Source organism: Mytilus galloprovincialis, chromosome 1, assembly GCF_965363235.1.
Source record: "Mytilus galloprovincialis chromosome 1, xbMytGall1.hap1.1, whole genome shotgun sequence".
Classification (NCBI taxonomy): Eukaryota; Metazoa; Mollusca; class Bivalvia; order Mytilida; family Mytilidae; genus Mytilus; species Mytilus galloprovincialis.
This window is the reverse complement of record NC_134838.1, coordinates 19,984,214-20,056,302: the sequence shown is the minus strand read 5'-3', so window position 1 is coordinate 20,056,302 and position 72,089 is coordinate 19,984,214. Positions and strand designations below refer to the sequence as shown.

General features: G+C 31.3%; 3 protein-coding genes across 3 annotated transcripts; all 3 read right to left on the bottom strand.

The window, feature by feature from the left end:
- Window positions 1–17,785: 17,785 nt before the first annotated feature.
- LOC143062010 (VWFA and cache domain-containing protein 1-like) lies at window positions 17,786–25,497 on the bottom strand. Its single transcript, XM_076233865.1, has 8 exons — window positions 25,335–25,497; window positions 24,833–24,943; window positions 22,931–23,029; window positions 22,126–22,228; window positions 21,690–21,785; window positions 20,468–20,602; window positions 18,853–18,956; window positions 17,786–17,909 (listed from the first exon to the last, which is right to left on the bottom strand). The coding sequence occupies exons 1-8, from the start codon at window positions 25,391–25,393 to the stop codon at window positions 17,786–17,788; spliced, it is 831 nt and encodes a 276-aa protein (XP_076089980.1). The 5' UTR covers window positions 25,394–25,497.
- A 575-nt stretch (window positions 25,498–26,072) lies between these two features.
- On the bottom strand, window positions 26,073–39,229 carry LOC143071731 (VWFA and cache domain-containing protein 1-like). Its single transcript, XM_076246288.1, has 6 exons — window positions 39,160–39,229; window positions 36,997–37,141; window positions 31,083–31,362; window positions 28,602–28,713; window positions 27,119–27,299; window positions 26,073–26,259 (listed from the first exon to the last, which is right to left on the bottom strand). The coding sequence occupies exons 1-6, from the start codon at window positions 39,202–39,204 to the stop codon at window positions 26,096–26,098; spliced, it is 927 nt and encodes a 308-aa protein (XP_076102403.1). The 5' UTR covers window positions 39,205–39,229; the 3' UTR covers window positions 26,073–26,095.
- A 3,964-nt stretch (window positions 39,230–43,193) lies between these two features.
- LOC143062000 (VWFA and cache domain-containing protein 1-like) lies at window positions 43,194–54,321 on the bottom strand. The gene is made up of 8 exons (XM_076233856.1): window positions 54,181–54,321; window positions 48,868–48,930; window positions 48,112–48,276; window positions 46,640–46,848; window positions 45,596–45,761; window positions 44,640–44,868; window positions 44,032–44,157; window positions 43,194–43,225 (listed from the first exon to the last, which is right to left on the bottom strand). The coding sequence occupies exons 1-8, from the start codon at window positions 54,319–54,321 to the stop codon at window positions 43,194–43,196; spliced, it is 1,131 nt and encodes a 376-aa protein (XP_076089971.1).
- Window positions 54,322–72,089: the final 17,768 nt, after the last annotated feature.

Sequence of the window (72,089 nt, the reverse complement as noted above, 5' to 3'; positions counted from 1 at the left end):
CATATCTAAATATACCCTATTATTGGACATTTGCGGAAACTCTACGATTACACTTTAGACTTACGATTACAGGTATCAAAAACAAGGGGTCATCTCAAAATACAAAAACAAACCAACAATACATATTATGACTAAAAATAGCAAATGGTGTCTTCTATGAAAAAAAAAAATCATTTGTCCGAGAGCGCTTTACTGAATTTACCATCAGGATCACACAAAGACGAATATTTGATGTCAGGGATTTTTAAGGTCCGAACGTATAGATAGATGTATGCTATGATCAGCAAGAGAAATAGACTTTCTCCGCGAAACAGGGTTCTTTTATTGCAATGGTAAGTATACGAAAACCAGCAAAAATATTGTTCAGATGATACTCAACTGCACGATTACAACTTTGTATCCGCAACTGTTGCGTTGCCTATTTAAATAGATTGTGATTTATTTTTAATAATTTCTTCTCGCATGCTACTATTTTGGATGTTTTATCCCTAACAATCAATTGAATAGATTTGCGTATAAACGTACTGTTCTGAGGGTTGGAACACCCCTTTTCTTGCCAATCTATGTTTTTGATTAGGAACATATGGTCGACCCCCTTTTTTTATCTTGTGTTGGAATCCTCTTTGGAAAATAGCTGGATCAGCCTCTACGTCGTCAGTACACTCTATATTACAATTCCATGAAAATTGTAACAGTCTCGGAACAGGGGTTAAATTTACTTAATGTTTCGAGCATACCAGTTCCACCTATGTTCATGGAGGATAATTATCGACACCGCAAAAAAAAACCCTCCATAATTAATGATTCCAGAGATCTTTTTATAATAATTGCATGAAAAAAAAACAACTTGAAACTCGTTTGTCATTTTCTGTGTGTTGCTGTTGATAACATAGATATCAAAGTTTTAACTATTTGAGTACAGCTATTTTACATTTCAACTGAGTCTGCCAAACAGTATAAAATATATTTCCGACACAGAAAAGTTCGTCGATAACTGCTTTTTTTTTTTTTTTTCCTTGAATAGTTGTGTTTTTTTTCAATTGAAACTAAAAACGTAGACAAAAGTGTTTGTCCTGTTCAGGAAAAATAAAAGATTTCAAAATTATACCTAACGGCAAGTGAAATTTTATGAAGAGTAAATATCTCAAAAACACCCGTCCGCTGTATTTCCTCGTTCTCTTTAAAACAAAATAAAAGATAGAAAGTATGTCTAAGCATAAACATGCTCAATGGTTGATTGAACCTTTCTTAAGCTATAACAAAGTATTGTTAAATTTTTTCAGCACTTGTCACAATCTTTCAACTGCAACGATAATTGCGATATTTTGTGTGTCTCATGTTAAATTTATTTCTAAAATAATGTTAGTTCATTCTATCAGACTTCGTACAATTGCAGCATTTTTAACCTTGAATAACACCCTATGCAATAATTAATGATAACACATTATTGGAAAATATATTTGAAAAAAAATTCTCTATCGTTACATTGTTTTGGATCGACGGTTTATTTTTACACTTTGAGAAAGCCCTAAATTTAAATGCTACCTGTAAGTGTAATTGTCATCCTAATCATAGGTGTATGAAAGTTTTCGCAAATGTCTAATTAGTAGCCTGGATTTTTACTTTATAAACATTGTTAACTGAAATGATTTCCATATGTTTCATATTAGTAATGGATTTTCCATCTTTTATAAGGAAGTATGTCAAACTGCGTGGCTAAATACAAATGTGTTGACAAAAAATTAAAAGTGGTCATTATATTTTGAGGAATGTGATTTATTTGGGTCAATGTCGTTTGATTTTAAGAACTGCACTTTACATTTATTGTACAATCTATTAGTTCATGATTTTAACAAACGAATACTATTTTGTCACAGTTACATGTAAATGCATAAAACACATTTAAGATTGAAAGTTTTATCCGACAACTATGATTTTGTAATTTATTGTTTTTGGTAAATTTTTCTATCTGAATGAATCGTACAGCTATGATATGTCATAAAAAATAAAAACGAACAAATTTAAAAAAAACAAACAATAATTTGATGCTGGATGAATTACTCTTCTGAACGAATATTTGATTACTTAAATTACTATAATATTTATTTTACGCTTTATTTATAAGACATAACAATTTGACGATCTATTTAAAGTATTTATAATCAATCTGATATTATCTTAGTATATCTAGATTTTATAGATTCATGCCAGGTGACAAACGCTTCGTCTCGCTTAATTGAATGGAGCTAATCAATTGAACTATTTGAAAACTAAATGGTTAATTATAAAGAATTTTTCTTCGATAAGAATAATATTTGTAGCCTTTTCCAAAAACACCCTTTACGGACTGTTTTAAGGATTCAAAATAGTGAAATAAATTTATTTTGGATCTACGAAAATAAGGAAAATTGACAAACTGCCAACTACCAATTAGACAACTATTGAACAGAGAGAAACAGTGTAGATGTAAGCAAGGTATTTAGAATAAAAAAAAAAACAAAAAAAAACCACAAGTTATCCGTTACCCAAATGGGTATCCATTCATGAGACAAAATCAGTGCATGAACAGCAAAATCAACAGCTTTTATTGCTGTTCTTCATCTCAAAATCACAGTGAGGCCTTCAACAAGGAACAAGACGGCCCTCACATCACTGTAACTTAAGAAATAAAAATAAGAATAGGAAAAAATACAAATGTGATACCCTAATTTGATACGTAAAAGAGGGTCGAAAGATACCAAATGAACAGTAAAACTCGATGATTGAAAATAAACTGACAATGCAATGGCTAATAAAGAAAAAGACAAACAGACAAATAATAGTACAAAGGACACAACATAGAAAACTAAAGACCAAACAATACGAACCCCACAAAAAACTGGGGGTGATCTCAGTTGCTCCGGAACGGTAAGCAGATTCTTCTCCACATGTGGCACCCGTCGTATTGCTTATGTTATTACAAATCCCATATATAGTATAATTCGGTAGTTTATATTCTTGAAAAGGGAAGGGAATTGTAGTTACGACATAAGGAACATATCCGATATCATCTGTCAAGTGAGAAATCAAATATTTGGAGGTCAACATACAATCTTCAAGTTATGAATAGGTCCGAGTCGAAATAATAAAGACTGATTTTAATCGACTATCTATCATATTATTAGATCGGCAATCAAGACCAAAATCTATTTAAAAAAATCACACGGAGATATAAAAAAGACAATCGAGAACAGGGACCATTATAAGGTATCTGATCTCGATTGTCTCTATAATGATAAGGCTCCTAACTTAATTTTCCAAACTTTTGATCTCGGGTACATATGTTTAAGGTTACTCATGAAACATGTGTCATGCGCATAGCAACCCATATTTTACGTTTTATTTTGTTGACAAACGTTTTACTTGATTCAGATCAGCATTTCACTTTATTCAGACTGCCATTAATCTGACTTATGCTACGTCGACATAAGTCTTACATCCCGTTATCACTTTATGATAACTCATCATAAATACACAGCAAGTCAACATACAAGTCATTAACTATTTTGACTTTAATCAATACTAAAAGAATATGTTTCATACAAAACGACTGTATTTGTTAAGTCGTTTTGTAGCTACTCCGGGCATTGTTTAATTTATTTGTTTGTACTTGTACCTTTTTGTTAAGTCGTGTCAAAGTATTCTGTAGATGTAGTAAATAGAATATGATTTTTTTGTTTGATGATAATAACAAAAAGAATTGCTCACATCAAAATTGAACAAAACAACATGTTTATGTGTAAGTGTTAAATCAGGGATATCGTCAGGTGCCGTTGTTCTGGTTTCATATTAAAAAAAATCGTTGTTTTGTTTGATCGAAGATATATACATTTTCTTTTATGGTCATAAATAACTGAGTAACTAGTTTTTTCATTTATTTGATATTATTATTTTCAGGATCCCAAATTCAGCTCTTGTGCATTCAAGTCTATACCTTATAAGTGCAGCACACACTGCTCTGTTTTCCGTAAAAATACAATGTTTCGTCCATTACCTATTATTTTCAAGTAACAAGGTAACTGCAACAACGTCTTCTAAAAAGTTTTTCCATGATAACTAATTTTTTTTGTTTACCAAGTATTTAAAAGTTGGCGCTGGATCAAAATACAATTATTAATATAGTATACATTAAATTGAATTGCCTCTTAAGTATCGTCTTTCTTTTAAAATAAATTATTCAAAATCCGAATAATAAGGAAGGTTAAGATCACAAATAGCCGCCTTCTGATTCAAAAATTTGTTTTTTAAAAGTGGATTAGGTTTTAATTATTAACACATCTGAAAAAAACTAACACTTTACAGCAGTTGTACAGATATCATAAAGTAGCCACACCATTTACTGCAAAATATTTGTCTGACAAAAATCCTGAATACAGAAGTATACTCCACATTTCCTATGCATTTGCTCAGCTTTAAAAGTTTTGGATTATAAGATTTGTTTAAATGGATAACTATATTAGTGTTGTTCGTTTAAAGCGTTTGTGTTTTTTTTTCGGATGATCGTCAATTCTCTAATATTTAGTTTGAAACAGAACAAAAATGTTCGTTATGTATTTCTACTTTGAAATTGTGTACACGTGAGATCAATGTATTATACAATAAAGACATGTCCGATTTTAGAGTTCCCGTTAAAAAAAAACTAAAGTCATGTAAGCTTACTTTCAACTCATTCATTCTATGATACGGTATTAAGGCAATAGTTAGGGTGTTATAGCGATTACAAAAGCTATCAGTTGCTTGACCGAAATAAACAACATTTACTTGAATATTTTCTACCAGTTTATTTCCTTTATGCAAGGATACAAATGAGGAAATAACATTTACATATGCAAAATAAAGAAGTAACAAATTATAAACCTTATAGTATTGAAAATTAGCTACTTAAAATTGACAATGAGTGTTGGTGTTGGTCGAAAACGACACTTCCCAAGTGGTGAGGTTGAATTCATTCCTATGAAAATTAACAGAGGTCATCACAAGTTAGTTACTGTTACGGAATATCAGTTTTACAGGTGACGACAAATATGTTCCTATCGTCGTAACCACAATTCAGCTCTCCTTTCCCCCGAAATAGACCTCTTCCGAAATAGACATATCATTAGGTTTGTACTAAAATGAGCAACACGGCGGATGCCATATGTGTAACAGGATCTAATTGCCCTTCCAGAACACATAGAATCACCCATGTTTTAGTGGAGTTCGTGTTGTAAGTCTAAAGTTTTCTATGTTTTGTTTTATAGATGTTATTTGACTTTTGGTATTTTTAGCCATGGCCATTGAGTACTCGTTTTTTTTTTACAGTAAACTTGTGCGTTAAAATACCATTTGCTATCTTTAACCTCTCCTTTATGACAAGCAACTTGTAGAAAAGCCTTCTTTTGATTTTTAAAGGAGCATTGCTCCTCTCTAACAATACAATGAGAGAAAATAACATTGAAGTTTGTTTTACAGAATATGGCTTACACATATGATAAGATGTAAAATCTTAGCTTTTATTTCAAGCTTTTACAATTTATAACCAATGCTGTCTGAAAGTTAATTCTTATTAATTGTAAAAAAAATAATATATTGAGTCTACCTCCAAGGTACATTTTCATGATGAGTTTGTTGATAAGAAATATTAGCATGAGAAAAAGATTATGAGAAGAGATTTTCTATATCTGTAAAAAAGGTTTGTGCTAAAATTAAATGTTGATAGCACGTTTTAAGCAATAGCAATATGAGGCAAAGGACATGTGGCATTGTATTAAACACGAAACTTTTCGACTATTTTAAATATTCAGACACCACTGCGTATAGCAATTATATAATTCAGAAAATATGCTATGTTAATTTTATCAATCAAAAGCTTTTGATTTATGAAAAAAGTACATTAAATCGGACCAACAGCTTGATACTGTTTATGTTATCATTCCTTTAAAGGTTTGTTTTCAATAAATTTCAGTACGTTGTACATTATGAACGAAGATTTATTGATATATGTTTTCGATTTTGTTTTGTTTTATGTGTATAAATGTATTTAATTTTCTTGTAATATAAATCATTATATCAAAACGCAGTCCCTGCATTAAGACATGAAAGTTTTGAGAAAATAAGTTTTCTCATTCGATATCTGCTGGAGACGAGCTACCTTCAGAGAGATAAACTAAGTTAAAAGCTATGGATATACATATTATATTACACGTATCCAAGCGCGGATCCGGTCATTTTGAAAAATGGGTCCCAACCTCGGAACACTATGAAATGTGCTACAGGTTAAAGGAATAGACAATTGAAAACAACATTAAAAACTAAAAAAAGAGGTTCAATACCCTTTGATTCGAGGACCCACCAATGCGTTTCAAACATTTTGTTTACATCATTCAAACAGTTGGTATGTTAAAATAAAGAAAATCAAAAACCTACAATAATCTCACAATATGGAGACAATGTTTTAAAACTTTTAAAGATAACAAAACACTAGTTCCTTTACCATACAAAATGATCATTCAAAAATAATATTTATTATTTATTACATGTACTGTCAGAAACAGAACGACACCCATCCATAAAATATTTCTAAGAATTACGATATTTCATTTGTGCCCATGTCTATTACTCAGTGTGAAGGAAACACAATCAATGTATAAATACGCTCTAATTACTTAAATAACTACCTACCAAACTAGAAATTAATGTTAATATTAATAGATAGTTATCTGAACCAAACTTTTGATATTTTCAATTACAGATTCTTATGAATGTATTGATAATTAATCACTCTAAAAAGACAAAATAAAAAATTGACTTACCTTGGGTGACTGCTAATAATGTAAATGAACAAAACTTATTATACAAAATCCTAATTATGTTAACTTATTTTTAGAATCTTTAAATGTGCATCGGACCGACATATAATGCAGAGTACGGGTATAATTAAAAAAAAACCCAGTTCTTTAGGTTAAACACTATAGTAACGTGATATATTTCCGGATATTTATGTCAAGATTGTTTCAGAAATGAATATGTCAAGGAAAACTCAAACTCTCTCAACTGTAACCTTCCAAAATTTTGATGACATACAATTTAGATTTCTTGGTTAACTGAATAGGTCTGTCTTTTAAATCTGCACATTTCACTGCCTTCTATAGAAAACAATCTCTGACGTAATCTGATGAATACGAATTTATAATTTAAACAGAATGTTTCAAATAGAAGATAATATTATGGTCTTTAATAAAACAACATCTTCTATATCCGTTGACATCACATATTTAGTTTTACAATTTCAAAAGTCATAGCAATACATGCGGGTGCTGACAGAGGAGCAAGGATGAGCACCACGATGTTCTAATTTTATCACAGATTTATTGTTTATTTTATTATTATTTATTGATGAACATCTTTAAGTTATATATACAATTGAAATAAGCATGCATATTTGATAGTAAACAAACATTAAAAAAAGGATGAATTTTACCTCGTTGTATGAATAAACTCATCATAGATACCAGGATTAAATTTTTATATTTACGCTAGACGCGCATTTCGTCTACACAGGACTCATCAGTGGCGCTCGAATAAAAAAATGTTTAAAGGGCCAAATAAAGTAAGAAGTTGAAGAGCATTGAGGACCAAAAATTCCTAAAAGTTTTGCCAAAATACAGCTAAGGTAATCTATTCTTGAGGTAGAAAGCCTTAGTTTTACAAAATTCAAAGTTTTGTAAACAGTTAATTTATAATTATGAACATATCGATGATAACTTAAGTCAACACAGAAGTGCTGACTATTGGGCTGGATATTGCAATACAGGGACTCATCATCAAGGTCGTTTGCAAATAGTCATTGTTGAGTGTCTTGGTAGTATAACAATGTCATTTAATAGAAACTTCCTTTTTGTAGGTAAAATGAATAGTTCGAATCTCTACTCGAACCTAAGGATTCAGATCAGATATAATTTTTAAAAAGTGGCAAAAGATACAAAAGGGACATTATAAATCATTAGTCGAAATTAAAATGACGACACCATAATAAAAAAAATAAAATGATCAACAGACACGCAACATTACAAAAACACTCCATTGAACATTTAAGACTGAGCAACATGAACCCAACCAAAATCTGGAAGTGTTGAAATGTAAGCACATCCTTCACATCTGGCACCTGTCGTGTTGCTCTCATAAGTATAAACACTGGGATAAGTATAATTCGATAGGTTACATTTTGGGAAACGGGGACAGGATAGTAGTCACGATAATAAAAACATATCCATCTTTATATGTGAAACATACATTTCAGAATTAAGAAATCATTGATTCAAGCTATACTTTAATGTAGTTTTAATATGGGTAGGTATTATATTCGTGATTATTTTTGCCCGAGCAATGGTGCATCAATTATTTTGATTCTGATTAGGACATTAAAGGTGGTTTTTATGTCCAATGTGTATAAGTGTTGAGCGTTTGTGTATGTTCTTCCATGAACCTCCCTCCCTTTTTTTGTTTGCAAACAAGCAAACGACTGGCGATGTGATTTGTCAGAGGGCAGAGTTTTTAACAGCAAGCATGAAAGGTTGTCGTATTAATGTCAAATATGTCAATTTCGAGTTGCAAAACATGAAATATATTAAATGCATGACAATTTGATAAAATTTATTATTCTGCAGTGGTCAATATACGCATTTGCAAACTCATTCTATTGGATTTAGAGCATGAATTTTTTCACAAAGCGAAAGAAGCACGTCATACTAGAGGTTTCCCCGATTTGAATCGTATCAGCTACGGTCGATACGTAACGCAACCGTTAGTGCTATTTTGGAGGTATCATTTTAAGCATGAAATTATTTTATTCATCATGATAAAATCAAAAGAATTGAAATGCGTATCATCAAAAAACTAGCTTAACGATTTATTTGATAACGATTTCAACGTTACAAGAACTGTTTGTTTATGATTATTTGTGGAATTACTTAGTTATGCGCAAGTGCATGAATCAAACAGACCTTTTAACGAAATTGGTAAACATGGCCTTTATAATTACAAATTTGCTCTTTGTTATTGGTATTGTAAGAAAAATAAAGATTGTTTTTCTCACAGAGTATAGCTTTGGAATAATTAAAATAATAACTAAAGACTACTTTCTAAAACACATGACACTGGTGTTGGTTATACTTACCATTATATGTATTACGTTTCTTGTCACTTGTGTATATTATGTTTGCATTTTAATCCGTCCGGGTTTCACTTTTTTGCAATAAATATAAAACATGCATATATTGTGTTTATCCTCAAATACCTCCTAACACTTGAAAATGTAAATTAAAATCTAAATCATTGTCTCTTATTTCTCAAAGAAATCGACATAGTTGAAACGCGAACCGCGACGAGGACCCCAAAATGAACTGGTTCGAGAACAGAAATATTCATATAACTGCTTGCTCAACATGAGGTTTAAAAGGAGACTTTATTTGTACATGTACAAATAAAGCAAAAAATTATTTGTATACCTGTCATTTTTACAATAGTTGGCTAAATTTATATATTTGATAACGTTTAAACTTGGCGTAATTTTCGTATTAAAATTAGTTCTTGCATGATTTTGAAATTAGATTTTATTATTCAAGTAATCTATTTAGGTCATTGCAGCAGAATATTGGTAAATTAATATATATATATATAGGACTCTAAAGTGCGATGGTATTCTAAAGTGCGATGGTCACGCTAAAGTGCGATGGTCTACGCTAAAGTACGATGGTGTCTCACGCTAAAGCGCGTTGGCTGTTTGTTCGCTTAAGTACGATGGTGTATCACGCTAAAGTGTGATGGTCCAAAGGGTAAGATTCGAAGTATTAAAATATCGAGGTTTAAAAAGTCTTTTTGCAAAAGCTATTATGCTATATTATGCTAAGGTATAACATATGTGATAGGCTTTACAATTTACCGGTAGGCGGAAGTAATTGTTTCTAAATTTTTCCGACCAAGTAATAATTTGCTATAAAGGTAATTTGTGTTTTGCTAATATTATATTTCATGTAAAATGAATTTTTAAAAATTCGGAGGGTATTGAATATTTGGATAATTGGTGTAGATTGCCGTTCACTCTAATGTTACAACCTACCTCCTATTACATTTGTCTGAAAATTAAAAATCTCTAATTCGTTCATTGTCGGAATATGTACATAAGCTTAAATCTAAATACGAGAGAAATGCAATGTTCGCCGAGCTTTCTCCTTTTGCATATTTTTCTACAAAATACACTACGAACTTATGTTTTAGAGGACAATTTATAGTTAACGCATGAAAAGATGTGTCTCTATTATACCGACGTTACTTTTCATTAAAAATCGACGTCATTTTAACGGGGATCACAAAGTAAACTGCCACATAAATAATGATTCGAATGTATCCGTTCGCTTCAAATAGAAGCAGGACAATTATGCATATACAGTTTTGTATTTATACAGTAAAATGGTCGACTGTAGGATACAAGTCCTTTTTCCAGCACTCGAAAAAAAAAAAATAAACATTGTGATTCAGCCGACAAAGAACGGTTAAATTCAATCAATTACTCGTAAGTCATGGACATATGGTGTAAAAATTGTTAATCAAATATTCCTAATATATTTACCGGTATGCTCATTTTTAGTTTGTATAAACAACTGTTAACGTTATTATCGAACTACGTTTTTACGTCTATATTTTTCTGGACCATCGCACTTTAGCGTATGGAACCACGTACTTTAGCGTAGACCATCGCACTCTAGCGTGAACATCGTTCTTTAGCGTCCCCATCGCACTTTAGAGTCCTACATATACTATTCGGTTGACAATGAAAAAATCATTTCTTGAATCATTGAATGTAATTAACTAGAATGGGTCTTAAGACAATGCAGTGAGAAAATGCCGCACACCCGGAGGTGGACCTCAGCTGGCCCCGAACAAAAATGTTTACTAGTTTAGTGAAAATGGACGTCAAACTATATATACTCAGCAACATATAAATGAACTAAAATTAAAAAACAACACATACAAGATTAATAAAGGTTTCTGTCTTGGGACTGATTAGTGTATCTATTATTTGATTCTTTATTCGTTCTTTTGACGCCAGTAAAATGTCTCATACGTGTGAATGACGATTTATTTTTCAAAATTTCAAAAAAATATAAGACTTGCATCATAGATAATGAGTTTGAACAACTTAAATAAACTAATACAATGAAAGTCCCAACTATGTATTGGCTTCAGAAGCTACACAAATCACCTTACAAATATAGATTCATTTCGTCTTCAAGCCATTGTTTCATTACTGAATTGTCTATTCTTCTTACCAATACACTTGGTACACTCGAAAACCTGAAAATAAATTGTTCAAAAAAGGACTTCGAAAATAGTGGAATTAATTACTTTTGGAGTGTCAAGAACTCGTTGAAAGTACTTGATAAATTGCATGCCTATATTGGTGATTTTGAAAAAATTACACACCTAATTAAATGGCCATTTAAAAAGTCAGAATGTGAATATATATGTTCAAACTCTTTTAGGTCATTTTTTAGTTGAAAGTACTTGATAAATTGCATGCCTATATTGGTGATTTTGAAAAAATTACACACCTAATTAAATGGCCATTTAAAAAGTCAGAATGTGAATATATATGTTCAAACTCTTTTAGGTCATTTTTTAGTAGCAATAAACAAAAAAAAACTATGTCAATTAGACATGCTTTGATACTATATCTGCCCTTGAATTTTTACTAGATAACATTTTTGTTCGCTTCGGAGATTCCGTACATCATCAGGTTATCATAATTTCAATGGGACTAACTGTGCACCATTTATTGCGGACCTGCTTTTGTATTGCTATGAGTTACAATTTATGACAAAAATCAGCAAAGACCCATCGAAACAACATCTGATAAAGAAATTTAATAATACTTTTAGATATTTGGATGATATTTTGGGTCTCAATAATAACGACTTCAGTATGTATACTAAAGAAATTTATCCTGTTGAACTTACTTTTAATAAAGCTAATACTGACAATTACCACTGTCCTTTCCTCGATCTTGATATCTATATCACTAACGGAAAGCTTAATACTAAAATGTATGATAAAAGAGATGATTTTTCATTTCTTTTCATTAATTATCCATTGTTAGATGGTGACGTTCCCTTGTCACTATCTCACGGTGTTTATATATCTCAACTTGTACGATTCGCTCGTGTATGTAGCAATGTTTTAGATTTTAATGAGAGAAAGTTATGTATTACTGAAAAATTATAACACCAGGGTTTTCGATATCACAAACTAGTCAAAACATTTACTAAATTTTATCATCGGTATAAGGACATCATTCGTATTATAGCTCAACATGCAGACTTCTTATATGTTCACATCCAATTTTTTATGGAAAATTTCTTTATGATAGTTATATATATATAGTTATGATAATGTTGTCAGGTCATTAAAGATTGCATATTTTGGCGTTAATATTGATTCAATTATCGGGTCTTTGCATCGGAACTAAACACATTTAATAAAAAAAACCAGTTGTTGGCATGACACGGGTTATGTTCTTCTCATATATGTTGGTATGATACTAAAGCCCTAACGGGAAGGATTGTGCGTGATATTCATATGATGAAATCATAATCTTTCAATCAGTTTAATTGAAGTCTGGAGCTGGCATGTCAGTTAACTGCTAGTAGTCTGCAGTTATTTATGTATTATTGTCATTTTGTTTATTTTCTTTGGTTACATCTTCTGACATCAGACTCGGACTTGTCTTGAACTGAATTTTAACATCTTTTTTCACTAGTTTCCGTAAATTGAAATTCCTATCATTCCTAGCAGAATTTAAAATAATGTGTTTGAAAGTAATGTAAGATCACATAAAAAATATATTGTTTGTGTCGATAGTCATATGACACTAAGCAAAACAAATTACACATAATCAAACATTATACTGTAAACTTTTTTAAGTGATAGCACATTTCAAAATAGCTAACAACATAAAGATAACATACATATATAGTCTTAATTTGCAAAGATTTTTTAAAATAACTGGGACACTTTCAGTTATACATTTAGTGAAATACTCATCAACTCATAATACTAAATAGAACAATAAGACACCAAAAACATCGCTTATAACTGAAGTAAAATACTTATAAAATTGCAGTACTCAATCACACTATCAAACAAAACAAATAATAATATAAAGAAGTAGATGTGGTATGAGTGGCAATGAGACAACTATTCATCCATGCTACAATGTATAAAAAGTTAACATTTGACATAAATCAAACATCACATCGAGAGAGAGAGAGAGAGAGAAAACAAATTGAATATATAGATTTACAATATAATATAATGATTAATTACAATGTTATTAGTAACTGCATAATTCGTTTTTTTCTGTGTTTTTGGCATAATAATTTAATCATTTGGAAGAATTATCTATTGCTGTTTTAAATATTGGACTCTTTTATTTCCATTCTAATACAAAACGGGGTAATACACACTCATTCATTTATTGCTATTGAAGAGCTTTAACGTGAAACAAAATAGGTATATTACAGTGTGGTTCCCAATAAAGAGATACACATTATATATAAAACGGTTAACTACAATATACGGAATATATCATTACTTGAAGTCATCGTAAAAGTTTCGATTAGTCTTGCCCATACATTCGGAACCTTTACTTTCTTGTTTTTCTGTGTATTGAGGGAGTTCAACATCATCAATAGCATCTATGTATGGATCAATCACATCTGTTCTATTACAAATTTTGAAATACTTTACCGCACCAAACACAACAAGAGCTAGTATTATTCCAGCAACCACTGATCCACTAACTATCCCAATTATTGTATATGAATCTTTTCCATTAGGCTCGTTTGCTTTCGAAAGTGGCGCTGAAAAACATACAAATTATATTTTTCGCAAAAATGAATAGTTTCGAAATCTAAATACTTTAAATCCGTATCGAACAAGCATTTCTATGGGTCATTTCTTGTTTACAAAACGATACCACACAAACATTGTTTATGCCTATATGACATTTTATGAATAAATAATAGGTTTCGACAGCATCTCAAATGTTCTAACAATTACTTTTAGGGCTTTATTTTAATACATAGATATGGTTGTATTTGGAGCTTTACCTTGTCCAATCATTCATATCCACAGTTTGTTAAAATGACTACTGGAGAACGTCAGAAAAAAAAAATGAATTCGTAATATCTTTAAAACATGTTTATTTTTTAATTTATTCTACCGCGGTGAGGTTAAAGCATTTTGGGACTATTCTTGTGCATTAGGGGAAATAGAGGGCATCAAAAACATAAATATGTGTCATCTTTTTCAGATAAACCTTTCAATTGCCATTTTGAACTTAATTTGTACAACTGCATTTATGAATAAATCGGTTAAGAAATATAATGAAGAAAAAAAAAAAAAAATTCACAAAACAAGTCATTTTTTTTTCATCTTTGAATTGTTCATATGATAATTAACAAATATGGAAATGATGCAAAATAAAGTAACTTTATGATAAAATTTTAGGATTTCTGAAGATAGCTTACCTTTGAGCGATTCAATAAATTTAAAGTTTGAAAAATAAATCTCCGATAATTAATGATTGGTAAGTTGACAATTATTCTCTACTGCTTTACATATTATCATTAGAAATAAAGGAAATAAGTAACTTCCAGTTATACAATTTCACTGCCAGTGACAGATAATTTGTTCATTTTTTACTGATTCCAATTATATCTATTTACTTCTGAGCTATATGAAAGATACCTAGCTTCTCCTGGTTTACATATAGTCATTTTAGTGTCAATAGTTATCAAAGGTACCAGGACTATAATTTAGTACGCCAGATGCAATGTCAAGCAATGAATTATATTACACTGATTTGAAAAAAATAATATATGGTTGATTGGCAATTTTCCTGAGAATGAGTTCAAAACCAACTACTTTGGTTTGGATAAAGGAGCGACCTAGTAGTTGTATCATGAATGAGATTGATGTTTCATTTAATTCATCTTTTGTATGAAAGTTTTTAGAGGGATGACACCAGTAGGACATTAGGAGATTATCATTTTGATCAAATGTACATTCACCCCAAACACTTTGCAAAAGAGAGTCATAATCCGAAAACAAACTGACAACAACGCATGGCAAAAAAATGAGAAGTTATCAATATTATAAAAATAAAAACAAACTAAAGACAGAATAAAACGAGATTTATTTAAAACCCGGGTTAATCTCAGGGGCTCCTGAAAGGGAAAAGGATACTGCTCAACATTTGAATAACCGTCGTGTTGCTCATATACGTACAAATAAGGCGTTACATGTTAATCGGTAGATCACATTCGAAAAAAGAGGACGGGATATTGTTTACGGCAGTTATAACATATTAGTCCTAATATTCATGTCTTTTTTTTACTTTCAAAAGAGATGCAATCACACATAATGATCAAATTCAGAACAGGACATTGATCTTAATTTATATGACACATTGTTTGCTTATTAGGGTTAAGATGCTACCAATATCTGCAATGTTTTCCATCTAAAATCTATCCGAAAAACGATACCTGGTTACTATATAAATAAAACTACACCTGTCATTTCATATATCTATTTATCAAACATTTTCAACCCCAAATAGGAGCTATAAACTCTTAACCCTAAGATGTAAATACAAACCACCCACTTCTATTGCCCATTGTACTTATACAAATACAATCTATATTTTGATATTCTACGAAAACCTTGACTGTATAATTATATCAATCAAAAACTAAGTGTTGTATTCATACAGAAAAAGAAAAGAACTGTTGAATTGTTCTTAAATGGTAACTTTGATGATTTAGAAATAATAATATTAAATTGCGTGTGAACAAGGGCTTGTTGAATCGGATTTGCTTTTTTGCCAATATTTATCTGGACATGAATGACACTGAACAGTTTCAGCTCATTTGTGTATCACTACTAAAAGAGGGGCGAAAAATACAAGAGGGACAGTCACACTCATAGAATAAAAATAAACTGCCAACGCCATGAATAAAAAATAAAAAAGACAAACATCAAAATAATGGTACAACAGACACAACATAGAAAAGTAAAGACTAAACATATGTCAATGGGGTATAAAACATCCTACTGTATATATGTTTGATCATGGTAGAAGGCTGTACATGTTTTCGATTTCAATTTCTCGTGTGTTTAAATTTTAAGATCTCTTACTAGCAATCAGTTTACTTCCAACTAATATATGAGCGCCACTGATGAGCCTTATGTAAACAAATATTGCGTCTAATTTACAAAATCAAAGCCTTGTATTTATTTCCAAGTTTACATTTCTCACTTTATAATAATTTGTAAGTAAGTTCCCCGTCGTCATAAAGCTCCAAACGTGTTTTTCTACTTTTTTGGCTTAAATATGTCATTGTGTCAGCGTTTGCATTAATATCTGACTTCAAAGTCAAATATAACACTTACCACATGTATCTCTTTTTTCAGGCTTTGTTTTACCGAAATAACAATCTTCTTTCAGTCTACAACATGGCGTAGCAATTTGTTGTCCAAGGTCAGTATACTCGCACCACGTGCACTCAGCTTCGCTATAACAGTCTCTAAAACAAAACGTCGATAATTTGACAACATTTTCTTTCAAATAAACATATGAAAATAAGAAGTTGCGGTATTATTGGCAATGAGCCAACACTCAACAACTAGAGACAAAATGACACAGAAGTTAATAACTACAGGTCCCTCTGCGGCCTTCAACAAACAATAATGAAAACCCATACTTTATAAATGTACGATAGGAACATAATTTGGAATGAACTATTAAAAAAACACTCATTTATACACCCCTACATAGTACACATTTCATTATGCATTCTGCAATAATAAACTGAGAAACGTGTAGATTTTAGTCTAGAAGAGTATTTAAATAACAATTCCATTCAGAGTATATTTTTTTCAAAAGGTATTCAAAGAAAACTATTTAAGATTTGACGTTATAAATCTTTGAAAACTAAATAATTATCTTTCTTAAGCATAGCTCTGAATTCAAGTTCATGTTTCGCCTTTTGTTCTAATCCTTTTTAAGTTTTATCATTCCATAATTTTTTATCAAAACCTTTTGATTTTCAAATGTGTTTGGTTCTAGTACAAATGAAGAGAAATAACTTTTCAAAATGTCTATTTGATGCACTAAAATAGGTAACATCAATTTTATGACCACTACTGGATCAATACTTCTGCCAGTAAACGCCTAGATCCTGATGATATAATCAACTCAGTAGCCAGTACCACAGTAATGGACATACTGATATTGTATTGTTGAAATTAGTCACGTTTTTATTATTCCAAGTGGACATTTCTTGAAATTCGTTTTCAGAGTGCTTTCATTTAAATCTCGCCATTTTTATATTTTGAACCGTTTTCGACATATAAAAGGCCAAAGGCACTTGAAACTTTTTCAGTGAAACTTTTTTAGTAATGCCTCCCTTTTTGGCGGATTTTTACCATCCGAGGTTATTACCTACTGTTTAACTGTTACCTTACTGTTTCTAAAATATTGAATTGTTTGAAACGCTAAGACTTGTAAACCCAGAGACAAAAAACTGCCTGAACCGAACTTGGCACAATTATTATGACAATTTTCATGCTCTTAAATGTCAAATATTCGACATTATTTTTAAGGGGGAGCATCACACAAGATAACTATAGCGTTTTATGTGTCTAAATCTTACTGTTTTGTTGTTTTCTGATAACAAATTGGTGCATAGCATGCTTTAAGGTTATCAGTATCATCAGGCTTGTTTTTACCAGATGTATCTGGAATTCTAGCACTACATGGTGAACTGGCAGATCTTAAAATAGAAATGTAGAAGTTAGAGACAAAAATTATTGCTACTACTGAAAACAAGTCGTTGTTGTTCTATAAGCTTTTCTCCTTTAAAACACAATCATTTTAAAAGAAAAGCTTACTATGAACTCAAAGTGCATGAAATGTAACAAAGATATCTTTTATCAGATGAAACATGAGATCCTGTAAATACGTATTCAGTCGATTCAAAATATACCCACAAAAGTTCAGATACAGGTATGGCCCTCGGCATATTCATATATTTCGTTTGCTACAATTGATGGCGTAAATCTTGCTTTGACATAAATACTATAGATATAGGAAGATGTGGTGTGAGTGCCAATGAGACAACTCTCCATCCAAACAACAGTTTTAAAAAAGTAAACCATTATAGGTAAATGTACGGCCTTTAACACGGAGCCTTGGCTCACACCGAACAACAAGCTATAAAGGACCCCAAATTACTAGTGTAAAACTATTCAAACGGGAAAACCAACGGTCTAATCTATATAAAATAAAAAAAACGAGAAACGAGAACCACGTATAAATTACATAAACAATCGACAACTACTGTACATCAGATTCCTGACTTAGGACAGGTGCAAACATTTGCAGCGGGATAAAACGTTTTAATGGATCCAAACCTTCTCCTTTTTTTCTGAAAAAATAGCATAACATCACAACATAGACAAACACACTATAAAATATCAATTGGCAGGCGTAACTCAATACATAGAAAAGTATATAAGCCTTAATTGAGCTGAACATTGATTAATAAAATGCGAAAAGCACGCACAAAGTCTTCTTAATGTCTCATAAAATATAATTTATGTGCTGGAAAGAAGGTTTGCGAGTAAAGTATACTTATGAATTAAATCCGGAGATGGTGGTTTCTGTGCATGTATGTATCATAATATGTAACATAAATAAATGTAGTATAAACATACTCGGTGTTATATCTGTTTGCGCAAACGTCAAAGATAATTGGCATATGACACAAACATTGACAGGGACCTTGGCATTTAACGACATCAGGTGACTTTGATCCATCCTAAATTCACGAAATAGAAAAAAAGACTTTAAAATAAAAAATGGTACAAGTTTATCGTATTTTTATAATCAAACATCGAATTGTTAGACCTGCTGTTCTGCTGTAAATAGTCTCAGGAATTAAACAATATTTCAAAATGCTGTAATGGGAAGCTTAATATTTAGCACGTTTATATGCAGTTTCTTTCACAACATAGCTCTTGGATTCCTATAAGATTATATGTTAATGAATAAAATAGATGCAAGTGTTAATTCTATTTGCTCATAACCTACCATATGTCACCGATTTTGATAGCCAAATATTAGATTTAAGCACGGTTGCTGATGTGGCATGGTCAAAAATGAAAATTTTCACTCCCTTTTATGTCATAACTGATTCGGAACTAACGAATAGTCTCTGTTCTTCTGCAATCATCCAACTATCATTAACAACAGGTGTGTTAAATTTGTATGCTATATTTGCACTTTTATCAAATATAGCGTGTTTTTTTATTTTGAGGAACATAAGCACCTGAGATCACCCCTAGTTTTTGGTGGGGTTCTTGTTGATTATTCTTTAGTTTTCTATGTTGTGTCGTGTGAACTACTGTTTGCCTGTTTGTCCTTTTCATTTTTAGCCATGTTTATTGTCGATTTATGAGTCTAACTGTCCCTCTGGTATCTTTCGTCCATCTTTTACACGAAAATTAATATTTAAACACTGATAATTTTGAGGTTATGTTTGCGATTTCATTTCAAATAATGTGAATTGTTTGAGATGTACATTTAAAAACCAAAGATACAATAGCAAATAAAAATGTAAATGTTTTAAAGTCGTCATCGAAATGCAGGATAAAAGTCCATAAACATTCCTAATATATACAATATAAAATACATAGTAACCAGTGAAGTAGGGCAGCAATTTTAACCAGTTTCGCTTTTATTTCTAAAAAAAGATATAAGTTTTTACTTTTGTGCATATCTAGAGTTTTCAACGACGTTTTTTTGTATACTTTTGATAATAAGCATACTGGTCTTGCTCAGTGTGTCATTATGGAGGTTATTGGATATAATAAAATTGAGAATGGAAATGGATTAGTTACTTACAACGGCACGGTACTTATTGTACAATGTAATACATTTTTTTCATAATGATTTAGTAAGGTCTTCTGAAAAGTTATATTTCAAAATATAGATAAAACAATAGTCAATATCTCTACACCATATCAACAAATTAAATCGTAGCTGTGCAATTAGTTTACGAACAATTTGAAGGTACAACTAATTTGCAATATGCAGTCGTAACTCAAACAAGAAATAAAGAATGTATCTCCTTTCTGCATATTTTTAGTTCCTTGCCCGGATTTGGCTTAACCTTTTGTCCTTTTTGTTTTACTTGCTCTTCAATTTTATCACAAGTTTTAAAATTTCACATATTTTGTCCTCGAGCATCTCTTATGAGACATATATTTAATAATGCGCATCGGGAGCAGTAAAATTAATATCATCAAGTCTTTTTTTATCTGAACTTACACAAGAACATGTGCTTGATGGTTTCGCTTTGAATCTTATGATAAACAAGTTACTCTCAGCAATTGGTCTTATCTCAAATTTGTCATCCGTATCCTTAAAATCCAATCCACTTGAAAATCCTGATGGCATGGTCACCTTTGAATGATCAAGTAAAGCGTTTTCAGAAGAAAACAGAAAAGAGAAACCTTTCTGTAAAATCTTCTGATTGTAAAAATTATGTTAAAATAATTATAACTGGTAATATATTAAACAACAGTGATACAAAAAATGATTCATATGAATAAAACAATAAAAAATTGATTTATATGAATAAAACAATTAAAAATTGATTAATACGAATAAAACAGTTCTAGTGTTTTACAAATTTAGCAATAAAGTGCATAATAATAGAAGAAAATCTTATTTGATTTATTGTTAGCCCTTATTTGACACATCATATTTGATGCGATTTTGTAGTTTATGCTTAGATTAATTTCTGCCATTATCCGAGTTTTAAATACCGATGCTGATTGTATGTCCATACATCTGGAATGCTCATAAATGGTTTCTTTTTCACTCCTTTATTTATTTCAAACTTTATTATTCATTTCAGCTGATACAACCAATGTAAATTTAGCTTGATTCTTGAGGATACTAATCATATCTACTTTTGATAAGCAATACTTAAAAGACGGAGTGTCTTATACTTATAAGACACACTTTTCTTAAGGAAACTCTCGGCTATTTTTTATTCCCAAAAAAACAAAACACCTTTTTCAAGTTTTCCAATGATACTTTCAGTATTTTTGCCTTGGGTAATCTTTATTCAAGCAACATTTTTAACCTGTCAATGCATAAAAAAATAACAAAAATGTATTTAATTATAAAAAAAAACCCTGATGTTAATACTTCAAGAACCAAAAAAGGAAATTTTGAAATAGATAATGATTGACTAATAATTTTTGATAATAATTTTGATAATTTGAGAAACATATTAGCGTTATTTGAAACTAAACATATGAAACAATAATTATAATCGATGCAAATCTACCAAATTTTGCATTTTCTACTTTTTAAAACGAGGTGCATGTATCTGTGTTTGTTACTCGTAATTTTCGTTACAAAACTATAGACTAATACTGAAAAAATTGGCACATGTATATTTCGGTGTTGGTATTAGATAATATGATGTTGTCGAAATGCGCATCTGGTGCAGGAAAATTGGTACCGTTAATGTTAGTACCCTAAATGATCGAAGATTTATGTTCTCAGAGAAATCTTGGCATTCTTTGAAATTCAGCACCAATTTAATCTTCAATATTTCTGCGAAACCAGGCTCCTACAAAATAATGCGTCCGTTTAGGGGTTTGTTGTGTTAATGCTACGATGTAGCCATTTTAGATGATTAGAAGTTCAAGTAAAGAAGTGAAGGGCGGAAGAGATTTACATCATATTTTTATATCTAGAGATAAAATGATATTGAGATATCCGAAATGATGTTGAAATTATAAAGTACTCTGTAGATGATTGACATATTTATAATTTCCTCATATAAAACAATGAGAAATATAAAAGTGTTTATCTGAATAATTTACATATTAAGTTTCCCTAAAATAACGGGTTATCAAATAACACCAAGTTGCCTATGTACCTAACACATATGTTTATTTTAAAAATACCTCGACAGTAATATGTTTCGGTTCATGAAAGTCAGATTCATCTGTAGTGTCTTTAAGTCTAGGGTGCATCACAATAAACCCACTATTGTCCAAAATAATGCATCTGAAATGAAACATAGTATGAATCTTAAAATAAGAGTCAACAATCATTCATGAAACCATCGATCGACGATACGACCAGGCTTAAATAAGATTTACTGATAATCCCGGCTTTCTTTCCAAATTGAATAGCCACACAAGCACTACAAATTTTGTACTTTGCATCCCCTACTTTTTACTCAAGATATCTGATTGATATATAAGAAAAGCGCTTTTAAGTTACAGCTCATCAAACAAGTAAGGTGATGACCAAAAGTTGAGTCGTCCTGTTCTGTGTTTCGTAGAAAGTCAAAGGCTCTTACGCAACACTATATCACTGGAACGCTGCTCGTACAATATGAGAAATTCTGTTTGGGAGGACCTGTAAAAAGGGAATGCACATAATTTTTAAAACAACTGAACGGATAAAAATGAAATTAACCACTGTTTAAAAATTCATCGAAACATAGCTCTTATTATGATTATGGGTGTACTAAAAGCTAACCATTAAGGAAGGCAAGAAACGTAAGTTTTATTATTGAAATGAAACCATACATTCTGACTGTGTTAACATAATTTATCATTGATGTAGTTCTAATTATCATTATAAACTGCTATAAATCCATATTGTTTATGTTGATAGCAATACAATATTTCATTCGGTACACAGAGATTAGTGTATATCAATGTGTTATCAATGTTTTTCAAATGCATTATTATAGATTACCTGTTCCCGTCTTCGCAGGAAGGATATATCTTACTAATGAACCAATTGAAATACTGTAATGGAAAATCAGCAGCAACAGTTGCAGTTACTGCACTGGAACTAAAATATGTCAAAGCAATAAGAGTTAGCAAATGCAATTTACAGAATATTTACTTTTAAAGGATAATTGCAGTACTCGAACATGTCTGATTTATACATTCTACATAAAGTTTTATAAATGTCTTTTAATGCCTTATTCGAAGATTTCCAATTGTTAACCTTACTGTCCTTTTTGTGATTGGTGGTGGCGAAATATTTTTTCACGAGCACCGAATTAAAATTATCAGTCTAATAATTTAAAGTTTAAAACCTTTCACGATCACAATAAAAAGACTGAAAATGTTACAGATTATTGAAATTCGCTACTTTGATTGATTTGTCGGCTAAACTTTATAGTTGTTGTGTCAAACTTAATTCCATTGGCTACAAACATGGACCACCTACATACATGTAAAGTGTTTCATTGTCAAGATTATCTCATGTTCTGCTCATATATTGTAGCGATAAATTAACAGAACTTCCCATTTTTCGTTTCGAAACTATGCGTTAAAGCCGTTTTCTGGTGTTTTAGCCTAATACATCTACTAAACTGAGTGTCTTTTCTGACTACACATATTTAAACCTTAAAAGACTTTCGAAGATGGAAGAATGTACAGTAATACTCCAATTGACATTTTTGTAAGTTGAGAATGACCTTACATGATAGGATATTATTTAATGCCATGAAACACACTTCATTGAAATTTGGTACCGTCTGGGTTCTTTCCTCAAAAGGAATACCGTTCGAGATGTTTCAAATCTGCATCGTATTCAAAAGAGACACCAGTCAATATCAGTGCAATGTTTTGAAAGACATCATGAGAAACCCGATTTCTCTGTTAAACTTTGATTTAAGAAAACAATTTGTCGACATGAAATATTAATCACAAGACCTTTTCCTTTTATCTTTCTCATAAAATAATGGTTATAAAAGACTAAGGTTTCTACTCAAGGCATAGGTGGCTAAAATCATATTGGACACAATTTTGAGGATTGTTTTGCTTGAAATACTATACAACTTCGCTTTGATGTTTTTTACGGCTGTGTGAGACTATTAATACTTGACTTGCTCATACCCTCATTTTTTTTATACACAAATTGTTAAAAAAATAACATTAGATAGGCTTTCAATAAACTCATCAAAAGAGATGATTTAAGTTTCGCAACGGTGAACCTTTAATGTATTTGTAGCAAAATTCTAGCAGCACCCGCAAATTAATAATGTATCTCAAGTTGATACGATTCCTGACCTTTTGTCTCGAATGTGACCTAACTGATTAGACTTATCATCGGTTTTGTTTGTACATAAGCAGCAAGATGGTTATCACATGAATGAACTTATCCTTCAGGAACATCTGAGATCAACCCTGGTTTTTGTTGGGGTCTGCGTCGCTCTGTCTTTAGTTTTCTTTATTTTGTTTTGTAAACTGTTCTTTGTCTTTTGCTCCTTTTCGTTTTTTGCCATGGCGTTGTCAGTACATTTTCAACTTATTAGCTCGAATAATTCTGTGAAATCTTTTGCCAACTTTTTGGAATTTTGGATCCTCAATGCTCTTCAACTTTGTATTTGTTTGGTTTATAACTATTTTGATATGAGCGTCACTGATGGGTCTTATGTAGACGAAACGCGCGTCTGGCGTACGAAATTATAATCCTTATACCTTTAATAACTATTGACTCCCTTTTATAGCTAGAAAATTCATAAAACGGTGAATTTATATTGCAATGTTAAGCCTCATTCTTGCGAATGAGTTGTTTCCTTCTTTTATACAAAAGTTTTTTTTTATAATATTTTAGCCAAAAAAGCTAAATAAAACTAATTACTTAGCTTTATGTAGTGTATGTATAAATGTCAGAACTATACCGGATCCCCAGCCATCAACATACGGTGTTGTTAGATACATAGTATTTGGATGTCCTAAAGCCTGGCGCCACCTTAAATTGAAAATTTCTTTAATATCCATTGGTAAATAAACTGTCAAAAAATATTTTATACAACAGAAAGATGTAATTAAATGAACTATCCCGATGAAAAAAAGAAAACGGTACTCTATGAATTTCATGTTTCCGAAGAGCTTTTCTGAAACCTAACTAGTTGTATGTCCGATTTGAAAAAAAAATATATATAAATTTAGAATATGTGCGTTTTTAAAACAAAATAATCCAAAGGTGTAGAGTTGATAATATAGAAACTAAGCGATGATTTGAAATATTTGATAGATTTTCCGTGCGGTTACTGTTATACTTTTTATTCATAACCTTAGATTGAAGCTTAATAGAACTATTTCCGAATTAATTTTCGACATACAAAGTAAATCTTTCTCACCAAGGTCTTTTTTCATGGTCAAAGTTTTTATGCATCAGAATTCCCGGATAAGTTCTCATGATTCCTGATTTTGTACCAATGTACCGCCATGATACATAACTGACAGGATTTTGCTTCCAAAACTGTTCAGCTTTATAAGTAGCCCAGACAGATGAACGTACAGTTGACTATAAATATGGTTTTAGAAGAAGAACAATCAAAACATTTTTAATATAAAGTATGAAAAAGTAATCGTAAAGTAATAATGTTGAAAATAACTGTTGATACAGATTTCTTTCTTAAAATGCAAAATATATAATACGATAAAATCATAAAGATATAAAGACGGTTGAAACAAATAAAGATGCATTATGTTATGTATTATTTATAGAGTAAATGTGTCGGCTATTGTCGCATGCTTTTCTTATGATTAATTTTCCATTTCAAAGTAGTTCTATAATATAATATAAGAAATTACTTCATATCATTAACCATCCGAACATTGTCCACCGTTTTATACTTATATCAATCATTTTGAAAAAGTCTTACAATTCAGTATATCATCTATTTTTATATTTAGACTTTACAAAGTTTATTTTGATGTCTGGACAAAAATTAAATCTTATAGCGGTTTAGTGTCATGACTTGATTTGCTCAGTCAAAATATGTCTTGGTGCGTGATATACATATGCTCTGATATTTTCATATTTGTGACGTCTGATTTCTTGAGATAGTGTCTAATATGTGCTACGACCCTTTTTTTCTTACTGATATTTTAATTATCATTCACATATATTCCATATATATCTGACCTTAAACCCTGGATTACTCCCCGTTGATGTGATAAAGTTTGTATATTTGCTGACATCCTCGGCTGTTTCATCGCTGTCTATGAATTGAAATGGATTTTGGAAAGCAGATTGCGTGAACTTGACAGAACTGTGATCTGAACAGTAAAATTGAAAGATAATCGAAGCGTTTATGGAATCAATCAAACTTTAAATAGCAATTGCAGGCTTAATGATCTTTTGCAGAAACGTGCAACATAGTGTTACATTGTATTACAAAGCTAATCGAAGATCAGGAAACTTGCTGCGAATGTTGGAGATTTATTGTCTTATTTAAATTATATAGCACCAGGTCGACATCACTGTTGGTGGATTGTTAGTCCCTAGGGTTTCATGAGCTCAGTAATCGATACTTTATAATTTATAACATACTGTTCAAAATATGTGTCAAATAAACATGTTTTTTTAAAAAGAAACTAAGGTTCCAGCTCACTCATTTGACCAAATATGCATTTGCCTATTTTATTTCTTTTTCTTTACATCATGTTTTTCCAACCGTTTCTATATCTTTTATGCATCTATGATAGCGTCGATGATTTGGTTTGATCATTGCATGCACAGGTACTTTTAAAACTAGATCGAGGAATACCGGTATTATTATTGACCTTTTATGTCTACGTTTTAATATTTAAAAATTTAAAAAGTGCTAATACGAAAAACGTAACTTACGTATGTTGAATTTTGAAACATAAATATTTTATCTCATCTAACTTTTGTCTTGTAAAGTTTCAATTGCTATGTAACAACATTCTAGCAGTATCTACGCATTTGGGTATAAAAAATAACCCAACGAGAATATACTGCAAAATGTGTTATTCTTCGCTTGAATTTAATTGTCTGAGAGAGTTATTTGCTACACCAAGCATTAAATATATATTTCATAAATCTGTCTTCATAAATATAACTATACCTTGTCTTGTTTAGATTCGAATGCCGCTTTGACTATATGTTACTTACCCAATGTAGCTCGTCTTCTATAGAATTTACAATTTTGAAAGTCATCCTTCAAAAGACTGCGATCATGGAACATAAACATATTTTTTATATCTGTGCTGCTGGGCTGAAACTGTTTTTCATCGATTTCAGAGTAAGATTCGTCCACAAGTACAATACACAAAGAAAAGTTACTCCGAGGAACCTGTAAAAATATCAATTCAAATTATCTCCCCTCTTTTATATCATATTTCATAAATGACAAGATAGCCTATATATTTTTTTCATTTTTCACGAAACGTGATTCTGAAACATTCTTCTTCAAGTTTTAAGACAAATTTTGGCAAGAAGAAAGACAAAAAGGGTGAGCATTAAAGAGGATTAAACGTTAAGGGGCCGAAACAGATAAGGCTTTTTTTACGGTTATGTAACTCAAGGATAAGTAAAAAAACGTATAATTTAGAATACGAATGTTTAACCAATATTATTTGAATCATTCCAACATTAAAACTCATTTTCTTCGAAAAATCTAATCTACTAGTTAACAATAAAAAATAGGATTCATTGTACTAGGCAATGTGTTTTCCCACATACAATGGAATTAGATACATTGTACCAAGGTAAACAATTGCCAAACAGGTCTAACCGAGGAATATTTTCTTATCATTGATTTACGACTTATAAACGAATTTGTTTTGCTGTTTTTGTTATTTCAAAAATCATATTTTCACAAAACATTTCCCAAAACGATATGAGAACTTTTTTTCTCACTTTACAAATCGGTCAGATTCTTTTAATCAAATGTATTTGTCTTGCTAATCAATGCTTTTCATTGGATAACAGATTATTCTTATTTATCATATTCTATGATAAATTACAGTTCAAACTTGTGTATCGTTACTTTTGCTGACTAGAATAGTTAATTTTGATACGAAAATAAGATGTGAAGTACACGTCAATTAGAATTATTATAAATTTGACCAAGCTCTATTTCGTCCAGAGTCTTTAAGAAGTTGTTATACACCGGTATTTTTAATATTTTAAAAAATATACTGTTTAAAACGTTGCTTGCATTTAACTTCGTGCTTTATATGGCTCTTATATTGTTTTTTTTTTCATTCGAGAGTCTTTTATAGACGAGACGCTTGTCTGGTGTAAATATAAAATTTTAATCCTGGTATCTATGATGAGTTTATCAACTTAATATGATATCTTAGTAAACTATAAGGGTTTGCATTTAGAAGTAATATATCATTATAATAATAATGTTATAATTTGCTCGACCATATGCGAATTTCATAAAAATTTGGTTTTTCAAATTTTAACCTCGGGCCTATATGGGAGTCTTGGGGGCGATACCAGGGCTAATACGAAAATGGTCATGTTATAAGCCAATATTATTGCACATGTCATTTCCGATCATTTATTCAATATAAGCAACTTAGTGTGCATTTTCATATTTTTACAGTATCTTACTTTTTAATATAGAAAATTTATCTTTACTTACTGGACCCCAGAAAAAATTGGCATTTAGAACAACATCCTTACTGCCGTCATTAATAAGCTTGCCACGCGGCTTTGTGAACACCTTGGTAAAGTTTTTAAATCCAGAACCACCACTGAAATGATAGAACTATTCCATGATTATATACTAAATAATTAAAGGTTATCCGTTCAACAGTTTATTAGAATAAAACAAAACTGTATACATATTCAAAGTTACCCAATGACATTCTCTTACTTTTTCTAGTGGATTGATAGTTTTACCTGGTCCTTTTTTGGTCAGAATTAAAAAATATAGATTTCTAAACGACAAAACCTGTAAAATATTTGATCTTTATTCACCAGTTAACTAATTTTAATTCTTAAATGTGTATTATCTATCAAAGTTGCCTTTGTCTTGCAATCATATTCTGCATTGTATCAAACTATTTTAGCTGTGTTTATTTGGTTTGTGGTTTTTTGACCGTATACGTATACTCGTACGGTCGGACCGTATCAATACGCTCGTCCGGTCTAGAACGGGTTAGACCATATATGTATTTGGAGCATATGGATGAATTCGGAAAAAAACATTCATACAGTTGCACATATTAATAATATTACAGTTAGATGCATAAATTGTAAACATTCAATCAAATGTAATTTAAAATTTATGTTATTATTAATCTGAGTCCTATTTTAGCACTCTTGCCCATGTTGAAACTTGCTGTGATAAGGAACGTCAGATTTTTTACATTTATATGTTTAGTTCATGCATGTTTTTGTTATACTATTGTTTTAGGAAACGGGAGAAGGTTTGATATTATTAAAACGTTAAATCCCGTGGCAAATGTTTGAACCTGTCCTAAGTCCTAAAACTGACGAGGAAAGGTAACACACGGCCACTGAAAGCTTTATTTTGATGCTCAGGTGGTCGTATGGTCTAGCAAGAGGGCTACAGTGCAGGCGATTAGGTGTCACGATATCTCAGTAGTATGGGTTCGAATCCCAGCGAGGGAAGAACAAAAAATTTTGCGAAAGCAAATTAACAGATCTAACATTGTTGGGTTGATGTTTAGACGAGTTGTATATTCATAATGTGCACAGCCATGTATCACCATCATTGCTGGTGATCCGATGGATAAATCTGTTGTAGAGTTGTCACTGACTCAGACGTACTTATAAAATAAATATAATTATTTTCTGTGATTGTATATTGCATTAATTTGTAGGATCCTTTACTATAGATAATTGAGCTGATCTGTAACAATAACATCTTCATGCCTTATATATCATAGTACGACGCTAGATTAAAACTGACGAGGAAAGGTAACACACGGCCACTGAAAGCTTTATTTTGAAGCCCAGGTGGTCGTGTGGTCTAGTGGGACGGCTACAGTGCAGGCGATTAGGTGTCACGATATCTCGGTAGCATGGGTTCGAATCCCGGCGAGGGAAGAACAAAATATTTGCGAAAGCAAATTTACAGATCTAACATTGTTGGGATGATGTTTACACGAGTTATATATATATATATATATATAATATATATATATGACCGTTGGTTTTCCTGTTTGAATGGTTTTACACTAGTAATTTTCTGGCCCTTTATAGCTTGTTGTTCGGTGTGAACCAAGGCTCTGTGTTGAAGGCCGTACCTTTACTTATAATGGTTAAATTGTATAAATTGTTATTTGGATGGAAAGTTATCTCATTAGCACTCATACCACACTTTCCTATATCTATGTTCCTTTGCATTTGAATTTCTTGTCAGTAAGGAAAAAACTTGCAGCAGTCGACGCAATGAACATCCTTCTGTTTTCCAATTTGCAGTTTCAATTTTGCGCGTCAAAAGTTCTATATCATCCATATCATTACAAGAATTTAATATGCTAAGTTAACATGTCAGTTTGTACACATTTTCATCTTACCCGATTGTATCATTAATCGGGGAAGATCATATCAAGCCTACTTTTCAAATCTTTGCATTTGTTTTCGACACATTTGTATTATATTTTCTCATTGTGATTTCAGCAGATTATTTTTTTACAATTTCTGTCCAGCATCTTTGACAGTTTTTGTAATAAAGTTCATTGTTATTCTAAAACATGTTCATCCTTAATTATGAATACATTTTCCAAAAATTCAATTTCAGTAAGTACAATTATATTTCATGTATGAGTGATATGCCATATACAGGAGATCAACAGATTAAATTACCGTGATATTTTTTAAAATAGTTAAAACATTAAGTTTTCATTTTATTTACGTCTGAACTCATTACATTAATTCTAGATTTTAGATACATCGATCTGTATTCAACTATAAAACCAGGTTTAATCCACCGTTGTCTACATAAGAAAATGCCTGTACCAAGTCAGGAATATGACAGTTGTTATCCATTTGTTTGGTGTGTTTGAGCTTTTGATTTTGTCGTTTGATTAAGGACTTTCCGTTTTAAAGTTCTCCTTGGAGTTCGGTATTTTTGTTATTTCACTTTTCATACCTCTTCATTGATTCAATAACGTTATGCGCTGCCGGTGCACGTTCAAGAACTTTTATATCAACTAATACAGGATCTTCGTTATAATTGACAAACGCGGCATTTGGCAACAGTGGATGCATTACGACTCTCCCAGTTCCATCTATCATAAATCCGTAGGAATATTCTTCTTCAGAGAAGTACTCTATTTCAGACAGTAGTTCACTAATTTTCACATCAGTACACATAACTCCGTGAAACCCTGCGGCAACTTTAACTGTGCGACAGAGAGATGTAATCAATCCTGTAATTATTATAAAATAGAATAAAGATTATATTAGCATGTTATTTTGACATGTCTTCATAATATAAAATTTAACCTATTTGGGAACAACATGTTGTCATTTTAATGCTATATTCAACATTGCAATTAAAGCAAAAGGTTAGACATGCCACAAAATCAGGTTTAACCCACCATTTTTTCTTAAAATGTCCTGTACCAAGTCAGAAAAATGGCCGTTGTTATATTATAGTTTGTTAATGTGTGTGCTAAATTTTAATATTGTGTTTCTTTTGTGTCGTAGTTCTCCACTTATATTTGATGCGCTTCCCTCAGTTTTAGTGGTATACTACTGTTGCCTTTATTTCGTATAGTTTAAAACTCTACGAATGTATTCCTTTTCGTGATTATAAGAGCTTATACTTAAGAGAAGTTGGTATGCTTGACCAAGTTTTACCAATATCGATACCATAATTATATATAAATATACTAAATAGATAAATGATTTGGAAAATACGTTGAAGGTATAAAAAGTCAAGAGAATTCTGAATGCAATTAGGTTATATTCGGGCACTCTGGTTCTAAACCTTGGTTCCATCTGTTTTTTTTGGTTCTGAACCTTGGTTCTCTGGTTCGAAACCATGGTAACTGGTTCAACATCCGGGTTGTTTGGTTATAGCAACCCAACTTCTTGGTTCCATCTGGGTTCTATTCTAGATCATTCTTATGTTCCCGTTGAACTTGGAGAAGATAACCGCAAGTATCCGAATAAAAAGATAAAGTAGGTCAAAGACGCTAAAATTGTTTTATAACATTAAACATTTCAGCATCGGCGTTAAAGGAAGCTGTAAGGTATTTATCTTCTCTTTTAATTATTTTCATTAGGCAACTATATAAATAAATAAAGCATCGTAAAGATTTTAAAAATAAACCGAAATATACAGTATATCGAACATCCTTTTATTTAATTCAGTCGTTCTGTTTTCATTTATTTTTCTTTACTCATCCCTTATTTCGGTTAATATTTCTAGAAGTTTTAAAACGACATGTCGTTCAATTGGCCGAAGATATGTGCATCTAGCCACTTGACCAGTTAACGACTTGCATATATACTTGAATGATAGTATATTTGTCTTCAAGTTCGACTGAATTGTATTTAATTGTCTTTATAATAATGCTAGATTTGATAGAAATACAATTGAAGTATATGTAACAAATCGTTTTGTTAAAAAAAATGTTAAAAGACATATAAAAAGAAAGAGATGATCAATTTAAGTTTGTAAGCTTTAAAATTAGTTGACAAATAAGTTATAAAATATTACAACAATAAATTTGTCAAATTTGAGACTCCTTCTGAAGGGAATGCATATAATCATTCGCCCCCCCCCCAAAAAAAAAGAAATAAAAATTAAGATTAAATATTTTTATAATAAAATTGTGTGTATGTGTGTTAATGACAGTGCTAAGGGGATGAGTATTACCAGCACAATAGTCAGAACTTCTGTGTTGGTGCCATAGTGGAGAGGCATAAGGTGTTACCCTAGTCCGTCCTTCCCGAACATCCCAAAAAAGAGTTCCGTTCTTCTAACTTTAGTTTGCCTCAACCAATATTGGGAAATACTACAAAACTTATACACAATATAAAAAAGAAAATGTGGCATGAGTGTCAATGAGAACTCTCCACAAGAGACCAAATGACTCAGAAATTAACAACTATATGTCACCATACGACCTTCAAAAATGAGCAAAGTCCATACACAATAGTCAGCTATAAAAGGCTACGAAATGACAATGCAAAACAATTCAAACGAGAGAACTAACGGCCTAATTTATGTACAAAAAAAACAAATATGTTACACATAAACAAACTAAAATCACTGAATTACAGGCTCCTGACTTGGGACAGGCACATACATACAGAATAAGGCGGGGTTAAATTTGTTAACGGGATCCCCACCCTTTGCCTAATATGGCTTGAGTGCCAATGGGAAATCTCCACAAGAGATCAGATGACACAGGAATTAACAACTATAGGTCACAGTACGGTCTTCAATAATGAGCAAAGGTCATACCTCATAGTCACTTATAAAAGGCACTGAAATGACAATGTAAAACAATTCAAACGAGAATAGAAACGGACAAATTTATGAACAAAAAATGAACGAAAAACAAATATGTAACACATAAACAAACGACAAACACTGAATTACAGGTTCCTGACATGCGACAGGCACATACATACCGAAAAAGGTGGAATCCCCACCATCCCCCTAACCTGGGACAATGCTTATTACCACACAACACAAAATAAAATTTTAAATTTGGTAGCGTCACTTTTACCGTTTATGAGAATTCGTGTCTATAAGATTTGTGTCAAAATGTCTTATTTTGGTTGCTAAGGACTGTAAACAATAAAAATAACATGTATTGTAATTCTTAAACACTTAATTTCCTCAGAAGTTGATTTAGAATCTAAATATCAATAGATTTGTGGCATGAAAAGTCTTAAATTATACAATTCTGAGCTTGGTAAGTATGCCTTACTTCTGAGGAAATTAAGTGTTTAAGAATTACAATACATGTTATTTTTATTGTTTACAGTCCTTAGCAACCAAAATTAGACATTTTGACACAAATCTTATATTTGTACTCTATCGGCTTAACTCTTGCTTCTCATTGATTGGGGTGCATGTAGTAGCCTAAGTACTGAACGCGTTGGTTTTTTTCTTGCGAATATATCAAATTATTGTTTTAATCAAGATTTCATGTTACATTTTGGCAAATTTTAAATGTATAGTTAAATCAGAAGTAAGAAAGTGATTCCCTATCACCAAGTGTTAATCAAGTCTTTGGTATGCAATAAGCATAAAGATTAACATTTTTATGCTTGAAATTGCTTAATTTTGTACTATTTTGCATCATCAGAGATCTTATTAAGATTTTCAACATTAAAAAACTGACAAAAGAGGTATAGTTTTTAAGATTTTGCTAAAAATTGAGGTAGAGACAAGATTTTACACTATGACTTGGCAATTTCTTTAAAATCAGTTTTTGTCGCGTTTCAGTGTCAACTGCTAACCTTCATAAAATATTCATTACTCAACCAATTTTCAAAAATAAAAGGCCATTTTGCTCGATTTAGCTAGCAGAACACAGAAAATAAGTTAAAAGGGAGAATTGGAAAAAAATATTTACTATTAAGGTAGCAATACACAGTTAGGAGTTTAGTTTCGCATTTTGGCCCCTGTGGATTTTTCAAATAGGAAAGTTATTGTGTAATAAAATTCATTTTTAGACAGCTGAGTGCTAATTTAGCATTCAAAGATGGTTTATAAGAGCATCAAGATTATTTTTTGCATGTTTTATGGGCTGTTTTCTGTTTGACAATCCGTATTTTCATAGCTAGACCGGCCATCCGTCCAGAAATTATTTTTTTTATTTTACCATTTTATATACTGGATATAAAATCTATGGAAGATTCTGATTACATACATATGCCCATACATGACACAAACAGTAATCTTGATATTGCAAGAAAGCAATGAAAAGGGGATGGTAAAATTTATAAGGGCAAATTTTAATATTTTTTCCTAACTGTTTATTGCTACCGTAGACTTCAATTCCCGTTTTCACGACACAATAATTTGACTTTCACGTTTAAGGCTTACAAAAAGTCAACAATCCCGCGTCACGCTTAGACCTAAATGAGACCCACCCAAATTTTTCACGGAAATTAAAGGATTCAGTTTTCATTTGAACCTAACATTCTTAAAAATTGAGAACGAAAATATGGAATGTGTAAAAGAGACAGTAAAATGACAAAAGAGCAGAAAGCAGTCGAAAGTCCCCAAATGGGTCTTCAACAAAGCGTGAAAATCCCTCGACCGGAGGCGGGCTTTAGATGGCCCCTAAACAAAGTGTGTACTAGTTCAAACTCCAAAACATAAAACTGAACTTACAATTAAAAACATACAAGATCAACAAAAACAGAGACTCCTGACTTGTTGTCAAGGTAATCATACCAAGAGACACACGAGACACACCCAATATGCAGAGGTAAAGAGTCAAAAAGTCATAGTCTGGTCAAGAGTTCCTTATCAAAAAAACACAAAGCAGATTTTGAGGAAAGCGTAGTCGTGCTACACAAAACTAACAAATATATCTTTATATCTAAAATAGATATAATAAGATGTGGTATGAGTGCCAATCGACAATTCCTCATTTAATTCAAACAAAATATACAAGTTGTACATTGAGGCCAAAGGTCAAGCTCACATGAAGTTTCTATTGCCACTAGACTCACCAACTTACAATACATCTACATGCCATATATTCAGAAGCAAGGTCAATTGAAAATTATATTTTGAGGTCAAGGTCATATACACACTGTATCCTGATGACACACCCAACGTGCATAGGTCAGGAGTCAAAAATTCATATTCTGGTCAATAGTTCCATGTCAAAAATATACACAGCAGTCATGCACGAAAGTTTATCATGGTACACGTAACAATGTCTTATGTCATGATGCACTACACCTGCCAAATACAGAAAACCTAGGTCAGAGACAGAAACACAAGACATATAACAAAACTCAATGGAACGGTACCTGTATTACAGGTCACTAGAAATTGCCTTCAAAATAGAACATAAATTCTCGCAACACTGCAAAATTAAAACCGTCTTTCACAAAAGTTTAACAGGATTCTTTGCAACGATTATCTTACCACTATCAATTGAGAATCGAATCGTGCAGTTTATGTCAATAAAGCAAAACGGTAAGCACTAAAAACTAGGGTTTACCATTAATTTCAAAGCTAACCATGTGATAGTTCTATGGTAAACGGATGGAACACATGATACAGTCATGAAATTTAATATTTGCAATAGTACAACCAGAACAATACAAGACAGAGTTGTAAACAAATGAAAGTAATGATAACGAATTTTAAATAACAATGCACAAATAAGGAAACAGTTTTCATTCAATTTATTCATTTAAAATGTTCGCTCGCGTTAAGCAATGGAAATTAACACTGTATATTTATATGTCCTGTTCCAATTCAGGAATATAAAATAGTTCGTTTCTATGTAAATTGGCGTTTGTTTTTGTTGTACTTCAGTGTTCCTATTGTTCCTTTGTTTTCCTATTATTGATGATGTGTTTCCATCGGTTTTAGTTTTTAACCCGGATATTTGTTTTTCTATCAATCGATGTATGACTATTGAACACCGGTATACTATTGTTGCCTTCATTTACATTGAATTTCAAAAAGGCATTTTTTTTTAAATTAGTTATCATGGTTATTGCTATAAAAATAAAGGCCACAGTCTTACCAAAAACGATTGTGCTACCAGATGTCTTATAAGAATATGAATGGGAGTACAAGCATTAGCGACAACAATTTTATTACACTAGATGATGTGCATTCAAACCATGCATGTCGCTTCAGTGATTCTCTAATATTTTGAAGCAATAAAGCCTTGACTTATAAACTTGATATAATAAACCAGAAATATTTACAGTAAATACTTATTTTCCTCAGCTGTCATAGAAAAGTTGTTCTGTTTGTCTTCTTTCTTCAATTATTCACTTATAAAAGAGCATGTTAAAATTCAAAAAGAATATAATGTTAATAACTTTAAACTCTCCCGTACCTATTCCAGAATATGGATCAACGTATGGTGATGTAAAGGTTGACTGGTCGGATTGACTTTTGGCAGAGAGATGTTCATAAAACGTGGCTAACTTGACAGAAAGTAACTTCTGTGTGGATAGAGGAAAGTGCTCGAAATGTCCTATCTGAAAATAAATGTTCGATTGAATGTACACGCAATATAAATTTTTATTTGTGTAATAGTTCATACAACATACGTTTGCTATCAACTTACATTTAGCAGTTCCTAGAATGAAGGTTTGAGAAAACAGATACAGGATGCAAAAACTACAAAAATGTTTAAAAAAAAAAAACCAACCAACATACATGTATGTACAAAATTAAGGGATGTGGTATTCTTTCCACTTTTCTCGTACCATCTGCGAGGGTCCAAAAAGTTAATTCACAAAAAAACTGAACTCAGAGGAAAATCAAATCGGAAAGTCCATAATCACATGGCAAAATCAAATGACAAAACACATAGAAAACGAATGGACAAGAACTGTCATATTCCTGACTTGGTACAGACATTTTCAAATGTAGAAAATGGTGGATTAAGCCTGGTTTTATAGCGCTAAACCTCTCACTTTTTTGACAGTCTCATCAAATTTCGTTATATTTACAATGATGCGTGAACTAAACAGATATAATAAATAAAATAGTCAAAATATGGGTACAGCAGTCATCATCGTTTAACAATTTTAAAGGGAACAATTTAACAGAACACAAAAACATCTATCTACAAACACATTCATTGATTCGCGTGTCTGATGTCAGAAAATTTTATACGTCACATATTTTTGTTGTTCAATCTTTATACAAACAATTTTAAAATTTCACATGGACAATGTTAGCATACAGGATTAAAAAATCAAAAGGATGTAAGAATTAATGTCAGAAATAGACCGAGATTTAAAATAGTCCAAAAGTTCTATAGAATTTATAAGAATCCACAAATAGTTTATTCAACTATGTATAGCTACGCGATTGAATAATTTTGATGTTTGTGGTTCAACGTATTTTTTAATTCATAATAGAAATAAATCATAATGAAATATTATAGAACAATAATTTACTGACGGGATCTTTTAAAATACAGAGTAACGTTATAAGTACCAAAGAAACACAAAAAATGAATATACAAAACACACCAGCAAAAAATGAACGATAATACAAACACAAATGACTTTTATATAAGTAACTATAAGATATTGTACGGTTTTTGGAAAAAAACCAACACCGAATCTATGAATACAACTAAAAAAGGCTCCAGCACGACAAAATAACAAAAATGACAAAATCACCGGTGAGGTTTAAGACAAAACAGTTAACAAAAAAACAAATATAACAGACAACAGCAAATGACAATAACAGCATGGTAGGCTCGTGGCGTAATACATGTTGTACATTAAACTTGCTTGTGACCTTTCAACTCTCCCTTAACTTTAAAGTTTTGTCCTAGCACCGACATACCACCTAACCGTAAACTCAGTTGGGTTTTCTCATCACATCTGCACCAAGCACAAAATATCTAAATATATCACATAAAAACGATTGACTCAGAGTACCCACAGTTACTAAAAGCTAGTCAAAATCATCTAATTGATATATCTTGTTTTCCCATAGCACATCAATGTTAAGTATCAATTAGTATAGATAAAGTCAACAGTAGTATACCGACGTTCGAAATTCATAAATCGATTGAGAAAAACAAATCCGGGTTACAAACTAAAACTAAAACTGAACTAACACATCAAATATAAGACGAGAACAACGACACAACAGAAACACTAAAATGTAACAAACAGAAAAACGAACTATAAGATAACATATTTATTTTCGATTTATTTTGTTTGAATTGATGCTTTATAATATCGCTCTTATTCCGTTATTAACTCAAATGTTAAGTTTAAACATATTTATTTATAGTGAAATGGGAAACGAAGTTTTGCAACCTATATTAATCCCTTTCCACTTTGCGGGTGGGAGTGCTGCCTTGAAGCGGCATTAGTCTGGTTTTTTTCGAAATCTACAAGGGTGTCTTTAACGTGCAAGAGATATGGCTCTCTCTTAACACGGGTAAGTCATTTATCATCCCCTTCCGACGGACTATCATCGTTTCCTCAAGACCATATTCGCAAATTCAAATGTTATTAAAACATACTTGTTTAGGTCCATAGGACGGATCATGTAAGGTCTGATTTGCCATATTTTGTAACTGACTTTTGGCTTGTTCATCTGAAATAGAGATATTCAAATGTAGCAATTTGTTAAACATTACAATCATGAAATGACTTCATATACAGGAGTGTGCTCCTTACGCAGAAACTGCTCCAACAAAGTTATGAGGAGGACAGATTAAAATTGACACTCCGTAAATTTTATGGACACCATCACGAATTGGTTGATCCATATAATGTCTCTTTAACCAAACTAGCTAAGGACATTTTTACCACATGGTAGATTGTGGTTTGTCATTATGTCGTCTAATCTTTTAATTACCAAACGTGACTTATTCCCGATTGTGACCGTTTTGCTGAATTTGAATTCGCATTACTATAAGACGTGTTTCTGTACTTGTTTATCCCAAATTCATGTATTTAGTTTACATGTTTAATGTTATATTTGTAATTCTCATCAGATTTTGTCAAATGTGTTGACGTCTTCTTATTATATATTTAGGTATGACGTATAGAAAAATTAACCACCTCCTCTTTATTAATTATATTAAATTTTGTACGATTATTTACGTTTGAAGTTGGATTCATAACAAACTGGACATATATATATTACAGTTAATTGCTATTAATAAGTATTGCAATATGCATTTTGTTTAAATGAATTATCAGTATTTAGTTCTAAATCAATCCTAATTCTATCTCATTTTTGAATGATAGTTTTTCATATGTGACGTCATGCTGTTTCTAAATTTCATAAATTCAAATGTGGCATAACGTTTCTGCCTTTTCGCCATCGTATGTGACGTCACAATTTTTTTAATTACGTTGACGCTTACTGATTCGGATGTGTGTCTATTTTGTGATAAACTTGGGTTTAGTTTTCTGTTATTAGTTAATATTTCAGTTTCATTATGTATTTCTCTTTCATATTCATTTGTTAACATTTACTGTTTGCAATAGCATTAAGTATTCTATATAATAAGGATGTTCTTATCCCGTGCATAAAAACAATGCCGTATTTGTCAAAACCTTTTCAACTTTTAATCTTCAGTGCTGTACAACTTTGTACCTTTTTCACGTTCGATCTTTTATATCTAGGCGTTATGTATTCAGGTTTAGTTTTCTGTAATTAGTTAATACTTTAGTTTCCTTGTGTATATCTCTTTCATATTCATTTGATAAAATTTACTGTTTGCAATAGCATGAATTGTTCTATATAATAAGAATGTTCTTATCCCGGGCATAAAAACAATGCCGCATTTTGCGAAACCTTTTCAACTTTTGATCTTCAGTGCTGTACAACTTTGTACTTTTTTCACTTTCGATCTTTTATATCTGGGCGTCACTGGTGAGTCTTGTGTGGGCAAGGCGCGTTTTTGGCGTATTGAATTTTAAACCTGATGCTTTTTGTTATCTATTAATCATGTTTTTCTGTGTCTAATATGTTCTCCTATTTATTTGTATTGTAGTCCTGTAATATTATGTTGTCATTTCAATGTTATATTTAACTTTGCCATTAAAGTGCGAGGTTTGGCATGCCTTAAAACCAGGTTCAACCCACCACTTTTATTCCCCTTTAAAAGTGTCCTGTACCAAGTCAGGAAGATGGTCATTGTTATATATTGTTCGTTTCTCTTTGTGTTGCATTTTAACGTTGAGTCGTTTGTGTTTTCTCTTATTTTTGAGATATTGAGATAAGACGTGGCACGGTACTTGTCTATCCCAAATTCATGTATTTGGTTTTCATGTTACATTTGTTATTCTCGTGGTGTTTTGTCTGATGATTGGTCTGTTTCTGTGTGTGTTGCGTTTCGATGTTGTGTCGTTGTTCTCCTCTTATATTTAATGCGTTTCGCTCGGTTTTGGTTTGTTACCCCGATTTTGTTTTTTGTCCATGGATTTATGAGTTTTGAACAGCGGTATACTACTGTTGCCTTTATTGTACCATTGTATTTGTTATAATGAGTCTTGGTCATTTCGTTTTGTTTTTCCTACAGAAAATTAATTTCCTGAAAACTGTTTATCGCTCTAATTTTTTTTTCGTACTTGCAAATTACCGCGGTCAATCAAATCTTATATTAGTCATGTTATAGATAAAAACACCTGATAGTTGTGGTAATGTTTAAATCAAGTGACGGCTGAAGCTGACAGAGTAGAAGTAATAACGAAACATCAGTATGTTATCTTTGGCTATTCACCGATAAGAATGATCTTTGGTTAGGATATAGCGTATTTACATGACGATATCGCGATATAGGTATTTAGTCGGATCTTAACATGTAATTGTGATTTGTTTACAAACCGGTATTGATAAAAATAAACAAACAATGTCGAAATGTTCGGGACTTAATTAAATCCGTATTTTGGTAAGTTGATGCAAGCATACGATCTGCATTGCGTCTTACACTTTGAGAAGCAAATAATCTTTAACTTTGTTTTATTAAAATATTGTGTAAATATAAAACAGAGGATGTGGTATGATTGCCTAGGAGACAACTATCCACAAAAGACCAAAATGACACAGACATAAACAACTATAGGTCACCGTACGGCCTTCAACAATGAGCAAAGCCCATACCGTATAGTGAACTATAAAAAAACGTTAATTATGAGCTATGAAAGTCATGTGACTAGGGCATTTTTCAGAGTAAGTTTTAAAAATTTTCAAAGAAATAATTTTTACAGTGGGTTATCATTCATTAGTCTTCATTATCCTATAGATTAACAACTTTTGGTTGTTTTTATAATTTAGAATCTTCATTGAAAGTGGAGCACGAATAGGAAGTTAATATTGATATGTCATTTGTATGCAAGAGTGACATTCCTTTGTATAATGTTCCGATCCGAAAAAGTCAATCTAAGTTATGCGAGTATTGGCTCCCTTGACCAGGCTCATTATTTTATAAATAAGTATATGTTTCTGATTTAAATTTGAACCTACTTAAATCATTTTTTCATCTTTTTTAAAAAGACTATAAATGAAAACCGAATTATTTATCTCCCATAATGATAGAATGATTGGGAAAATAACAAGAGTTATCTAACATTAATCACAGAAGGGGCTAGTATTTTTTTTTTATTGTAGCTTATTTAACGATAAAACAATTTTCCACTATAAACAAATGTTACTTTATACAAATATTAGGACTTTGTTATCTAAATCTACAAATTTTATTAGATATTATGGATGTTTATTACAATAGTTCAAGATGCTATTAAGTATAACATTGTCGCTTTTGTTGTAAAATTTTGTTTTTGTATAAACGTACATATTAAATGAACCATGTGATTATTATATGTTGGTCAAAATGAGGAAACATATTTGTAAAGTTATTTTTGAATATATATATTTATATAACACATTTTTATATATTGAACAAAAATTGACCTTTTTGCATTTGATATGCATAATTTTGATGAACATTATATGTGCCAGCAATGTTTTGTCATTACTAAATTCACAGCAGATATTTAAAAATCATATTCCTTAGAAATAGTGATTTGAAATTTAACTAAAATCCAATTGAATAATAGGTAAAAGATACATATTTGTATCGATCTGATGCGTTTAGCCCTTATCTACCTTTTTATGACTTGTTCTAATGCTGTGCTGTTATACCAATGTTTGGTTTAAAGTCGAAGCCTGTTATTCACAGTTCAAGGTATGTCGTTTGTTGATGTTTATCATATCTGTTCTTAGGTTATTGTTTTGTTTATGAATCAAGCCCTACGTTTCTCGTTTGATTTTCGTTTGATATTTTGATTCCTGATATAGCTTAAGGATGTACACCTCCTCTGAGGAGCCAAAAATTTCTAGAATTAAACTTTTTTCTTAAGCTGATTTTTGGGTTTATATGACTGTAAAAAAATAATTGATGAAAACAAAATCATATGGTGGTGCACTTCTTTTTTTGCTACGTCCCTATTTTGATGATTTTCCCATTTTTCATCAATTTTTACCTATTTTTGGGCTATTATCACGAAAAATATCACAGTTCCACAATTAAACCTTTTTTTTTCATACTTTCAATAAAGGTGTAGTAGACCAACCTGAAAACATTTAACTTAAAAAAAAACTATAGATAGGTGTTAATATAAGAAAGTTTTGTCATATTTTGATGCTTTTTTTGTGTCAATTTTACCATGCTACCATTTTTGTAAATTGGTGAATTTTCGCAATTTTAAGAACAAAATGCATATTATTTAAACTTTTTAATTATAATTGATTGAAAAAAATACATATCTAAGAAATTTGAAAAGACAAAAATGATATGGGATGTACATGATTCTTTTAACATCATTTTTGTGCCCCAAACACATTTTCTTAAAATTTTGACTTAAACGACTGAGTTGGATAGTCATAAAATTTGAAAACTTGATTACTCAATAACTATCCACAGTTAATACACCATTTTTCAAAGAGTTATGTTTGATTATAATATTTTTAAAATTCATTAATATTTTTCACATGTATCACATGTTTTGGAAATAATTACAGAACGAGATTTCAACGAGACTAAAACGTCAGAAGATTAAATCCTTAACACGCCAATTTGGTGTCTGGATGAGAGTTTCCTCATTTAAAAACATTTAACATCCTCTTATTTTGATATAACCAGCTGTGTAATAAAAAACAAATGACAACAAAAATACCAAGGCAATTTCAAAATAAAAAAAAAACCACACGCGTTCCCTTATAAAAAAAGGACACAACAGTTTGAAGGTCGAATATATATTTGAGGGTTATATGATTGAAAACCTTTTGTTAATATTTCTTGAACCGAACGTTTACAAAAAAAAATGACAGTATCAATGACATTTCATATCGTCATCATTTGTAAATAAATATGATATACCTTCTCCAATTAGGTAAGTGAATATTGCAATTCTATTTTGAAATTTGGAATTTTCAGTGCTGATAACTTGTACAGGATCACTGACTGATGTCGATTTTCCATCGGCGATGAAAAGAATTACTTGATCTGAAATAAATAATAACTTTAACTAGAATTTGACACTTTCTAGTACTCATATTATTTTCGATTCCTAGAACTATATCATGTTTGGATTCAATGTTGTTTATATAACATTTATCAGTACATAATATTATATCATAAAGAACGATTTGATGGATTCAAAATTGCTTTCCTACAGAAAAAAATAACAAAAGTATAATATAATTTCGAAAAAGGAGAAGAACTTTTGTTTGTGTCGTATCTTGTTTGTATATTTGTCTACTGACAATTTCGTGTTCTACTTACAATATGAATCATGTGGTCGTTTCTTCGAAATTTAAAGAGAAACAACACTCATCAACAACAGAGACAAACATCTGGAGTTGAAAGACTACTAACAGGCATATTAGTCAGTCTAAAATCCTGTTATGTTCTATAATAATTATACGGCATTCTAGATCCGTTTGGTGACTTATATTTTTATAAATGTCTATTATGCTGAAGATTACCTCTATTTTGAACATTTAAAGTGTCGACCGAGGAATTGTAAAATTCAAAGGCAGCAACTAGAGCCTTTTCAAAGTTAGAATCAGGACTTCCAGTGTCTATAGAAAATATGTAATTTTTCAGTTTGTCTGTATTTTCTTTTGTGGCAAATGACAGCTCTCTTTGATAACATGGGTGATAAGAATTTCCAGAAGGAGAAGATGCATCTTGGTTATATGTAACAATTCCAACCTAAAACCATGTATAAAATGACATGAATTAAAAATGTAGTGAAATCAGATGAATTATACACATTTGTAAATATCGCATACAATAATATATTTATAATACTTGGAGCCACATATTTATATAATCTTTCAGTTCAGTGAGTTATGTTTTCCATATAAACTATCTCCATAACTAACACTGATGTTTATGACACTGCATTCTGTTGTCAGTTGTTTGACAATTTAATTAGACAACGAAGTTATAAGTTCCAGGAAACATGGATAAAATGGCAAAATTGGGAAAAAACTTGCAAAAAGGAGGGTCATCCAAAACAAAAAAATCGAATTGGACCTCAAGCTTCACGAACTTGATCAGGGGAATGATGCGTTAACTTTTATATCTGAGCTTCATTATCGCAAATGATCAAGATCGAGAAGATCACATAAACAACATCACGGCATCTTACATTGACACTTCAATATCGTCTAACAATTCATCCAATAACATGCTTATGTTGTACGGCACGACAATATTTGCCCTTTTAAACTAGCAAAACCTCATAAATAAAATAGATGGAGTTTTTGGACGAGTTCATAATAGGTCAGTTAATGTAAACATAGATCAAGTATCAGCAATGTAATAAATGACCTCAGTCGGCAAAGACTATAAACAGGATGGTTTATTAATTTGGATTGATAATATTTACAATAAAATATAATTTTGAATGTTGAGGAAGAAACAATTTACTCACTCTGTCATTAGGTTTAAGTGTTTGAATCACGTTGTTTGCTGCTTCCTTAGCAATGACGAATTTTGCTTTGAGTGGCACTCCGGATGATTGTTTCATTGATTCACTTGTATCCATTACAACAACGACATCTTTATCCGTAGGAGAGGCTGTTGAAGCATATGGAGTCCTAAAAAAAAACGATACACAAAACAAAGACATTAGGGAATTAAACATATTACATAAGAGTATAAGACAACAACTAAAAGTATGGTAACACTTGGTTTTATTTGATTTTGTAGTCATCAATTATTTTTATATTCTATATGTTTGCCCTTCCTTTAAAAAGTGTTGACAAATGCAAAGCATAAACATCCTGAGTATCAAATATTGTTCACGTTAACCAATTAAGTCTAGGTCTGTTTGGAATGCTCAACCAATTTGTCAATATACCAGAACTATACAAACTATCATAGGAATCGGTGGTTAAGCTAGGGCTGAACCAATAATTTTTCTCGTTGGATTTTTCCTTCTTGAATTTATCTTAAAGTTGATTTTGTTTTGATCATATAAATTTAATGTCGTTTGTTTTCTTACTTTAATTGTTTCTCTATTTTATGTCTGGCTGTTCATATTTGACTACCTTTTTTCGATTGTAAAACTCGAAATTTGTCTTATTTATAGTATTGACATCACTAATTAATTTATCACTTTATCATGATTTCTCAATTGGGTCGTGCTTATTTAACTTTTCATGAATCTAATTTATTCCTTTTGGTCCCCTTATTTCTATCACAGTCTTAATTTGACATTTGCAGAATGACCTTCTATTGGGAAAACATAACTACGATGTACATTTATTAATCTCTAGTCAGGGGTTTTTCCGAATAATTTTCTTAATGCTTACGATTCAATGATTTAGCAACAACTGAACAATTAGAAATACGCTACATATTCATGTAAGTCATACGAAACTTTTATGCTTTCACTTTCTGTTCATATCATACATCTATATCTAAACTGTAAAATAATATCTTATTGCAAGGTGTTTCAAAAAAAAAATCTTACGTAAATCTTGGATCAAAGTTGTCACAGGTTGTCAACTTGGTAGCAGGGTATAGAACAAATACACCTTCTGTAGTACTATAATGCTGCCACAAAACATTTTTGTTGTCTTGGTAATCTTTCTTCATTATAGCACTGATATCCTTGGTTGGATATTTTAAGTTATCAGTTTTTATCGGGGAAGTAGTAACACATGCTTGATTAAAATCGACCTGAACATATAGAAAAATGCAAATCGCTATGGTTTCACAATGTTTGTATTCAAATATGTACCTTATATCTATACGACATTGTAGTTTTAAACAGTTTATTGAATCCAAAGAGTAAACAGATTGTAAAACTTTGATCAAAATAGTCTTACAACAAAATACTATTCTTATATACATATGCACTTTCATCGATCTACAAATTTTAGATTCTTATCTCTTTTGCATTGCACACAGTCATAATTTTTTCGGACTGTTAAAGACATCTTTACACTATATCCATTGGCAGTTGGATGTGTACTGATTTGTAATTCAGTCTTAAATGCATGATTTTTTAAGCCTTGAACTAGCTGTTAGTAACTGCGAGTACTCTGAGATCTGAATATAGTGTTTATTTGTTGTTATGATGTACAAGTTCCCGGCCACGTTCACTTTGTGTTTTGTATTTTTCATGTATTTCTTTTTTATCCATCTGATGAGTTAAGCCATCCAACTGATTTCCATATTTCGTTCTTATGTTGTAAGTTTACACCACTGTCACACTTTAGCGGGGGGTTGGGATCCCGTTAACATGTTTAGCCCCACCTGTATGTATGTGCTGTCAGGAGCTTGTGATTCAGGGGTTATCGTTTGTTGTCGTGTTACATATTTGTTTTTCGTTCATTTTTTTGTACATTCAATTCTCAAAATTTACTTCTTACAAATGGAATTTATAATTAAGACATAAGGAATGACTGTAATATCTTTTTCTCTCTGTTCGAAATAACCTGAAAATGTGGTGCACACTGAATAAACCGCGAAGGCTTAACTCATCATTTGGTAGGTTATTTCTTCAAACACAGAAAAAATATAAAAGTCATTCCTTAAATAGACTTAATACACTTGGAGATGATCACAGGTGCTCAGGACAAGTATACATCCGACAGCACTATATTTTTTTTTTATACATCACAAATGCATTTCTATTACGCGGTTTACATTCTTTTAAATTATATTTATATTCAAGCTTCGATATGAAAACATTTCAAAAAAGATACCCAATATCCTTTCAAACCATTGTTTGGTTACGTGTGAGTAATACACTATATATGTGTTTCCATTTTATAAAAAAAAAAAAATAAGGTAAATAGTGTTTTTTCAAGCAAGACATTTTTTTGTCTTGAGTCTATAAATGTAAACTGAAAACGGAAATACATTTTTTATCTATCCACAAAAATTGGTACCAACGAACATTGATGAATCAACAGTTTTCCGAATTTATTTTCTTACCTTTGTTTGAAACTTAAGTGCAAACGTTAGTTGGTCGTCTGATAAATCGCAACAATTTGGTAGATACATTGAATCAAAATCCTGGTTAACTGACACAAGTTCATCTTTTACATTTTTCAACACTGTGTCTAAACTTTCGAGTGCAGTATCAAGATTGGATTGTATCTAAAACAGTTAAATTCGATTATTTATAATTTGTTACAAATGTATCACTTTTTAGTTTCAAAACAGTCATATTCAAAGGATACACAAAGTATCAAATATTGTCATTAACTAGATATGTGAAAAAGCAGTTTAATACATAAAAGTATATATAAAATAAAGAAACATATGTAAATGCACTAGATTGAAAAAAATCAGGTATTTTTTTTGCGAGTTCATATATTGTATATATTATTTTAGTTCAGTAAAGTCATTAAGTTGCAACATTAAGATTAAAAAGGTATCATTACTCATCAACTGAAAAGTATTCCCAAAAGATTTTTTTTCTATCTTTAGTGTATATACTTTTGTAGCAGCTCTATATAGAAATAACGTTTTTATTCAATAGAAAACGAGACTTATAATTCTAGTTTGCACGCCGTTCAAATAAAAAGTATACTCACTCAAAATCATTGTCATCAATTCATTATTAACTGTTACTGGAAAATATTTTTTCCTTATCAAGAAATTTCAGAATCATGAACAAAAATAATGTAATTTAATCATTCTTATTTCTTTTTACTTAAAACACTTGAAATGTATAATTCTACTTACCCTCTTTAGTATTTCATTTCCAGTGTCTGATATTCGTATGTAAGGAAATTTATTAAACTGCGCCTAATCGAAAAAAATAATCATAAATTGAATAATGACTAAATAAAATGACACTTTTGAATAAATTAAGTTCGACCTAAGCAACTTTCTAGATTTACTAAAATCATTCACGCTTAAACCTAAAAATATCAGCGTTTGTCAAGCAGATAGGTGCAATATTTGAAAGAATTGTGCACTTCGTGTTAAAAGCACCAAATTTTGCTCAAACATACTTCTATCTATTCTCTTCAATTTGAAATATGGAGGCAAGCTGAAAATATGGTTTACTTCCGGTAAAATCCAAGATGGTGGATGCATGTTGAAATCTCAACTTTTTTAATTCTCTTTATTTTTTTTTAGTTTAAACTACAAAAACTGATGTTTGAATTTAATCAGAATCGCATCAAATGGTTTTCAGAGTTGTTTATAAAATTGTAGCACCATTTTGGTGGCATTTGTTCCACTTCCGGTCGAAATTTCGTGTTAAACTTCAAAAGAAGTGTCGACTTTTAATTTGCCAAAAGTGAGAAGAAGGATGTAATAGAATCATGTATTCAAAATTCATTTATGGTGAATATCGTTTCATTATTATTTTTGAATGTAGTTAGACTAACACTTTATAAATCATGAGTCTAAATAACAATTCAAAGATGAGCTCTTAAAGATTTAATTTATTGAGACATCAGATGATCAATGACCAGGAAGATCTTTCTCAAATGTTGAAGAGTTTCACTGGTCTTTATTTTAATTCTTTTATATATTTGGAGTTAAGTGTGATGTTCATTATCACTGAACTAATACACAATTTTATATAGGGACAATCTGAGGACCACCTGTGTGTGCGGGAATTTCTCTCTGCATTGCACGCCCATTTGTGACTTCGGCAGTTGTCTGCTCTTTGGTCGGGTTGTTGTCTCTTTGACATATTCCTCATTTCTATTCTCAATTTTTAATGTATAGCTTGTCAGTATGAATTGCTGCAATGCCCTTCATCGGTAAAGTGTATTATTATTGGTGCTGGATATGTGACTTTGGAGGAAAATCTCGTAAAATATAAGGAACTTCCATGTTTACCGTCTAAGACCAATCCGAATACACAATATGATGGCAGTGGTCTTCCATGTGCTATGTACAAAAACAATGCAACATGGCATAAGACCTGCTATCTAAAGTTATTTCAACAGAACTAAAGAGAGCTAAAAAAAAGACACCAAAAAGATAGATGATATGTAAAAAAACAGACAATCTGAGCTGGAAACTCACCCGCACCAGCTTACCATGTAAAAAAGCAATGATAGAATATGTATGTTTCTTTTGTGGTTTGTATTAACCACATGAAAACCTCCACAAAGTAACAAGTCATGTTGATATCACTTTTCGTCAATGTGTGCTAAAGCTTTAGGATATAACTTTATTAGAGAAGCTAAATGCTGGGGACCGTTTTGTACAAGAAACGAAATATCAAGTCCAATGTCTTGCTAATCTTTATCGAAAGGCATCAAGAGTTTCTAGTGAAGATGAGACTAAATAGAAGAGAAACACGAATAATTCATAAAATTGCATAAGCGAAATTTATCAGCTACATTAAAGATTCCATAACCGAGGAAGATTTAGCACCAGAATTCAAGATGTCAGGTTTATTCTAAGCGAATAAGGAATCTAGGTGTTGGCATGGAAGACTGAGTTCATAATACAAGAACGAAGAATAAACTTTTTTTTACAAATATGGGTTGTTTGAGAGAGCTTTCACATGTTTGAATTGGATGGAGATTTGTCTCAATGGCACTCAAATTACCACAACTTCATATAATGCTTGCTTATTTACCTGATATTCGGGAATACAAACAAGGGAGAGAGAATTAACTTGCTTTCAAAGAAGATATAAGACCCTGTCTTCAGAAAGCATGTAATGATGACTTTGACTCAAACTAAATGCAGATTTATAAAGCAGTAAATATCATTCGCAGCGGCATGTTTACTGTTACATTTGGGTTTGACGGTAGTTTTTCAGTGCACTGTCATACCCTTATTAGTATGTTGTTGTATGGATTAGACATCATAACTGACTCTTATTCTCAAGATACACTAACGATTGCTCAGATCAAAATATTAAACTGCTACAGTTGAACCTGTAACTCTCCAAAGATCCCTCATCATGCATCTAATGAAACCCCCTTACAAATGCACCTAGGGATAATGGTTACCTGTCAGACAAGAAAACATGGAAATTAATTAGTGGGTACATTTTTCATTTAGGTTTGTGGGTGTCGTATGATAGAGTGCTCTCAGTATCCGCAAATCTTACTAATCTGCTTTGCAATGAATATCAAGAAGATCAAAAGTTTGTAGTTCATAAGTCAAAGAAATTGTTTTCAGGAATAGCTATTGACCATGCACATGAACCAAAACAAATATGTTGCTAAGTCAGAGGGAGGCACTCTTGAATTAACAGAAAACCAATTAGCCATGCGAAGATGGATGATAGCTTGACGAGAAATGGCAAGAATTGCTAAAAGGTTTGAGAAAAGGGGCGAAAGATACCAGAGGGACAGTCATATATCGTTTTTTTTTATGAAGAGGACATTCACACTATGAAAAGAAACTAAGTGTCCAAATGTCGTTTATCAATGATGTAGCCTCTTTGGTAGAATAGTTAGGAAATCTATTTCTTGCAGACAGCAACAAATTATCTGTACTTTTTAAAGATATAGCTTCCTCAGCAGTTGTTGATACTTTTCGTCGTTCGTTTAAATTGTTGGACAATACTAGTATGAAAAGTGTATCTAAGAAGAAACCAGGACGAGTTCTTTTAACACGAAAATCACATCCATCCACCAGTGGCATTCGGTCTGATTTACTTATAAAGTGTTTAGAACCATTGACAACATCAACGATGATGTAACTTTTGTAGATACTATAAATATTGACTTTGCAAGGAGACGTGTCCAATGGAAAATATGCCTACCACGAAACTGGTAGAGCTTTTCACGTGTAGATGAAAACAAAACAGAGATCGTTCATTTTCTGTCGCATTAACTGATGAATGAACTCAATTTCGGGAAAATTATTGTTGCTACAGTTGATACCGATGTAGTAGTACTTGTTGTGTCCTGCTTTCATGTGACAAATGCAGCTGATATATGGGTTGCTTTAGAACTGGAAAACACTTTAGATACATTTCAATTCAGGAGCTGGCTTACTTTGTGGGACAAGAAAAAGCTTATGCATTGCCTGTTTTCCATGCATTCACTGAATTCAACACTGTGGCATCGATCGTTGGTTAAGGGGGAAACAGCATGGTAAACATGGATGGCATTGCATGGTGTCACAAGAGCATTCATCGTTATGAGAGACACGGCGAGGACTCGATCTGAATAATAAAACCACTATTACGTCATTAATCGAGCGATTCGTTATGAGAGACCTGGCGAGGACTCTGAATAACAAACCACTATTACGCCATTAATCGAGCGATTCGTTATTCTGATGTATGAATTTACAAATATATCAGAGAAGGTCAATGATATTCAAACTATTTTATTTGGCAACATTGCTTATTTTTTTTTTTAAACATATCATTTTGTCCCTAAATTACGTTTTTTGTGATATTTTTGACCAGAAGTGAAAAAATTCCGACGTAGATATTCCAAGTGCTTCAAAGAATTGATAAATTATGTCAAACAATGAATACACAATACTTGTATCGTCTAAACAGCAAAAGTTGACGATCAGTTGTGAGAATTATTTAAGCATATTCAGTTATCAAATGCATGTTCGCCATTTTTATGATTAAACCGGAAGCGGATAAAATTAAGCTTGCCTCTATATCTAATTTTGTTTAGATTGATACAAAGTAGGTTTCTACCAAATCTTATGCTTTTAACACAAAGTGCACAATTATTCACCTATCTGCTGGACTACTTCACGTAATATGAACGCATTACCAGCCATGTGAATCTAACCTCAAAGAAAATGTCAATGTCGGTTTAAGGCCATACACGTTTATGAAAATTCTGGTATTCAAAGATCTAAGTGAGACGAGACAAAAACACATCGCAATGTTCATCAATTAAAATTAGAATTAAGTGTCATATATTTTTATGTTTTATGGTACATCTATCTTGATGATTTCAATTTTTCTCGTTCTAGTGTTGTTCGCTGGATATTGAGACATCAATTCCAAGTTGGGTACAAGTAGTATTAAATAAAGGATATTAATATTCCTTTTTGATAAAAATAGGCATGGATGTGGCTTAATATAAAAAAAAGTATCGTGATTCGCAATATCAATCTACTTATTTGGTACAATAACTAGTGTTGTCGTTTGGTACACAGTTATTTTTTCAAAGTGTACGCTTTGGTAATATATACAATTATAAACTCATCTTATAGATCAGGATTGAAGTTTTGTAATCCAGACGATCGTTTTGATTTCAAAAAGACTGACCAGTTACGCTCGAATCAAACATAATAAAACGGGTCAAATAAAAGACGAAGTTAAAAAGCAATAAGACCCAATATTCCTACAGGTCTTGCCAGTACATCCTATACACTTTAACGCATTTATGTTCATGTCAACATGTTGGACCTTTTTGGGTATCCTTATATTATCTGGAATAGGTGACAGATCAACAAAATCAATAAAGACTTTTTCTGAATTTACTTTTTCCAGATACTTTATGTATTAAGATTGCAAAAGATTCATTTATATAGACAAAACGGGTACACAGTCAGGACAAATCAAACTGATCGAGGACATAAACTGCTTGAATTGACTCGTCCTAAATTCAAACGAAGAAAGCATTCAAGAACATTTCCTTTTGAAGAATTGAAATAAACAACGAAGTTTGTCTATTATCTAAAATCAAAGTTAAGGAAAAGTCAATAATCAATGTTTTAATAAAATTTTCTATCATTAAAAACATCAAATCATGCATGCAAAGGTAATGTGGAGAGTAAAAGAAGGTGTTTTCAACACGACAATCAAATATGACCATATTCAATGATCAGACAGTATATATGAACTAGCTATTGACGGACAAGGATAGGACAATAAACTATGATCCTTGAAATTGAATGACTTTTTTTATACATGTATTTTAAAAGATCAAAATTTTGATTATATTTTTTTTTAAATTGAATAGTATACCGTCTTCTTCTTTAGTCATACAACGATCACTCATTAAAATCACAAATAAAACACGTAATGAATGTTGAAAAATGTGTCACATGACATATTTAGGCGTTCTTATATGCAATAGTATGTATCAGTACCTGCAAAACATTAACACCAATTTCTCTTTTGATAATTCGCAATTCGTCCGCTAATAATTTTCCATCTATGCTATCCACAGCTGCCACACAAATCTGTGATCCAACAAGTATGGTCAGCATGAACAGATTTTCGATTTCCATATGATATTGTTATGTTGATTTGAAAACTTTAAAACAAAAAGGTCCATGTATTTTCTGTATTTGATAAAACAAAAAGACGATCTATACTCAATACAATATTAAGTAAATCTATAGTGTTTTTATAGAGCAGAAACTTAAAAATATCTAGTTGGAATTTTGATTTTGTCGAGGGAATTGTTTGTATTTTCCTACGAGAATTGCCAAGTATTTGCGCGTGAATGTATGTTAAATGAAAACAAACACACATCATGTCAATAAAAATATCTTTCGCTTGAAGGATTCATATAAGGTACGATAGTATTTGTAATAGGAAGTTTAAGTTTTTAGTAACAATACATTGTTTTGAGTTATAACAGTTGATTTAATCTCTAACCGCTTTCAATTAAGATATAGAACAAAGGCTTTAATATACAAATATGAATGCACAATGCAGCGGAATTGCATTCATTAAATCTATAATTAATTTCATTTGTAGACGCCTTATGTTATACCTTAAACGGACAAACAAAGTGCATTTTGAGAAAAAAAAAAGTTTTAAAATCTATAGCACATGAAATAACATGCCTCAACTTTGGCAGTGAAAACAAATTGAAGTATTCATCATTTGAAGATTTACGGTTCAATGATTTATATTTTCATTCGATGGTAGGGATTTTTTTTTACAAGATCTGTATGAATTTTGTATTTGTTTCAATTTTACCATTCATCAAAATGTAGGATGAAATTCTAGACTTGACAACGTATAAAAACGTGAATTGCCGGTTTAGAACTATTATTGTCAATTGTAAAAATTAAAAATGTTGATGAAATATTTCCCTGTATATTTTATCACCGGAAGATTCATCATAGAATATGTTTATTTTGATATGTGCTGTAAACAATATGCAGGACATCACTCTTTTATCAAGGTAGTTTAATCTTCAGAAAAAAATAACCATATTTTTTTCTTTAAGTCTTTTTTGATTACTAAATTTGTAAATATTTGATTTAAGAATTGAATGCTTCTTTTTGTAACTTCATTGGGGTGTAAAAGCGTTGACCGAAGTACATTTTGTATGAAGCGCGGAAGAAGCATTCAATACTTATAATTACATTTTTTTAGCAATTATCATTAAAACACGAATTTTATTATTGTTTTATTTATTTCCCCTGTGCACTTTATTGTGGGACCACGTGTTATCATGAATGAAAAGTTTTATTGAGCAATACAATTGCTTACGGAATAACACGTGATGTGCAGTTAGCCAATCAGAATAAAGTATCATAATGAAACATACATTTAATGTAATTATATTATAATACAAAGTTAACCTTAAAACTCATTATACTGATTATACTAGTGTCTTAAACAAATGACGATCGATTATACAATGCGGGGCACTATATTTGCTTTAACAACCTGATTTGGACAATAATGTTCTCATTTGTAATCATATTAATTCTCCTTGTTTAATTTAAAAGCAGCAATAGTTAACCGGTGTTAAAAACCTATACAAATCAATCTTAAAAAATGAGGGAATCTGATAAACTTCAAAATGAGCGCGAACAAAATCGTCTTTGGTAAGTACTTCCAGTCATTTTTATTAAAAAAAAGACAACTGTAGACCCAACAAGGATCTGTTTATGTTTCTAGGTCCTTTCCATTACATGATTTCTTGGCTATTTAACATCCAACAGCAAATAGTTCATACATGTTTAAGACGAAATTTCATGCACAGCAAATAGTTCTGTATCATAAGAATTTTTACTACGAAATAAATAATTTGATGGCATCCTTTATGATCGGAATGTTCATCACGTCTACAAATATTTTTAGCAAATATATGTTTCAAACAATAGAACAGACAGTAAAACGCGAAATTAAAGTTAATATTCAACATACCGAGAAATCTTAAACAAATGACGATCGATTATACAATGCGGGGCACTATATTCGCTTTAACAACCTGATTTGGACAATAATGTTCCCATTTGTAATCATATTAATTCTCCTTGTTTAATTTAAAAGCAGCAATAATTAACCGGTGTTAAAAACCTATACAAATCAATCTTAAAAAATGAGGGAATCTGATAAACTTCAAAATGAGCGCGAACAAAATCGTCTTTGGTAAGTACTTCCAGTCATTTTCATTAAAAAAACAAACTGTAGACCCAACTAGGATCTGTTTATGTTTCTAGGTCCTTTCCATTACATGATTTCTTGGCTATTTAACATCCAACAGCAAATAGTTCATGCATGTTTAAGACGAAATTTCATGCACAGCAAATAGTTCTGTATCATAAGAATTTTTACTACGAAATAAATAATTTGATGGCATCCTTTATGATCAGAATGTTTATCACGTCTACAAATATTTTTAGCAAATATATGTTTCAAACAATTGAACAGACAGTAACACGCGAAATTAAAGTTAATATTCAACATACCGAAAAACTTGGAAGGAGGTGAACAACACAATACACCTACTAAATGCTTCTATGGTTTTATACTGGATTTTCTTTCAATAATCCACATATCTACAAACACGAAAAAACTTTTACTGCAGCTATAAAGCTATCATAAATACGTCAAAACGTGATCAACATTTTATTATATATAAAATGTTTAAAATTCAACGTAAAGGAAATAAATATGAAGTTGCATTTTAACCCACCTATTCATGGTAATGCTACCTTACAAGCTAACAATAAATGTGATTAAGAGCTTAATTTAAGTAGCATATTGTTTAGAAACTTGTTTATTTTTTAAAAACCTATGTTGTCTCATTGATATCATTTGGTTATTTGTTTCGGTGATTTGATATCGTATTCAAGTGGTTAACTTGACTTAATTACAACTAAGGTAAATTAAAAAATCCAATGGTATATTTTAGGATGATCGTTTACTCGTCAATTTATGGTTTGAAAAATAAAAAAAATACAGAAACCAGGACTTAGAGGTTTATTTTCTGTTACCGCATTTAAACTATGTATATAAACTCATCATAAATACCAGGATTATTTTTTTTATTTACGCCAGACGCGCGTTTCGTCTACAAAAGACTCATCACTGACGCTCGAATCATAAAAGTTTGAAAAGGTGAAATAAGGTACGAAGTTGATGAGCATTTAGGACCAAAACTTCCTAAAAGTTTTGCCAAATATATCTAAGGTAATCCATTCCTGAGGTAGAAAAGCCTTAGTATTTCAAAAATTCTAAGTTTGTATAAGTTTGATATGAAGTTTGTACACATCAAATGACCGTTCATCAAACAGCTAATGTGTAGGTCACATATTAAATTATGTTGTGCACAATTGCAACTTCCATTGTATTAGCACGAAAACATGATAGAAAAACAACTGCTTGAATTGCAATTGTAGATATTGTATCTGTCGAACAGACAGTAGGTATAGGGAGTTGTTGTACAAGACGGATAAAACTTGTACTGCAATATGAATGAAATATACTGTGACAGACACCCATCGATATCCGAGTTTCAGACAGTATGATTGATTATCTTCGGATTAAGTGATGCAAACTTGCTTTGCGTAATTTTTACTTTTCTGTGATATGGTATTCAACACTTTTTTACTTCGTGCCAATGATTGCTCTCTCATTGGTTAAACTCTGCATTTCCTTTAATCTATAGTAAAATGCGTAGTAGCAAATGACAAAACACAAATTCAAGGTCCTGCAATATGCTTGACCTAAATGAACGGTACTTAAATTTTTATTCTATTTATTTTACCATTTTTATTGCCCTAACGCAAGGATACAAAAGAAGAATCTACGTTTATGTATTTCGTACAAAATAAGGAAGTAAGGTACTATAAACCTCATGAAACCGAAAACCTTCAGTATATTTAGATTATAACGATCAATAAATCATTAAACTTCAAAATGGAATTGATGTTTGGTTTCTGCTAATTCAGACAAGTGCATGATAAATTTTTTATGTATTCAATTTTATGGTCGTCTCGAACAATTAAATTCTGTCAAATTCATTTGCATATAAAAAGGAAACTAACAAAAATAAAGCAACGCCGAGGAAAATTTTAAACAAAGAATCTCTTTTCAAATGGTAAAATCTCAACCTTAAACTCATAAAACGAATGTATAACAACTGTCACATTCCAATCTTAGAGTCATTTTTTTAATGTATAAAATTGTGTATTTAAACTGGTTTTATAGGTAGCTAAATCTCTCACTTGTTTCACAGTTGCATAAAATTTTATTATGTTGATACGATGTGTGAAAAAAAAAACCAGACATATGGCAAAATAAGAAGCTAAAAAACATTAAACGAAAGCAAAACAACTTTCATATTCTGGACTTGAGACAGACATTTTCTTATATAGAAAGTGGTGGATTAAACCTGGTTTCATAGCTAGCTAAACTTCTCACTTATATGACAGTCGCATAAAATTCCACTGCATTGAAAACAATGTATGAAGAAAATAAACATACAAAAATGACAAAAGTAAAAGTTGGAACAACCGAATAACAGTCATATTCCTATCTTTGTACAGGCATATTTTAATTTAGAAAATGACGCATTTAGGTGGTATGGGTGTCTTTCGCCATCTTTGATTGTAAAAATCAGAGAATTTAAGTTCCAGGTTTTTCATCAATGTAGCAAACTTTGATACAGGAATGCAGATAACTTGTGTGAATTTACATTTAAAAGAACATATTCATGAAATCATAACTTATAGATATTAACATGTTTAAAAGTGTTGATTATTTCTGCTTGGTTTTTAATAGTTTGAATTGACAATAACTATGCAATAGTGTATTTTCTGAGGAATCTACATGCAATTTTGCTATTTTGTATTTTGGCCGGAAAAAAAAAAACGCACGGTGACCCCATATTTTCTTTTGATTTTCTGAAAGCATTTTCTAAAAACTATCTTCTCGTATTCTATTTATCATTTAGTTTTGCTTCTAATTACATAATGATGATTTTTCTTGTATACTCCATACAAAATGTGTCCTTTAGTCACAACCTGTAGCTTGAAAAAATGCGCTGTGACCTATCATTTGTATTATATTTTTGAACATATATTAATATAAACTACGTTTTGGCAAATATGAACAAATTCTATCATTTTTAATTTAGACTCATACACCGCATTAAACCGTGTTATATAGCTAGCTAAGCCTCTCATTTGTATGTATATCAAGTGATTTCACAAAATATGGCTTTCACTTATGATTCGCTGTCAATTCCTTCCATGAACATTATAATGTATGTTTTTCCAATGTAAAAACGTTTGTATGATCAACAAAACATCTCATTTACGAAATAGTTCTATCACTTCAAATATGCAGACGTTATCTCGACCCAATGAAGACATAGTTTTTGTTAAATAAAATTCAGTACATTGTATAGCCTGAACACAGATTTTTAGATCTCTTTTCATTTTAAATATATAAATATGGATACTAGTACGTTATCAAATTGTTGCATTGTAGATATATCCTAAATCGCAAGTACCTGTACTATGGCAGAAAACTGGGGTGATTCCAGGTGCTCAGGAAGGATGAGCAGATATTAATCCACATGTGGCATCCGTCGTGTAAATTGATTCCATCAGCGATTTGATTTTTCCTGTTTGCTCTCTTGTTTCACTTTGCATGGGAACTTCCGTTTCGTTTGATAACTGAGCACGCTTAGCACACACGAAAAAACCCATATGCAGGTAAGGATATAATTGAAAGTCGCATAATAACGGGTTCAAATGAGTTTAAATCAATGACTTGTATGCCAATTGCAGGTCTTGCAAGTCAAGCCAACTGCAGGTCAGGCCAATAATACTTTAGCGATGTTCTTGAGCTTATTTCCACCATATTGAATCAAATTTATAGCAATTAAACGAAAAACTGTTATAAAAATTCGCTGTTATAAATATTTTACACAAAATAGAATCATCTTTTGATGATTTGTCTAAATGGTACCTAATATTCATTCCATTACTATTGAGAAATAAGGCTAATATTAATAGACAATTTTATCTTATTCAACTGAAGCATCAAAAAATGAATTAGATTAATAACTAACCTTGGGTGTCTGCCTAATAAAATAAAAAGTTATGAGGCAAAATCTTAATTATACCCATTTATCTTTAGAATCTTTTAACATGCATCGGAGCGAGATAAAACGAAAGAACGGATACATTTACGAATATTACATAATGTCTATACGGTGTACACAACAGTGGTATTATACAATTCAAGCTATTGGGAAAATCAAATGTCAAAGTTTAATTAGATAGATGTGTAGGTAGGAAACATTTAGGTTTCATTACAGTCAGTATTCTAAGAATCATATAACATAATATAAAGATCTCTAGATTTATCAAAGAGACCATACTATTTGATTGGCATATTTCAATACCTTCCAAAATAAGTCCAATAAGTACGTAATTTGGTAAATAAATATTATGACTTAATTTAAAAAGATGTGACATGATTGCCAATAATAGACCAAAATGACACAGAAATGAAGTATGTTTTGGGCATTTTTGGTTTTAAATGCTCTTAAACTGCGTTATTGATTTTGCCTCCAAACTGTCTTAATACAAGCATCATAAATAAGACAAATCGCGAATCAAAAAGGTGTCATAGCTCGATGAAGCTCGCATTACAACTGTTTCAATGCCTTCAATGCCTTCAAATAAATACATCTGATATCTAAAGCCACTGAACACTCATTGTCTGCTAGTATTTATCCTTTATAAGGTCAAATTCCCGAAGACTCCTTCTACATAATTAAAAACTATCATGGTGCATAAACCATAGTATATCAGAATGTAACTGATATCACTCAAGAATATTTATAATTCGTCTAAATGTCAGCCACACAATGTTAGATCTGTAAATTTGCAGAAGCAAGCTTAAGCTTGTGTTTCTCCCGCGGCCGGGATTCTAGCTCATGCTACTGCTATCTGTTACCTTTCTTTGTTAGGTTTAACCCAGTGTCGTAACACAGTACATAATAAATGGGGTATACAGACGGAATTTATACAGGTCAGCTGAATTATCTATCTTAGTGCTGATTATCTTTCAAATTAATGTAGGATGCAGTCACAGCATTACTTATATCATAATAACGTCTGAACCAGTGACAACTTACGACATATTTTATCCCACGGATCACCAAGGATATTGATACAAGCCTGAAAACACATTCTATATATATAGTTCGTCTAAATATCAACAATGTTAGATAACGCAAATGTTTTGTTCTTCCCTGGCCGGGATTTGTACTCTTGCTACTGAGATATAGTGGCAACAAATCCTCTTGCTCTATGATAAAGCTTTCGGTGGCCGGGTGTAACATTTTCTCGTTTGTTTTAATCTAGAGTTCTCACAGAGTAACAGAGTATATGATATATGAGCTGAATTATATAGAAGAACCATACCTTGTCTCAAATTGTACATTTTCATAAGGCTAAAAAACCAGTAGAAAGTGAGGCTGTGTATATCTAGAGACAATGTATGATTGTTCTATATTTTGAGATTGTGATACAGTGATGGCTGATGTACCCATATTTTGACTATTTTACCTATTATGTCTGTTTTGTTCACACATCGCTGTTAATATAATGGCATTTGATGCGACTGACATACAAGAGAGAAGTTAAGCACTATAAAACCAGGTTCAATCCACGATTTTCTACATTAGAAAATGTTTTACCAAGTCAAAATATGACAGTTGTTATCCATTCGTTTGATTGCGGTTGAGCTTTTGATTTTGCCATTTGATTAGGACCTATATCTAGAAATTGACTATGAGGGTCGGTTGAAAACCAAAATTTACGACAAAAAAGATGATAACATCCTCCCAATCATGACCATTTCATTTTTAAAGCAAGAGTTCCAGATGTTGAAGTTAAAGTCTTCACTTCGTAAATTGTACGGACGGCCGTTATGGAATATTTGTTATAAATACAGATGATATCGGATATGTTCCTTATTTCGTAATTACCATCCCCTTCCATTTTTGCGAATGTAACCTACTAAATTAGACTATTTACCGGTTTTGTAATAACATTAGCAACTCGACAGGTGCCACATGTGGAACGGGATCTGCTTACCCTTCCGGAGCACCTGCAATCACACCTAGTTTTGATTGGGTTCGTGTTGTTGTTGTTTCCCTATTTGTGTTACATTTTGTTGAATATGATTGAATTTGATGCGACTGTCGTTCAAGTGAGAGGTTTAGCGCTATAAAACCAGATTCAATCTACCATTGTCTACATTTGAAAATGCCTGCACTAAGTCCGGAACATGCCAGTTGTTGTCCATTCGTTTAATGTGTTTTATCATTTGATTACAGTTTGCTTCGGAGTTCAGTACTTTTGTGATTTTACGTAATGCAACTCATACAAAATATCTTGAATGAACTATTTAGGGTAAAGACGATCATTTTCGAATTTGGAGCGCAAACAACGTAAAAGTTAAGCGAACATGTAATTGTAATGGCGTCATAAATAAAACTGTTCGGAAACTTAATGCCAACGCCATAAACAAGGGTGTATGCGGTCAGTGACTGTATATCACAAATGATTATACGGTCAATGCAATTTGACTGCGCAAAAAGAGCAGAATATCAGCAAAAATATGCACATTTATTATGTTAAGTTAGGCTTCAACAAACAAATATTACAATAAAAACGTTATAAGAAGCTTAAATTTCCTTATGGACAGTCAATAATTTCACTGCGACTATGTTTCTCTCAGAGAGCCGATAAGGGTTTTTATTTCTTATTCAAGTACTATTACAACCATTCCTTTCTTTGATAAAATGATGATCAAATTAAGCTTAAAACTTGAATGAATTTCTGTAAACATTTCAAATTGATTTATTGACTGGAAAAATGGGCTTGTCTGAATTGAAGATGAAGTTTTGGGTTCTAATGAAAACTGAAATTGATTTTTTTATCAAGCATCCCTACAACAAATTGTAAAGACATTCAATGCCACTAAAGGAAAAGACCGATTTCGTTGGGTCGCAACATCCCTGAAACCATACAAAGTCGAAAATATTTTTTTTTGTACTTCATAAATTTATATTTGAAACAATCTTTTTTTCAAAGAAAACGCCATGTTTTATGCTGTTTTTCGGCAGACGACAACACATTTTATTTGAGTGAAGCGTTATACAAGTCCATTCCAGTTAACCAAATTTTGAGACCGTTATCTATCTGCGTATTATAATCTTTCGCGCATGCTCATTTAACGTATTGCCCGATAACAAAATGAACAACAATATATGAAAACAATGAGAAGTCGATCGGCCGTAATACACTTGCCCAATTGCACCGCGATTTCGCAGGCATCTTCTAGTCTATTTAAAGTTGATAATATGTCTGTATAAACAAATTATTACCGAAACTGGTAAACGTATAAAATACTGTGTTTGAAGACCGCATAATCATTGTTTTGGATAAAATTTTGGCTAAGTAATCAAAAACATAAAGGACAATATTCATTTTCAGCCAAATATGTCCGTAAATTTCAATTTCATTCCAAAATTCCAAAATGGCCATAACTTTGATTTCTTAATGATAAAGTTGAGAATGGAATTTTTAAAAACTTTACGTCTTTGATAAAACAAATCTCTTCAATTCATAAGCAAACATTTTGTGCTTCAAAAGCAGCACATGTTAGATATATCGTCAAAGTACAATGATTTTGTGCATTTTCCCGATGATGAAACTAAGTTCCTAGCTATAGATACAAAAACTTTGTGGATCTTGGATGGCGACCAAAGTTAATTATAAAAAATACTTTAAAGATTATTTGAAAATTTGACCAAAACAGACCAATAAGGCATACATAAAGAATCAATACTTCGTCACTTTTAATATGATGTACCAAAAATGAGGTTATTTTGTATTAATAGTCATATCATAAGTGTTTCTATGTGACATTTGGAATCTTATGACTTGATGATAAAACAGAGTATTATAAGGGCCATTTCTAACCCTTTGTGAATTTACTTCTTTCGTAAATAACCATAGGAAAGGATTTATGGGTAATTCTGATGATCATCAAAAAAATATTAAGATAGCAATTTGATATTTAGCAGTAATATAAAATTCAAACACAAAATACGGCATAAAACGATGCTTCATTGGATGAATGCAATTTAACACTTATCATAAAAAATATATACTAAAATGTGAAGGGAATTGATTAACTGGTAGTGTCAGGAAATGACTACTTGAGGGTATTTCTTTACTATTGGTTTATTCAATTATATACATAAAAAAAGCTTCATGCATATTTTTACACTACAACGTCTAACAAAACTATTGATTTTTCAACCCTGCATACCACTATTTTCCATGTGAAATTATAATTTTGAAAATACTTTGAATGAAAAAATATTTTTTATTGACGTTTACATTCTGACGCCAAACACGCCACTCTTGGCAATGAATGTGGTGGTTAAATTTGATAGATGCTTTTTGTGCTTTTTTGTTACATATTTGTTTGTTCTAATTGAGATTGTGACACAGTGAGGACTCTTGTACCCCTGTTTTGACAAATTCACCTTTTATGTCTGTATTGTTCACGCATCGTTGTAAATATAATGAAGTTTGATGCAACTCTCATACAAGTGAGAGGTTTGGCGCTTTAAAATCAGGTTCAATTCACCATTTTCTACATTTGAAAATGCCTTTACCAAGTCAGGAATATAACAGTTGTTGTCCATTCGACGATTGATGAGTTTTGCCATTTGATTAGGGACTTTCCGTTTTGAATTTTCCGCGGAGTTCAGTATTTGTGTGATTTAACTTTTTGTTATACATTTTTCTTATCCTTTTTTGTAATATATTGTTCAAAGTGTTTAGTTCAATTACTAGACATTATTTTTTTCAAATACAATGGAAAGTGAAAATCATGTTTTAAAAATGCACATCGATCGGGTCTTTTCAATATGCAGTTAAAGGGTTCTAAAAAATTCAAGCAGTGATTAGAAATAATTAAAATAAATATCCTTGTAAACCATTGACAACTACAACTGTTTTTTTTCACAATGTTTGACATTATATATTCCCCGTTTATATCTTTATGTAACACACTAAATATTTATGTGTTCCGCTTGCTCATATATAATCAATAAAAAATTCTTCGTCAATGCCCTTTTATAAGTTCTACCGGAAATTCGATTTTGTTCAGGAATCTGAGCAGATTTTGTTTTTACCCCCCGTTAATGTCCCGAAGTGTTAGGTGAGGACTGCACTATATATTTTGCTGTTTGATGAAAACTAAACTCATTTGTTAATAATTCATGTACTATATAAGTTGAAGATATTAGTATCAGTGCTGGTATATAACAAAAGCAGATAATCAACGGAAGATAGAAAGAAATCTTGTTCCTTTTTTATCCTATGATTTGAGTGTTCATTTAGTGTCAGTTAATCTTTGTCTCATATCCAGCAGATATCAATTATAACTTCAATACGTAAATTATAAGATCAGAACCGTGTAAAAAGGCTGTTTTATCCGATTTGAAGAAATAAATGACGTAGATTTGGTTTATCCTGTTGATTCAAGCATAAAAAAATAATACTTGGAAGAATGAGGATTTCATTTAGATCCAGGTATTGAAAAAGTTCATCTGATTACTGCAAACTGTTTGAGTAAGAGGTTTAGCTAACTATAAAACCAGGTTTAATCCACCATTTTCTACACCACAAAATGCCTGTACCAAGTCATGAATATGAGGATTGTTATCTATTGGTGTGATGTGTTTGAGGTTTTGATTTTGTCATTTGATAAGGAACATTCCATATTTACCTTTCCTTTGGGTTCGGTATTTTTGTTATTCAACTTTTTTTAATCATGTTGTCAAGAAAACAGCAACATTGAATGAAAAACAAATCCTTTTAAATCTTGTTAAAAGATGTCCTTTTGTCACTTTTAAAATTCCCCCTTTTCCTGTGTCAATGCACCCGCTCTTGTTCTTTTTGGAGTTTATCCGTTTTATCTTTTTGGCTTGTTATGTTAATATAGTTTGGACAAAAAGATAGGCAGATTTATATTTACACCCTTTAAGGTTCTTATTGTACACGTGGTGCTTTTGTAAACTCTGAATAAATTACGAAACAAAATTTTTATGGAGTTGTCGCTCTTATTACGGGCTGGGACATAATGTATTAGAAGAATAGTCCAAGCAACAGTTTAGAGGAAGAATAAGATGATTAGACAATGTATACTCATGTATGCCCATTCCTCACTTATAAATAAACTTCAAACACCCTTTCTTTTTAAACAATTAGGAGGATTGAGCCCATGCATATCAATCAGTATAGAGTCAATATCAACAACGTCAGTAATATTGCATTGGAAATGTACTGAAAGCAGTGTTTATAATCTAAAAACAAAATCGAGAAGTATCAGGTTGCGATTTGATCAAAATGACCGTTTCCGTTCATAATAAGTTTCCGTTTGATAATGGATATGGACATGAGATACATTGCTATGTTTGTGTGTGGTATTTATAAAGTTCACTGACATATGGTACATCTAGTAAGTAAAATAAAAGAACAACAGTCCAACAAATGATAAAAACTGTATAAAATATTTACAAGTGAACACTTCGTGTAACGATTAATTATTTGTTTATTTTCGAACTTTTCATTTTATCCAACGATCCGATAAGCTGTCAAAATAAACGAACAGACTAAATGCTTGACTATTCTGAACTACCCAACAATAACTCGTAAGAAGTTGAAGGCTATATGTTGACATTAAGACTCCCAAAGTTACAAACAATATCTGTAAATACATTTAAAGACTGGTATGAAATACAAGCAAACAAAAAACTATAAAGACGTCTTAAAGGTATATAAAAGAGCAGAAAAGTAACGGAAGATGTCTCTAGTACTATTAAATAGACGGAAATTGTGTGTTTCTTTCATAATCTTTAATTTGAGTGTTACTTTAGTGTTAGTTTTTTTATGTATCATATCCAGCAGATCTCAATACTATCATTTTAGCTAGCTGTAAAACCAGGATTTATCCACTATTTTCTACAAAAGGAAATGCCTGGACCAAGTCAGGAATATGACAGATATTTTCCATTGGTTTCATTTGATTAGAGACTTTCCGTCTCTACCTGCTCGATCTCCGAAATTTACGTGTATGTGAGTTTTGAAAGACGTCAAATCCACTTTCTTTTATAACAATTTCGAGAGTTAAATCCATGCATAGCAATCATTACTGGATCAATATCAACAACATTAGTAATAATGCATTGCAAATGTGTTGAAAGCAGTGTTTTCAATCTCATTATTTTTACTACCTATTAATGAAAAGCACATGTATACCCCAAGGGAATGAAGGCATATATAAACAATACAACAACAAAACATCATAAGTATCAGATCACAATTTGATAAAAATTTCCGTTTACATTCAAAAATATTTTCGTTTGAAAACAAATATTTACTTTATTATTATTGACATGAGAAACATTGTAATTTTTTCTGTGTGTGGTACTTTAAAGTTCACTGACATATTGCACATCGAATAAGTCAATGGAAATCAAAACAGTCCTACTAATGATAAACAGAGTAATCAAATATTTTTTTTGTGTCACGATTCATTATCTGTTTATTTTCGAACTTTTTTCATTTTATCCAACCATCAGATAAGCTTTTCACAAAACAGCCGAAGTCAAAATATACAAACAGACTGTGTGTTAAACTATTCTAAACTGACGAATAATTATTCAAAAGAAGTTGAAGACTGTATGTTGACATCGAGTCACACCATCTGTAAATTCATTATATACACTGGTTAAAAAACAAGCGTATAAAAACTATCAAAATAATACGCAATAAAAAATTAACAAAATAGCAAAGTAAATTAAAAGAAGTAAATTACTGGTTTTACACTATAATGAACAAACGATAAATGTATGACGTAAGTAAGGTGAAATATGGACAAGAATAAATAGTTCTGGCTGTCAGTATGACATATATAATAGGAACCCCAAATACGACAAATGTTTAATTTCTAAATGACAAGTTAACATTAACTTTTCGTATTTTCTCATGTTTACATTACTAATATAGTTATATTTTCTATTTGATGTATTGTAAATAATTGTAAATAAAAGAGGTCATGTGGTTTAAAAACAATGAGGTAAGGACATAAATATAAAACAGCATTTACAAAAATTTAGACACAAAATTTAATCTTTCGGAGGACTATATTGTAAAGCGGCTAATGAATGTTTTAATATAATAGATAATGCTGCCAGTAAATGTTTAGTATTCCGTTAAACCAAAAAAAGGTGTATGTTAACACAAAAATAAAAAAACGGTTTGACAAAGAACTGGTACAAAAACGTAAAAGCCTTATTTCTAAAGGTGAGCTGACAGTCTTGATAATCTAAGGGATAATAATCTTAAGAGTTATTGGAATCCCATCAAAGAATTAAAAGAAGACATTTTTGGTGGTCCAGAACATTCCATTCAAATTAACGTCTGGTTTTCATATTTTCAATTTTTAAATCTAAACTTTTACAAATTTCAACACAGATTAAAAGAAATTAGCAAGGAAGTAAATAATTTAAAAAGAGTCCAACTTTTTGTGAACTGGATTACAAAATAACCCTAAAAGATAGTTTGGACGCTATAAATAAACTAAAGAACAATACAGCTGCAGGAGTGGATAGTATCCCAAACGAGATATTGAAATCAGGGATAAATATATTTGCACTTGTTTTACAGAAACCTTTTAACTTGATAGATATTCTTCTCTGGAACATACAAATAGTCATTATCTTATCTAGGTCCAATTTTTAGAGCAGGCTGGCCACGTTGTATCCAGTGACCTCAACATAGTTAATAACACTTCCCTGCGAAATGTGTCATGCAAAGGTCCAAAATATCGTGTGCCTAAATCCATCAATCGAAAAAAAACAAACTTCAAAATACTGATGGATTCAGTCGAGGATAATGACAGGCAATGGGCTAAACGCGAGAAAGGAGGCGTAGATACTCTTTCCGAATGGATTAAGGCTGGGAGGTCGTTGATACAAATCTAAATTTAGAAACTGAACGGGTTTATAAACCTATGCTACGTCAATCGTTAGAGACCCAAATGTTGCAAAACACTTGAACTACAGGTACCTCTAAGACAAATATGTTGTTGTCCCCGCAGATTAAGCCCCAAACAACATTTTTTTTTGTGTGTAAAACTCATCATTACATAAACTGCTTGATAAATAAATTAGGTATAAAACTCAACATACACCCTCACGACACTTAACAAAGAGGAAATTCTGGATAATCATAGGTCTGTTCTATGTTCCTTTGGAATTGCAACCAAAGATGAACAACTGGATCTTCCATCACTGTATTGGATACCTAAACTAAATAAGTGTCATCTCAAATAACGGTATATTGCTGGGTCTTCCAGGTGCTTCTCGAAACCTCTTTCTAAATTATTAACATCTGTTTTATCAGCAATCAAAGCCGGGCTTCAAAGTGGTTGTGAAACTGCCTATTCTAGAGGTAGCGTCAATCAGATGTGGATAATAAAAATAACCAAAGATCTTTTAGAATACATACAATCTAAGACTAAGACTCTTAGAGCTTGCTAGAGTACTAAAACATTTGACTTTTCTACACTTTACACAATTATTACCCATTCTAAACTAAAAGACAAATTGTAAGAGTTGGTATTGCTCTGTTTCATAAAAAAGAATGGCAAACGAGTACTAGTATCTTGTATTATGGAGGGATAAATCCCTTTTGTAAAGGATCAAACTGCTTCAATCAAAACATTCTCTGAAACTGACATTATTAGAAATGCTTGATTTCTTGACTGACAACATTTTTGTTACGTTCGGAGGACGTGTTTTTAACAGACTGTCGGTATTCTAATGGGACCCAATTGTGCCTTCTTCTTGCCAACTTATATCTTTATTATTATGAGGGTGACATCATACATCAACTTATTATGATGAAAACTAAAAAGTAAATAATATCCTTAAACTTAACGCGCCGCTATATAGATATAGTTCTCTCACTACATAATTCAAAATTTGGTGATAATGTTGAACGCATCTATCCCATCGAACTAGAGATAAAAGATACAAGAGATACAGTTAATATAAAAAAAAGAAGATGTGGTATGATTGCCAATGAGAAAACTCTCCACAAGATACCAAAATGACACAGAAATTAACAACTATAGGTCACCGTACGGCCTTCAACAATGAGCAAATACCATACCTCATAATAAGCTATAAAAGGCCCCGAAAAGACAATGTAAAACAATTCAAACGAGAAAACTAACGGCCTAATTTATGTATACAAAATTGAAGTCTGCCTCATATCTTGACTAACATCTAGATATTGACAATTAGGGTCGGTTGAAAACAAAACTTTTCGACAAACGAGATTATTTCAGCTTTCCAATTGTGAACTTTCAATGTTTATGTATGAACATTCTAGCAGCGCAAATTTGAGTATATGTTTAAAACTATCATTTCGATAACCTTCAGAAGCACAATGACTTAATGATGCAGGACCTCTTTAATTAAATCTCCATCTGAATGTAACTACAAGAAGGCGATTGCAGTGCACTGGAAACCTGCATAGTTTGACACAATTTGTCCTTGGTGGCAACGCCCGTTCACTACCTTCATCTTGTGAACAACAATGCTCTAATTATCTAAAAATCAATAATTTACCAACAAAAGAACGTTACAAATTGTTTTGTGAATATTCCGATTATATTTAAATAAGTGATTTACCATTTAAATAACGTTTTCTCTGTTTGTGTTACCCCGCGGAAATCTCACATGCGTAGGTGCGTTCTAAAAGTCATGTACGTTCGTACAACAAAGTTTACATTAAAAATTATATAATTGTTCCGAATAAACAGCTGTCATGGATGCAAAGAGCTATTGGAGAAACAATTATTTTAATAAAAATATAAATCTTTGTAAGATCTAGTTCAAATATTTATAGTTTTTCACTTACTTTCCATCACGATATAATTAACGAGACGTTTTTCAAACACAACCAAATCACCCACCATGACAGCATTTTGTCCAATCACAGAAAGGATTTTCGAGCATGCGTATTCTGTTGCCAAAGTTAAGCGTCCTTAAGTTCAAAGGGCACAAACCGAAACTATACCGACTACGTCGGAAAAATGAGAATAAGTGCTCATGATCTTAGAATTGAGAAAGATAGATATTGTAAAAAAAAACATAGAGAGAGCTCAGCGTGTATGTCATCATTGCTTATCACATGGATCAAATTTTGTTGAAGATGTGACCCATTTTACAGTAAAGAGTCTTTTATACATTGAACAGAGAAAATTATTATTTGATCGGGCTAAGACTTTTTTACTAATTTAAAAAAAAAATACCTAAGGACAGAATATATTCCTTGCTGTTCACAACTGAGCATTTACCAACTTTTACAAACCTAGGGAGTTATATTATTAAATATTTAGAAATAAGATCCAGGTGTTGACAAAATATATGAAATAATATTTTAAAATTGTTATGAGATATGATGTAATACACATGATCCTGTCCATAACAAGATAGTATTATATTGGGTTCTTGTTTTTCTTTAATCCAATCATATTGTGCATAATATTGTTATTAAGGTAGCACAATACAAAGATTTCATAACTCCAACTCCCAAGTTTTAAAATGCTGTAACTTTCTTTATAATGCTTGAAAATTTATAAAAGTGGTAGTTTTTGGATAGCTAACAGATTACTCTTTCAAAATATA

Coding starts and splice junctions, on each gene's coding strand:
- LOC143062010 (XM_076233865.1), bottom strand. CDS start 25,393: ATGAGAACTTATCCGGGAATTCTGATGCATAAAAACTTTGACCATGAA. Junction 24,944..25,334: donor GACCATGAAAAAAGACCTTG/GTGAGAAAGATT, acceptor TTTCAATTTAAG/GTGGCGCCAGGCTTTAGGAC. Junction 22,229..22,930: donor TCCTGCGAAGACGGGAACAG/GTAATCTATAAT, acceptor GTTTCATTTCAG/ATGCATTATTTTGGACAATA.
- LOC143071731 (XM_076246288.1), bottom strand. CDS start 39,204: ATGGCAAATCAGACCTTACATGATCCGTCCTATGGACCTAAACAA. Junction 28,714..31,082: donor GTTATTGAATCAATGAAGAG/GTATGAAAAGTG, acceptor CTATCATTTCAG/TGGTGGTTCTGGATTTAAAA. Junction 27,300..28,601: donor CCAATTTTTTCTGGGGTCCA/GTAAGTAAAGAT, acceptor ATATTTTTACAG/GTTCCTCGGAGTAACTTTTC.
- LOC143062000 (XM_076233856.1), bottom strand. CDS start 54,321: ATGGAAATCGAAAATCTGTTCATGCTGACCATACTTGTTGGATCACAG. Junction 46,849..48,111: donor CACTTAAGTTTCAAACAAAG/GTAAGAAAATAA, acceptor CTATATGTTCAG/GTCGATTTTAATCAAGCATG. Junction 44,158..44,639: donor TTTAAATGTTCAAAATAGAG/GTAATCTTCAGC, acceptor TATTTATTTCAG/ATCAAGTAATTCTTTTCATC.